The sequence below is a fragment of the Haemorhous mexicanus genome, chromosome W (genome assembly GCF_027477595.1).
Source record: "Haemorhous mexicanus isolate bHaeMex1 chromosome W, bHaeMex1.pri, whole genome shotgun sequence".
Classification (NCBI taxonomy): domain Eukaryota; kingdom Metazoa; phylum Chordata; class Aves; order Passeriformes; family Fringillidae; genus Haemorhous; species Haemorhous mexicanus.
The window spans coordinates 3,171,660-3,243,748 of NC_082380.1; the positions used below are offsets into that span (position 1 = coordinate 3,171,660).

The 72,089-nt window shown below is 45.6% G+C and overlaps 1 protein-coding gene across 1 annotated transcript; it reads right to left on the reverse strand.

Annotated features, from left to right (window-relative positions):
- Positions 1-1,034: 1,034 nt before the first annotated feature.
- LOC132341408 (atos homolog protein B-like) lies at positions 1,035-23,252 on the reverse strand (the record flags this gene model as incomplete). Its single annotated transcript, XM_059872956.1, has 3 exons — positions 1,035-1,062; positions 1,487-1,605; positions 22,185-23,252. Coding segments are annotated over 3 exons (1,215 nt in total), but the record flags the coding sequence as incomplete, so codon positions are not given.
- Between the last annotated feature and the right edge of the window lie 48,837 nt (positions 23,253-72,089).

A 72,089-nucleotide genomic window follows, 5' to 3' on the forward strand; every position in this document is an offset into this window, starting at 1 on the left:
TTTTGTCCTGTCTCACTGAATACAGTTTAGACCAATTCAATGTCTTGGGCATTCCGGTTCTGATCCCTTCCAGCAACAATTCCTGGTATTCTTTAATTGCGCTCATACCCCCGCTTGTATTCGGATCCCATCCCGGATCTTCACTCGGGACCAAATCATTAACAGTTCCTTCTGCTAACTGTAACCTTATAGCCTCTCTAGCTCTCTCCTTTGCTGCTTTTAAAACCATCTCCTTTTCTGTGGAATCCATCAGTGTGTCCAACAACACCTGCAAATCATTCCAGTCCGGGTTCTGCGTTCTAATTATCATTTTTACCACCCGCGCCATCCTTTCTGGATCCTCCCGATAGCTTCCTGCAGACTGCTTCCAAATAACCAGATCTCCGGGGGAAAAGGGCACCTTTATCAGTACCCTATCCCCTTGGGGTCCCACTGCTTCCCTCAAGGGAGCTATTAACTTAGGTTCCCCAAGATTTCTTCGCCCTTGCCTTGTCCTATTCGCAAGAGGAGTTCTTTGCAAATTTCCAGAAGGGCCGGGAGAGGGAGTATGAGGCTGTATTTGTATAGTTCTGCGTTCCTTCTTACTTTCCCCCGGTTTTTCCTCCTCACTATCATCGCTACTACTATCTCTAGGTAGCGGCGGGTATGAAGAAAGGGAAACCGGAGCAGGGGCTGAGGGAACACTCGGAGCCACGAACGGGGATAAATCCTCCTCTAGTCGGGAGGTTAAAGCCAAACACTGAGTACATTTAGATTTTTCTTTGCACCCTCCGCATTCCGCATTCTTTAACTCCAAAACCATTATTCCACATTCCTTCTGCCACTCCTTTTTCTCCCTTAGGAGATAGAATAAATCCAAGTACGGTACCTCATCCCATTTCTCATTTTGCTTTAAAAACTGCATTAAAGGAGTGATCACCTAATAATCCACAGACCCATTCACCGGCCACTCCGGTCCTACCCTTTCATATTCCGGCCACCAATGATTACAATAATCAATCATCTTTTCCTTCTCCAAATCCTGCTAAAATCCTTCACTCCTCCACCGCTTCAATAAGCAACCTAGCGGAGTATTTCCCGGTATGTTATTGTTAGACTGGCCCATAGTTTTAAACGCTTTAAATGGCATCTTACTTCAATAACCTTACGGCAATCAGCCGCAACCACCAATACACACCAGCACTAAGCACAACCAGCAAAACTATAAATATCAATAGCTCGACTATTCCAACCATAAACAGCAAAAGCAAACAGCAAAAACAACAGCGTGATTATTATTAGATACCAAACCAGCCAAAACCAATCTTGCCGTTTCTCGTCGCCACGAGTGGCAAGTGCCGGACCTGTGCAGCTTTCGCCGCGTCTGACAGCCGGCGCCTAGGCTTCCCAACCAGACGTCTTAGCCCAATCCTGCGAGGATTACCACCTCGTCTTATGGACAGGCACCCCAATACCAATATCAGAAATAAAGCACCTTCGGGCTTACCTCCTCACAGTCGTCCGACAGGCGCAGGGGTCGGGCACGAACCGATGACTCCCCGAGAATCCCTCGGTGCCGGCGTGGAGTGGATCAGGACGTGAGCCGCCCCAGCCACCTTCGGAGTCCTGCCGCGGTCGCCAGAAAACTGTTGCCCGATCCGAGTAGAAAGACACAAAACAACAAAGTTGTTTTATGCGGTGCTTTATTGAGGGCCCTGGGGACCTGAGGACTATTGTCCAAAGTCAGAGCCCCAATTTGCCACAGAATTTACAGGGTTTATATATCTTTCTTAACATGATTGCTTCATTTACTCCATGTGCATTGCTAAGCATTTTTAATCAACGTCATGATACACCCAACATCTCCCTGCACGCTTTTAGAGATAGCATACAGAGATTTATTAGGTACACCATGACATCCGTTACTCAGCCAAAAGGTGCATTCCATAGATAAGGTTTAGTACATTCTCTAGATAATACATCCTCCGATCTACCTGGCACTAAAGCACTAAAGTTCACTTGAAGTTTACCGGGCCTATGGGGCCTTAGCATAACTACTACTACTTATGCTAACTTTATATTGTTTCACTAATCTAGGCATCTATTAACTAGAATATAATTTTCAATCATTTCTGCAACATAGAGACCACTTTGATCTCTGAATTCCATATTGGCTCGCTGGTTTAGGGGTTTATTAATTGCGTTTGGAATAGGGGCTTGCCCCATTGCATTTTGGCTCTAAATTTATCTGCATATCAACTCCTGGTTCCCTCCCCTCTACCATCTGGGGGGATGCCATCCTCCCACCTGGCCACAAGCAGGGTGATGCTGATACAATAGAGTGAATTCTCAACCATAGATGGCTAACGACCCGATACTTAACAGGTGATTACAACAAGCAGCTAACAAAAGCACTCCTCTGCCAGAACTGGTTAAACTTGTAATTCTACAATTTTTGGAAAAAAAATGGGTAACCCTTTTTTTGTTCATAACACTGTGTTCCTGGTGATTCAGTAAGAAGTCCTAAAGAGAGATTTGAAAGGACAGCCAGCACGGATCTCCCCTCCCGCGGCTTTTCCTACCCCTCCTCCTATACCCTCTGCCCCTGAACTGAGAAAGTCAAGTGAGGCTCCCCGGCAATTTCAGGGTACCTGGCACTGCCACTGCTTCTCTGGCCTTCCACCTCTTTCTCAGTACCCTGGCCGTGGCAGTTGTGCACAGGCTGACAGAGCACCTTCCCTGCACCCCTCTAACCTAGTTCCTGTTACCCCGAATTCGCATTCTGACCCCCCTGATTCCCAAAATGGCTGCGACCACATGGTTGGCATTCAGGATACTGCTGGCCACATGGCCGGAGCCCAAAATGGTGGCATCCACGTGTTTCAGCCCTCCACTTACCCCTCTTATCCCCACAATCCCTTTCGCCCACCTGTCCCCTCCCCCAACCCTGTTCCGGTCTCACAACCCCTTCCTTCCCTCGGATGCTCCTCCCCCTCCCTTCGTCTCCCTGCCCCCCATTACATCATCCTGTTCACCTGCCCCTGGTTCCCACGGTTGCCCCACCCCCCTGCGTTTTCCCCACGCCCCCGTGCCTGGGTCCCAAGAGGGTGGGGCCGAGGGCTGGGGGTGTGGGGCCCTGCCTGGTTCCCACTGGGGTGGGGCAGGGGGAGGGGATGTCCCTCCTCCCAGTTACCAAGGTGCCGGGGTGGGGGGGGGCAGAGGCAAGGGGTGTACCCTCTCCCACTCCCCATGGGGGTGGGGTGAAGGGTGTTTCCCTGCCTGCTTTCCAAGGCAGTGGGGCTGGGGGACGGGGTGGTCCCCCTGCCGGGTCCCACGGGGGTGAGGCTGAAAGGGGAAACCGTGGGGTCCAAAACCGGGAGGAACCAGTAATCCCCTTGGTAGCCCCAGTTCAAGACTCGGGGAGTAGGGCTGGTCCTAGAACCCACCAGCCCTTCTCATATCACACAAAGCGTGAGTTATGTAAAAGTCAATTAGAATTTGGGAGAAATAGTGAAATTTTTAGAAGCATGATGAGAGCTACATTAACATCCCTTGAATTAATTCCTGCTGACATCATAGATCTTTTCTGGTGCCTGCTTACCCAATCAGAGTTTGATCTATGGGAAAGCTCCTGGAAGAGATCTCTCAGGGATCTCGTGGAGGAACTTGAGCAAACCCCTCAGGATGCCAAAGATTTAGAAAACAATAACATTACTTATGAACATTTATGCGGCGAGGGCGAGTGGAATAAGCCTGAGGACCAAGCTTGGGTGTTGTCCAAATTCATTCTAGATAAGATTTCAAAGGTTGCAGATAATGCTTTTAACCAGCTACCAAATGTTGAACCTAGTGATAGTTTCCTTGACATTAAACAGTCTCCTTCAGAGAGTTTCTTGCAGTTTGTCGACCGGCTCCGTGCACAGGTTGAGAGACAAGTACGGGACCCCAAGACACAAATGGAGATAGTGAAAGAGATGGCACAGAGCAATGCCAATGAAGTCTGCAGCAGGGTGCTCCTGGGACTGCCCCTCAACCCCCTACCTACAATGGCAGAGATGATCAAAGCTTGTGCTAGGAAGGCGGAACTGTTTGCTGCATGGGAGGCGTGGTCAAGGCCAACAAACCCAGAGATGGTGGCAGCTGTATCTCCAGGAGTCAGGAGGCAACAAATGTCACCAGAACAACTTCAACATGTCATTTGCTTCATATGCAAAAAACCAGGACACTTTGCCCAGGACTGCCCCCAAAGCCAGCAACAAAAGACACCCTTCACACCAAAAAACTCCGAAGCCAGCGCCAACCCGCCCGGCGCCACGACATAAATGCAGCGGGCTTCCCTAAGGGGAAAACCTCCCTCAAAAGAGAAAAGGGGGAGGAAGGGAAGCGGGGTGTGGGAAAACAAAATAGCCATTTACAGGATAAAATCTGGTGGTCTCACAAGCGTTTCAAGCTCGTGACCACCAAAGGTTTTGCTTTCAGGTCTACCCAGTGGATGGTCATTGGAGTGGGCCTACCAGAGGACTCGCAGAACTTGACAAAAGATTGCACAAAATTGGACAGTGAGTACTTTTTTATTGGGGACACTACACACACACCCATGGAGACTGAGGTGGCTCTCATGACCATCAAAGGGGACATACCTAATCTCATTCTCCTGGCGCGCTGTCCACAGCTACCCTTCTATTTGGCCAAGGGACAAATCATTGCCCAGGCCATTGCTGTTCCAGCAGAAATTTCAGTAGATGACAAGGCACCAGGTGTATACTGGGTAGAAGTGGTTGGCGAGGACAAACCCATCATGGGATGCAACCTCTAATGCATGGAACAGAACATCTCCACGTGGAAGGGTTGCTTGACACAGGGGCAGATGTGACAATCATACCTGAAAGGTTGTGGCCATCACATTGGGATTTGCAGCCCGTAGCTGGCCAACTCCAAGGTGTATGAGGAGTCACATTGGCAAAGATATCAAAAAGCATTGTGCAAATTAAGGGACCAGAAAGAAAATTGGCCAGTGTCTGTCCATTTGTTACTAATTACAAAGCTCCCTTGTGGGGTAAAGACACCATGGCCCAGTGGGGAGTCAAATTGGTCATCGCTAAGACACCCCAGGATTTTTAGAAGCGGCCACTGTGGAGTGCCCCACCCACAATTTAACATGGCTGAAAAATGATCCAGTCTGGGTAAAATAGCGGCCACTCAGTAATGAAAAGATAGAGGTGCTCGAGGAGCTAGTGGAAGAACAGTTGGCTAAAGGACACATTGAAGAGACATCTAGCTGCTGGAATTCCCCGGTCTTTGTAATAAAAAAGCCAGGGAAGGATAAGTGGCGGCTCCTCCAAGATTTAAGAGAAATAAACAAGAGAATTGTGGACATGGGGTCTCTCCAACCAGGCATGCCCTCCCCAACGATGCTCCCCCAAAACTGGCAATTGGCTGTCCTAAACATCAAGGACTGTTTCTTTCATATTCCTCTACACCCGAAAGACGCACCACGGTTTGCCTTTTTTTGTTCCTACCACCAATTGCAAAGCCCCAATGAAGCGCTACCACTGTAAAGTATTGCCACAGGGAATGAAATGCAGTCTATCCATCTGCCAGTGGTACGTGGCTTCATTGCTGTCTCCAGTGCGCGCCCAGAAAAAAGAGGCAATCATCCTACACTACATGGATGATGTGCTTGTGTGTGCCCCCGATGACATAATACTCCAAGACACACTTGACCTAGTGGCTAAAGTTTTAACCTCTGCTGGATTTCAATTGCAGGAAAACAAGGTTCAGAGGATGCCACCTTGGAATTACCTGGGCTTGCCAATCACTGCGCGGACCATTGTTCCACAGTAATTGGAAATTAAGAGTGATCCCAAAACCCTAGCAGATCTCCATTCCTTGTGTGGGTCTTTGAACTGGGTCAGGCCTTGGCTGGGTCTCACCAACAGGAACCTAGCTCCCCTTCTCAATTTACTGAAGGGAGAGAATGAGCTAGCCTCTCCCGGGGAACTGACCCCAGAGGCAAAAACCGCCCTCCAAAAAGTTCAGAAGGCTTTGGCCGAGAGGCAGGCTCATCGTCATAAGCCCGAGCTGCCTTTCGAATTCATTGTTTTGGGGAAGTTACCACACATACATGGGTTGATATTCCAGTGGTTTGAAGTACAAAAGGATCCACTTCTAATCATAGAGTGGGGTTTCCTCTCCCATCAGTGATCCAAAACCATCACACAACCACAGGAGCCGATAGCTCAGCTGATCTGGAAGGCCAGGTTAATATTGCGTGAGCTGGCCGGTTGTGACTTTGAGTGTATTCACCTTCCAGTCCACCTTGCTAAGAAGGGAAAGAGCTCTCCCGAGGAGTTGACCAAAAAAAGGTTTAACGACTTACTCCAGAACAATGCCAGTCTCCAGCTGTCTCTGGACAGCTACAGTGGACAGGTATCAGTCCAGGCCCCATCACACAAGCCGTTCAACGAGGAATTCCACCTCATTGCTCCTGAGAAAAGGAGTCGTAGGCCACTCAAGGTGCTTACAGTGTTCGCTGATTCATCCGGAGCATCCCACAAGTCGGTGATGACTTGGAGAAATCCCCAGACCCAGCATGGAGAAGCTGATGTTGAGTTTGTGGAGGTGTTGCCCCAGATTGCTGAACTGGCCGCAGTCGTGAGAGCCTTTGAGAAGTTTTCAGAGCCAATTAATTTGGTTACCAATTCAGCCTATGTAGCGGGAGTAGTTTCCAGGGCGGAGCAGGCAGTTCTCAAGAACATTGAGGGTGAGCATCTCCACAGGTTGCTCTCAAAACTAATTTATTTGGTTTTGCAGCGGGAGCACCCTTTCTATGTGATGCACGTGAGGTCACACACCGATTTGCCAGGTGAGATCGCAGAAGCAGATTCCTTTGCAGCTCCAGCACAAATGGCACGCCTTCCAGACATCTTTCAACAGGCAAAGCTAAGTCACCAACAATACCATCAAAATATTCCAGGTCTAATCCGTCAGTTCCAGCTAACACGAAGTCAGGCTCGAGCCATTGTGGCCACCTGTCCCAATTGCCAGCTTCAGGCAGTGCCATCCCTGGGTGTTGGGGTTAACCCCTGAGGCCTTGGGAGCTGCGAGGTGTGGCAGACAGACATCACACACATTCCCAGTTTTGATTGCATGAAATACGTACACGTCAGCATAGATACATACTCAGGTGCGGTTTATGCCTCTGCCCACACAGGGGAAAGGGCTGCGCATGCTAAACAACACTTGCTGCAAGCCTTTTCAGTATTGGGCGTCCCTCAGGAGATTAAGACTGAAAGTGGCCCAGCGTATGCCTCCAAGGAGTTCCTGGAGTTTGTCCAGCAGTGGGGAGTGGAGCATAAGACAGGCATTCCCCACTCCCGCACAGGTCAAGCTGTGGTTGAGCGTGCCCACCATACACTCAAAGAAGTCCTGGCTAGGCAGGGCAATTCTGCAGCGTGGATGACACCACAACAAAAGCTCTGCAAAGCCTTGTTTACCATCAATTTTCTGAATTGTAATTTGAAAACATGAATCCTCCAGTAATTCGTCATTTCAATAATAACAACCGGTTTAAGTTGTCACAGCGTCCACCAGTTCTCATTAAGGACCCAGAAACTTGGACAACCAAGGGTCCTTATGAGCTTGTCACCTGGGGGCATGGTTACACATGTGTATCCACCCCCTCAGGCCCTCGATGGATACCCCAAAAGTGGGTAAAACCTTTCGTCCCCAAAAATCCAGCTCCAGCAGACAGGGATGAGAAGCAAGCAGCTGTCACCTCCAAGAGAAGACGCCACCGGAAATAGAAGGAAGAATCATCCTAACAGAGTTAGCTGCATTCCAGCAGACCCATGAACTTGTATGTGTTTTTTTTTTAAAAAAAAAAAAAAAAGTTTGCTTTCCTTTGTAGAACAGAAAATCTACCTCCTACCCAACCTCACCATGAGCCCTGTCCGAGTTGTTATCCTGTTCACGCTGAGCAGCCTGATCGTTCCTCAGCCACGCCAAAACATCTGGGTGACCCTGGCACAGACGCTCCAACAGATCTGTGCTGCATGAACCTAGCATCAAAAGCACCCAATGTCCACGCAGCTCTCTGAGAAGTGAATAGCCTGATCAGACAAGTCAAGCAGGAATCCAAGGACTGATTCAGCGGACTCTTCAAGGACTGGGGACTCTTGGGGTGGTGAACAAATTCATAATCAGCAGCAGAAATAGTCAGATGCATTTCCTTTCAATTTTAGTTAACAGAAAAGGCGGAGGTGTTGTATTCCACTAGTTTATTTAGTTGTTGTTTGCACTAGGTCATGGGAATCCTTTACTGAGTATGTTAGGTCATGTGGATGGGTTTTTCCCCCTCCCTCATCACATGGTCTCCCCCTCACACCCCCCCCCCCGTTATACACACCTAGTGGTCTGTCCCATGGGTACCTCTCCCCTTGCCCCTCCCCAATGGCATCCCATTGGCCACGATCCTCTCCCCCGCCCCCATCCCCTAGGGTATAAAACTTCCTTGTGACAGTTCCACGTGCTCTTTTTCTACCTGGGTTGTTGTCGTCACCAGAATATCTTGCCACAAAGCCAATAAACAAGGTACATGTACCCACGTGGAGAAGAGCACTTCTCATCTTTTACTTTTGTCTATGCAAGTCCGTGTGGGCTAGAGTCTGAGCTAGCTGAATTTGGACTCATATAAGGCCCAGGAAAACCATGGATTACTGCAGCCTGGTGTTTCAAAAACCTTTGTGGTGAAAGCCAGTGCCCACCCTTTACTTCCAGTACTGCAGACACTGTATGAGACACCAGCACAGTCGTTTTCTGTCCCAGGGTAAACTTGCATGCTTCTTGGATATTTAGCACAACTGCTGCTACAGCTCTGAGGCAACCTGGCCATCCTTTGGCCGTTGCATCTAGTTGCTTGGAAAAGTAGGCAACCGCCCTTCGATATGGACCCAAGTCCTGGGCCAGTATCCCCAAGGCAATCCCCTATTTCTCATGGGAAAATAGAAAGAATGGTTTATTCACGTCTGGAAGTCCCAAAGCCGGAGCTGACATGAGGGTACTCTTTAGCTGATGAAAGGCCCGTGTGGCTTCCTTTGTCCCCTGGAGACCTCTATTTCCATTGGCAATAAGAGCATATAAGGGTTTTACGAGCAGCCCATAGTTATAGACCCGCAGACAGCACCACCCTGCCATCCCTAGAAAGACTTGGAGTTCCTTTATTGTCTGAGGTTTTGGGGTTTGGTATATTGCTTCCTTGCAAGCTTGCCCTAAAGTCCATTATCCAGCACTAACCTCATACCCCAGGTAGATTACCTTCTGTTTAACTACCTGTGCCTTTTTCTTTGATAATCTGTATCCTTGGAGTCCTAGGAAATTTAAAAGGCTTACCGTCTAGGCCACACATGCCTCCCTCGTTTGAGTGGCTATTAAAAGATCATCCATGCAATACAACAGCCTTCCTTCTTCCGATGGAGCTTCCCAGGACTCAAGGTCTTTTGCAAGTTGTTCTCCAAACAGAGTGGGAGAATTTTTAAAACCTTGAGGCAATACAGTCCATGTGAGCTGAGTTTTGAGCCCACTTTTAGGACTTTCCCATTCGAATGCAAAGATTTTCTGGCTGGCTTTGTGGATGGGGAGGCAAAAGAAGGCATCTTTCAGGTCTAAAACAGTAAACCTGGTTAGCTCAGGTGTTAAGTGGGTTAGCAAAGTATATGGATTTGCCACCATAGGATATAAATCCTCTGTTATCTTGTTGACAGCCCTTAAATCCTGTGCTATTCTATATGACCCATCAGGCATTTGAACAGGTAAAATGGGAGTATTAAAATCAGATTGGCATTCCTTTAACAATCCTAATTGCAACAAGTTCTCAATTATTGGGCTGATCCCTTCCCTGTCTTCCTTTCTCAGGGGGTACTGTTTGATCCTAACTGATGGTTTCCCTTCTCTAATTTTGATCACTATGGGAGAGGCATTTTTCACCCTCCCTGGTACATTGCAGGCCCATACTCCAGGAGACACTTGGCTCAATATCTTTTGACTAATTTCCTCCTAAGGTTTAATAGTTGTCAGTATTAAACTTAACACCTCTATGTACTTTTGATCATTTACCTCCAGAGTAACCTCCCCATTCTTGAATGTGATGGTTGCTATTAATTGTTCCAGTAAGTCTCTCCCTAAAAGCACCTTTGGCGAATTGGGCAGTGTCCTAGGGTGACTGTTATCCCCATTCATGTGTGTAATTTATGCTGGATATTATGTTCTGTGCCTTTAAGACTGGCAGAGTGAAAGTTTTGTTTTGGGCCTCTTATCAGCCACTCGGCGGGACATACAGATAGCACCAGTACATAGTGCTGCTTTTTTTTGCTTTTTGCCCTGCTTTTTGCTTTTGCTCTTGCTTCTGCTTTGCTTTTGCTTGCTCTTGCTCTTTTCCCTCTTCTCATTAGTTAATTTAGCTAAACAGTCCAAATTCCTTCCTGGACTGTTTCACCTCTCCTGTTTGGACTGCTCCGGACTGGGATCGGGAAACACCGAGAGAGATTTTGCATCTTGTGGCTGCAGTAGCTGCCCCAGTGCCGGAGGGACTGATAACAGCCACCACCCCCAGGAGAGACTTTCTGAATTTGTCATCTTTTTCAGAGCGGTGAAAGAGTGGTGTCATCCGGTATTGTTCATTTTGTGTGTTGGGGGGTGCTGTGCTTGTCAAATAAACAGGTTCTTTCCACTTCTCTCTGAGGAATTCTTCCCGAACCGGTTGGGGGGAGGGGCCGTGTGGGTTTGCTTTCTGGAGAAGCCCTTTTTGGGGATTCTCTCCCAAATTTGCCCTAAACCAGGACAGGCAGGTATAAAAACTTGTGCATGTCCCACTGTTTCCTCAGTTTATATTTTAGAGGTTTGCAAAAATATCCCCTTTCAGATTGGCCAGTTACCCCCTACAGCACAGCATAATCATTCCCTACAGGCACTAAAGCTTTATTTAAAACTGAATATGTTGCTCCCGTGTCAACCAAAAATTTCACCTTCTTCCCCTCTTTCCCCAGCCTCATTGTTATAACCAGTGGATCCTCTGGGATGGAGTCCCCCGGTCCTCCTCAGTCATCCTGCACGTGAGTGAGCACCACCCCCTTTTCCTAATGGTCACCTCGTCTCCGCTCTGGGCATTGGTTTTTCCAGTGACCAGTCTTCCTGTAAATTGCACACTGGTCTCTGCCCAACTGGGGTGGGCCTTGTTTGGGTGGTCCCAGTCTGCATTTCTCTTGTTTTTCCTCCTGTACCACTGCCACTAGCTTTTTCATTCCTCGTTTATAGCCTTCTTCCCGATTACTGAATACTCTCCATGCCTCTTCTAGCAAGACCTCAAGGTTCCTCCCTTCCAGCCCCTGGATTTTTTGAAGTTTATGCCTGATATCTCCAGTAGACTGTCCCAAAAATGAATTAACTAGCTGATTCATTCCTATCTCAGACCCCAGTTCTAATGATGTATGATGACGCATAGCACCCCTTAGATGCTCTAGAAACTTGGATGGAGTCTGGGAAGGCCCCTGCTTAACAGAATATAGGGCAGACCAATTTATGGTCTTTGGAATAGTTTTCTCCACTCCTGTTGCTATTCAATCTTCATAATCTGCTAATTTCTTTAATTCTGCTGATATATTTGGATCCCATTTTGGGTCTTGGAGAGGGAAGAATTCTCTTACATCCAGTCACCGGCTTTTACAGTGATCCTCTGCCAAAGTCCCTGCCATTTTTAAGATCAACTGCTTTTCTGTTTCAGTAAAAGCATCCAGTAATAACTGGATGTCTCCCCAATCTAGGTTGTGTTACTTGATAACATATTGTAAACATTTGGCAGTAAGTATTGGATCAATACAATAATTTTTAGCAATCCTTCCCCATGCCTCTAGATCAAGGGTGGAGAATGGTACTTTAATCAATAATGTCCTTCCTTCCGGTCCCACTTCCTCTCGCAGAGGGGCCTGCAACACTGCTTGCCTCCTGGTTCTGGACAAAATTGGACTGCCAGGAGGGGAATGGGTTCGAATGAATGTGCCTTCTGAGCCTGCATCCTCCCCTTTTTAGGAAATTCCACCTCATCCTCATCCTCATCCTCCTGTCTCCTAGGAGGAGCTTTCAAAAGTCTATTGTGTCTTGTTCTTGAGGCACAGCATGATAGACCTTATCTGATTTTGTGCATTATTGTCCTATACTGCATGCTGAGCAACATTGCCTAATTTGCCTTTGCTTTGCTTTGTTTTCCTTTTCAAGGGCTAACACCGGTGGGTCAGAGGGAGCTCTGATTCCACAATCCCTCAGCCATCTGGGGTGGTTCCGTAGGGAGAAAAACATATCGGCATAAGAGACCTCATCCCACTTGCCTTCCCATTAAAAAAAAAACAGCATCAACTGTAATAAGGTGTTATAATCTAAAGTCTCAGCAGGTGGCCGCTTTGCTCCATCCTCCAACTTAAATAGAGGTCACCACATTTGGCAATTTTTCAATAAACTTTTCTTATTTTCTGCCCCTCCCCCCCCCCCCCCCCACCCCGCCAGCAATTTCTTTCCAATGTGCTAAGATACACTCCAAAGGGCTGGCTCTGGGGACCTCTTCCTTGCTCCGGTTAATTCCCATTATCTCCTTCTCCCTTTTCTATCTCATTTCCACCCAAACCTTTTTTCACAAAGCCTCACAGTCCTTTCCCAATCCTCCTCCCACACACAACCCCAGGTTACACAGGTACCACACACAAGCTTTAAGATCTTAGGTTCAAAATCGGCTTGATTAGGAAACCTCAATCCACATTCAGGGCATATGCCCTGCCGCCTACTGGAACAGCAATACCAACGCCTCTCACAAACTCTGCACTGCAATAGTACCCACACGGTGCCAGCCTCTTGATGTGTCAAAGACTTTCAAGAATTGCCTGCAAAAGCAGGCTATTCCGTTTATCCCTTTGTGAATTTCTAAATCCTCTATGGCGGGTTGTTCCCAGTCCAGAGATATTATATTACCGGCTGAAGTCCGTTAAAGCCCCTCTAAATAAACCTGTTCATCTCCTATATCTATCCAGTGATTTACTGGATTCACAAACTCCCAGGGAGCAAGCCTGAACCACTGAGGCAGAGGAATACCCTCAGTTCATCTAGCTACAGTTAAAACATGCACAACCTACACAAATCACCACATTTAAACACAATATGTGTCCTCACCCACACTTCTCCACTTGCTCTGCTTGTCCCCAGCCGTTAGCTACCCCCACAGCTACCCAGCTGGAGCACCTCAGCCACTACCACAGGCCCCACTCAGCCGCCTCAGTTGCAGGTGGAGCTTCCCCCCCCGCATCGTGGGTATGCTCACTCTCTCCCTCTTTCACATAACCGAGCCCACAAAGCCACTCACTGACACAATTACAAAACCCCACTAACATTAACCACAATGTCCGGACACCACAAACACAGAATAGCAGTAGGTAAAATAGCAGCAATAAGGTCCAGATTCACTCAGCTCACCGCCAGAGCCATTAGTGGTCGCACAATCTAGCAGTGAATCTCTTCACCGGCCGCTCTATCAGCCAGCGGACCCTTCCCCCTCCCACCAGCCAGACTTGGCCAGCGGCTGCTTGCAAGTAAACTTTTACTCACACAGGGACAAGGCTGTGCACTCAGACATCTCTGAGCAGCTTAGTAGGAGGCCTTTCTCGGCCTAGGCCCCTTTAAGGATACATACCATTTATCCGCACACCAGCAGGCCATTGTCTGTCTCTGCAGGGGGTGAGCTCCTCCAGGGAAAGTCCCCTGGGGCACGCCTTTGGAGGTTCACCTCCCCGCTCTGCCTCAGTGGGGGACAGTCTCCTGGCTGGCTCGCCAGAAAAATTATTTGCGGAAAAATCTCCACAACACATAAAAGTCATAAAGTAGGTATGCATTTAATTTGGCGCGGGGCGCATGCGGGATAGCTTCTCAAAGAACATGTGCACCCCTTGAGAGTCCAGACCCCCCTTTGTCCCCCTACCTGTTGCATATGCATTAAGTTTCATAATAGGTCCATGCATATTCATTTACTCACCCCGCTTCAAGTTTCAAGGTCCAAGGGGCCCCTCTTATCTCCCTCCAGCTTGGAAGCTCACATGTCTTCCACATTGTTTGGGAAAACTGTTCTTATCAGAGCCTTCCATTCTTTTGTCCATCTGAGTCAAGGGGTCAGCTGGAAATATATTTAGGATAACTGAAAAATGTAGATGAGTCGAGGGCCCAGCTGGGAATATAATTGGGATAGTAAAAGTTTGCGTATTTTATTAAAGATTTTAAAATTAGTTAAGAAGTTAAGTTAGTAATATAGGTGGCAAGAAACAAGTACCTTACTTAAAGAGTAACAAATACATTAGGAAAGAGATGCTAAGAGTGACAGGGTGTCCTAGGGTGACGTGATGATGCTTATATCCCGAGCCGTCTGTTCTGTTTATGCTGGATATTATGTTCTGTGCCTTCAAGACTGGCTCTGAAAAGCGAAGTTTTCTTTTGTTATTAGCCTGCTCACTCCCCCACAGTCAGTGGGACACAGACGGCACGGTACATAGTGCTGCTTTTGCTTTTTGCTCTTGCTTTCGCTTTTGCTCTTGCTTGTTAGTTAGTTTAGCTAGGCAGTCTGAATTTTGCCTGGACTGTTTTTCTTTCCCTTTTCTTGGAACCATTCGAACCTGCTCTGGACTGGGACCTGGGAAACATCGAGAGTTTGCACTTTGTGGCCTGCAGCAGCCATTCCCAACGCCAGAGGGACTGATAACAGAGCGACCACTCCCAGGAGAGACTTTCTGAATTTGTAATCTCTTCAGGTCGGTAAATGAGTTTTGTCATCCGGTATTGTTCATTTTGTGTGCTGAGGAGTGCTTTGCCTGTTAAATAAACAGGTTTGTTCCACTTGTCTCTGAGGAATCCTTCCTGAACCAGTGGTGGGAGGGGCCGTGTCGGTTTGCTTTCCGGAGAGACTCTCTTTTGGAGGTTTTCTCCCAAATTTGCCCTAAACCAGGACAAATTGTCCAAATTTTTATTACTCTAACTTTATTACTATTTTTATAACCATTTTATTATTATTAAATTTTAAAATTTTAAAAACAAGTGATTGGTGTTTTTCACAGTAAGCTATAGTAGTAAGGAAGAGAATAAAGAGAAAAAAGGGAGACAGAAGATGTGAGACAAAGAAGCAATAAAGGCCTTTTAAATAACTTAGCAAAGGTTAAAAGAAGAACAATTGCTGCAAGCCGTAAGCTTGCCTTAACAGTAATAACTAACTTCATGAAGTAGAGACAGCCTGAAATTACAGACAGGACTTTCCTATAGCTAGAGATATTTGCTTAAAATCAGTTCTTAGTTTACTGTCACCAAGTTTTGATGTGTTGAAAAGTTTAGAAATTTAATAAGAAACAATCTTGAGATTCCAGAGTCTGATAAAAAACAGTAGGAAAAAAATCTACAGGGAACATTACTGAATATTGTGACAATGAAATGCTTAGTTAAAAAATCTATATCATCAATGTGTGCTGTGAAAAACGCCAATCACTTGTGTTAAAATTTTACAAGTTTAATAGTAATAAAATAGTAATAAAAATTAGGACAATAAGAATTTGGACAATCAAAGTTAGGACAATAAAAGACAATAAAAAGCAAAGAATTACAGACGTCCAGATGCTCTTGCACTAGGCCATAAAAGCATGCCTCGCTAACACAGGATTAACCCTTAAAAGCAATAGCCTGTTGCATATTCATACATCTCATTCATGATTCAAAAATTCTTTTCAAACAAAGGGTGTTTTCTGGTTATTGTCAACTTCCCTCCTCATCTTGTAAATGAATTCTTTGGCTCCTCGAAGTCTGGAAGAAGGTGGAAGAAGTCAGCTTTCCCGATATGGAGGCAACAATTCTTCTCTTAGGATTTTGGTGTCTTGTTGCTGTTATCTCTATGCGAAGAATCTCTTAATTATCTTATCCATTCCTTGAGCTAGTTAGAAAAAGTATCTTACATCACAGTTTCTATTTTAATATTATGTTATAGCCTAAAACTACATTTACCACACTACTTAAAAGGATTGATACAGTACTACAAAAAGATTAATACAATATAACTTTCCAACATAACACATAATAGTATTCATTTTAATTTTTGCGAAGAGCCAATCAGATAATATGCATTTTTCACATGTACAATGTATTTGATATTTGTATAATATTTAAGCTATAATGTACATTTAGGCATTATTGAATCTGATTATGTGGGACAAATTTATGCCATGGTATCTGTTAGTGAACTCCCCGTTACTATTCAAAAAGGAATTTGTATTGTTCAACTTGTTCTTTTTGTGAGTTATGTTCCAATTGCAGTGAATCGGAGTGCTGGTACAGGAGGTCTTGCATCTACAGGACCACCTCAAGTATTTTGGACTCAAAAAGTGACAGATCAACACCCAGAAAAGGAATGCATTATTACAGCCAAGGGACATAATCCAGAGACCATAATAAAACCAGGTTTGATTAACGTGGGAGCAGATGTAACTATAAATTTACAACTTTTTTGGCCTCAATCATGGCCTCTCACTCAAGCAGGTTTTGGAATCGTGGGGCTGAGTGGCTCTACCACAGATGGTATGTCTGCTATTGTGATTAATGTAAAAAATGCTGATGGCCAACAAGCTAACATCAGGCCTTATGTTGCCAATGCCCCCATGTAATTTATGGGACGAGATTGTTTATCCTGATGGGATGTTAAAATTGCTACGGAATTTTAGTAGGGACCACTGTGATGCAAGGCCTTAAATGTCCAGTTGTAATCTTGACACTGTTGACAGATAAACCTGTTTGGATTGACCAGTGCCTCCTTCCTATTGAACAGCTCACTGCCCTGCAAGCATTAGTAGCAGAACGGCTGTGAGCTGGACATACTGAAGAGTCATTTAGCTCATGGAATACCCCTGGTTTTGTGATAAAAAAGAAATCAGGAAAATGGAGACTTTTGCATGATCTCTGGCAGATAAATGCTGTAATGGCTACAATGGGACCTTTACAACCAGGTCTTCCAAAACCTACAATGATTCCACAGAGATGGGAGATAATTATTATTGATTTAAAAGATTGCTTTTTTGCCATTCCATTGGCTGAACAAGATAAGGAAAAATTTGCTTTTACTGTGCCATCTTTAAACCATGCTGCACCCAATAAAAGATATCAGTGGAGAGTTCTTCTTCAAGAAATGAAAAATTTGCCCACTATTTGTCAATGGTTTGTGGCACAGGCCTTATCAAAGGTGCGAGAGCAATTTAGTAATTGCTATTGCTATCATTACCTGGATGATATCTTGTTGGCTTCTGATAATAAACAACAGTTGTCAGATCTTGAACTATGTGCTGTAAAAAATTTGAAAACTTTTGGGTTTAGTTATTGTCCCAGAGAAAGCACAAAAATAGATGCCTTGGAAATATTTGGGGTTGATAATAACCAATACTTGGATTACGTTTCAACCTGTAAAATTAGATATTGAAGTTAAAACTGTTACTCATGTATAAAAATTGCTTGATACAATAGTTTGGATTAGGTCATATTTAGGGATAACTAATCATCAAATGCAACCTTTATTTGAATTATTGTCAGGGAATACTTCTTCTACTGATGAGAGATATTTGATTGATGTAGTAAAAAAAAAGGTAATGGAAGAAGTTGAATTAGCTTTGACATGCAAACTTGTTAACAGGATAAACACTTTTGTTGGTGTGTAATTATTTATTTTGAAAGAACAAAAATACCATGTGGAATATTGTGTCAATGGAATGATGATTGGGAAGATAAATTGTATATTTTGGAATGGATATATTTATCTTTCAGATCCCGAAAAACAGCTTCAGGACTTTATGAGTTTTTTGCAGATATCATTATCAAGGGTCACAGATGTTGTCATAAAATCTTAGGCCATGATCTTGTAACTACTGTGATATTTGTATAATAATAGTATTTTTAATGGTGTTTTCAAAATAAAAATGAATTGCAATCTGCTTTATCTTATTTTACAGGTTAAGTAACATATCATTTACCTTCTCATCCTATTTTGACTTTGACTAGGGACATTCTTTTTTAGGGGAAACAAATTTGTTCTGTTCCAGTGGAAGGTACAACAGTTTTTACAGATGGATCAGGGAAAACTGGAAAAGCAGCTGTAGCCTGGAAAAAGGATGATCATTGGGAATATGAATTTATGATTCAACAAGGGTGTCTTTAATTGGTCGATGTGGATTCCCTTGTGGCTGCTTTGGCAGTAAAAACGGTACCTAATGTGTTATCTCATCAATTTTTCCACCAAGGTGCTTAAGCACTATGGCAATAATTTAAGTTGTCACAACGTGAAGCAAAATCAATTATTTCTTCTTGTCCTGATTGGCATATGACTCATATTTCATAATATTATGGTACCAATCCTAGAGACCTACTCCCTTTGTAAGAATGGCAGACAGATGTTATAAAAATGCCTGAGTTTGGCCATTTAAAGTCTGTTTATGCTACAATTGACATCTTTTCTCATGCCATGGTGGCATTAACATTGGCAGGTCAAGCAGCTTGGGATGTTATTCGTCATTTTTGCCACGCCTTTTCTATTTTAGGTGTTTCATCGTATGTAAAGACGGATAATGGCTCGGCGTATATCTTAAAAAAAAAAAAACAACAAAAAACTGTAGGTGTTTTTTCGTCCTTGGGGTGTTGATCATTCCCGATATTTCAATAGGCCAAGTAATTTTTGAATGCGCTCATGGTGTTTTGAAGTGACAGGTTTAAAAATAAAAAGGGGGAATGTGTAGGGAGTTACCTTAAGTGAGATAAGATAAAGCTGTTTATGTGTTAAACTTTTTACGTACTTTACCTGATTTACGATTGTCTCCCATATTCTATAATTTTTCTTCTTTGAACTCTAAATAGTCAAATGTCCGTAAAAATATTAAGGTATGGGTTTAAGATTTGATTACTGGAAGGTGGACTGGCTTGGTGGAATTAATAATGTGAAGGAAGGGACATGTTTGTTCTGACAGAATGGCCCTCGTTGGGTTTTTGCTGGTTGTGCTAAGTCTTATCTGGAGTATACAAGAAGGAACAGGATGGGTGGTTCCACAGCTGAAGTAGAATGAATGGGTGACACTGGCCACTAGGTGGATTGAAGCATGGACCCTCAAAGAACATGCTGTGAAGATGATAATTCAAGGCCGAGTAAATGGGGATATTGACTCACACTGAAAACTCGAATTTAAATTGGTGGATGTTACCTTTACTTTTGTTCTTTGTATTTTTCTACTGAGTGGTTGGTAGTGCTGAGTAATGTGTCTTGTACCATTTCCCATTGCATGGCACGGACGTTCTCAAAATAGGGGAATTAAATGTACCTAGGGGAGAAGTGTTGCCTTTGCATAGGGGTGTTGAATTAGTAAAGGTTCCACACTTTGAACAACTAGGTTAGTTGCCCATTATGATAGCAGCAAGTGGTTGTAAAGTTAAGTGGATGCTACTTAGTTCTAAGTGGTGACTGGACAGATGACTTGGTCTCTAATTCTGTGTGGAGAAAACTCTATTCAACTAAAAGTGAAAGTGTCATCCTGCCATAAATGTGTCATTAAGGGACTGCGGGGTCTGTAACAGCATTTGAAAATTAATTTTCTATGTGCCTTCTTGGTACATCTTTATTGTTGGTGCATGGTTATGAACATCAGGATTTTGAGGGTATGTGTTTTATGGGCTTGTTAGATCATAGTGGATCAAGTTTACGGGAGTTTTGGATTTGAAGGAAGAAGTTAGTCATTTGCAGGTGAATGTAGGATGGAAATGGTTGAGTGGTTTCCTTGCAAGTTGGGGTATTGTTGAATGGTTTGGGATACTGTTGGAAGTTAGGTTGTTAATTTTGCTGGTGGTTGTCATCACTGTTTTGTGTCTCCCTTGTCTGCTTGGATTTTTGCAAGGGCCCTGCAAAAGTCATTAGCGGTTGTGTTTGGGGTTCAAATACAAAAAAGGGGGGAATTGTGGAAGAGGTTTTACAGCAACTTCTGTGAGCCAGAGAGAAGTTTGATAAGAGGATCCATGTTTACCCCTGAATTTTCTACCAAGGTTATTGACATAGAAACCAAGAAATAAAGAAGGATAAATAAAAGAAACCTGCAACTGCCTATTCAAATAAGCACTTTGTCTCTTCTGACCAATGAGTAAAGTGTAAACTTATGAGTTTTGTAAGAATGTATAAAAAGCATGCATGCTATAATAAAAACAGTTTGAAGCCTTCTGAAAATTGAGTGAGTTGTTTTGAAATGTCTCCGTCTCAACTATGACAATTTAACAGTACCAGAACAATCCCAAAACCCAGTAATCTTAAATCATTTCCTATCACTGCAGTCATCGGGTGATGCCCAGTCACCCAAACCTAAAGTAATGGTAAAAGACATTATCACAAACAAGTGGGAAGGTCCATGGGATCTCATTACGTGGGAACATGGGTATGCCTGTGTTTCCACGGACACTGGAACATGATGGACACCCGCCAGATGTGTTCGCCCTGCTCTACATCCTGCTCGGGACCAGAGACAACATCCTTCTGATGAAGCTCCAGCAGACGACGATGAGCAATGAGTTAATTGACTTGTGCAATTGTTACATGGTGATCTGAGACCTTTTGAGATTACAGGTTTATTTAAGGATTTTTATCTATTTAAGGATATAAATCTCAGAGCTGGACTAAGACTGCTTGTTTTTCTTGTTGGTTGGTTTTCCCATGGTTCTAAGGTTAAAATGTTTCTTGTTCATAGAATTAAGTTGAAAGTTTGTAACTTCTAAGTAATAATCCTGCAGCATGCTAATTTGAGAACTTGTATTGTTGGTGACTTGTATTGTTTGACAGCTCCTGAGAATGAATGTAACATCTTCAATTATATGTGGGATGCATCACTGACTGAGAGAAGCTAGGCTTGTCGAGTTAGGTAGAATCATGTGTCATCATGCTGTCCTGTCATTCTATCTGCAAAGAGCTCTTGCAGGTAGGATAACAGAGAACACTTTGCATTTTTAAATAAAACCGAAAGGGGGAACTGTGACAGCTATGGCTGGTCTATAAGCTGCACAAATAATTTGGCTTAACAAATACCAGCTCGACCAGCCTAGCTCGGTAAGAGAAACAAGTCCCCGAATGCAATAACAATAGGTCAGATTCAAATCCAAAGAGAAGACCTCAGCTGACTAGCATGACCAGGTAGGAAAACCAAGGGAAGCTGCTGGAGGGCTTCACTTGGCAAGGGCATTGCTGGGGGCAGCCAGGCTGGGGGACAACCACCAAAAAGGGCGTGTGGGCCAGGATGGAGCTGTGCTCCATGGACAGTGTGTCTTGGCTTCAAGCAGCAAGAAGCCAGGGTAGCTGTGTTGTTGACCCTTTTGGATCCCTGCACCATAGCATGCCCCAGAGAAGGAGAAGAGCATGCCAGCTCTGGTGTGAGCCTGCTGCAGCCTCAACTAGCAAGAGACGGGGAAGGCAGGGAGCTGGTCAGGAGGGGCTGGTAAGCAAGGAGGAATTTCAGGCAGCTCCTGAGCTGACAGGGTAGTTACAAACCTCCAGAGTCTGTCCCATATCTGAGAGTTTGTGGCACCCTGGGGACATGCCATGGGCACCCCAGAACTGCAGAAAAGCCAGTGGCATATCTGCATACAGCACTGGGGCTTCAACTCCCTAGCCAGAGCATGTCCACTCCTGTTCCTGGCCACCAAAACCCTTGTTGAGCAGGCAGAGTTCCTTGATGGACATCCCACTCTTCTGCCGCCTTCTCCCCCAGGCAAGCAGAGGCCAACCGCTTTTCCCAAGTCTGTCAGTAAGACAGTGACTGTGCCTCCATGCTGCATGTCCAACTCTTGCTATCACAGAAGGGTTGCATCCCATTCAAACAAGGCTCTTCAAGCCAGAGAGCTGCTTGCAAACAGCAGATAGTGACTTACATGGTTTTAAGAGCTGGTGACAACCTGCAGTGCGTCCCAGGGCTGGCTGTCAGCCACTGCCTTGCTCACACCACTGCTGTGGCACTGGGGCAAAACAGGGTGCTGTGCCATGACAGACCACATGCCCACAAGGACCATGTTTTGTCCATGACGGCATGCCTGAGCTCTGGGTATCGCTGGGCCATTCCCTGTCTCCCCTTACAAGTGACACTCACCTTGGCCATGGGAAGCAGGTGATTCCAGTAAGGTGCCCTCTTGGCATTGGCGCTGTGGCAGGCCATGGACACTGGGTGGCATGACAGGGCTCTCTTCTTCCTCACTGGTGGGAACAGGCTCTTGTCCTCAAAGTAGGAGTCAGCCACAACCTCGCTATCAGGCATCAGCTTCCTTTTGCCTGGGCAACTGCTGCCACTGAGCCAGCTGCTCCCACAGGGTGTCTTTTCCAGGGAGCTCAGGTTGCCGGGCTCAGGGCTGAGCACTGCCTGTGGAGCTGGTGGCTCCTTGCATCCATTGGCCACCACTAGCCATTCCTCTTCTCTGTTAACCCTGCTGCTGTAAGCCAGACTGCTCCCTGGCTTCTCTATCTTCCCACCAGAGTCCAACTGGGGAGTTTGTGCAATATTGTGCAAATCAAGGTAAAGTAGGTTGTGGCCACTCACCCAGTCCCTGTTATCCCCAGAGTCTGTGGGCTGATCCCCTGGCAGCACACGGAAACCATCTTTTGTGTGCAAAGTACTGCAAGCAATGTGACAGAAGGAGGAGGAGACATCCTGCAACTTGTCCTCTCTGCTGGCCTTGGAGCTATGGCTAGGGCTGCCCTCACAGTGGTGCTCTACTACCTGCAGTCCACTGTGGGAGAAGTGCTGGGCAGAGCTGCAGAGGGACAGCTCTTCCACCAGCAGACCATCCTCAAAGGTATTGTCATTATCCAGACAAGGCTGCCCAGGGCCCTTTTCATGCTTGCTCTCCACCCCACCACCCCCCCAGGGAGTTTGTTTGAGATCTTGCCCCCCCTTCAGAGTTTGTTGCTCAGGGTAACCCCTTTTGATGGCTGGCTGGCTGGCAGCTTGCTGCTCCATGCTCTCAGAAGAGCTGGAGTGATGGGAGAAGATGGAGACCTGGTAAACCTTCTGGCACCTAATTTCTGACTTTCTGTAGCCCACGAGGATTCTGTGGTGGGTGCAACACTGCAAAGAAGGCTTCAAGGGTGCGTTTCCACTGGGCCAGGACAAACTGGGGTCCATGCTGCACTCCGGGGACAGGGATGTCTCCATGCAGATGTGTCACAAGGAGCCTTACTTGCCTGGACTTCAAGTGGAGACGGAGTCAGAAGAGCCCATGTAGCAGCAGAAGAGGGACTATAAAGTGCCACAGAGCAGGGTGTGTGGGCAAGGGGTGGGAGCTGGACCCCCCCTTGCTCAGGATGTCCAGGTGAGCCCTCTGCTATGGGGTGTGCTGTAGTGCAGCATATGGAAAGAGGGAGCAGGAGGATGGAGATTGACCTGGGATCCCCATCCTTGTCAGTAAGAGCCTGAACGAGAGATGTGGGACTTCAGCCAGCTCTTCAAAATGCTGTTTATTGTATGTAAGATGTTACAGCAGCCCAGGGTCATGAGTGACAGAGCCTGTGCCTACAGCTGTCAGCTCCAGTTTCAGGCAGGCCTGGAAACCCTTTGGTTTTGGTTACAATGCATTATATACTTTTCTTTGCTGAGCATCTTAATACAGTAGAACCAATCTATACCTTTACTTTTACCTATAGCCTATCATAACTACTATAATTACTACATTCATGTTACTATTCTTCAATCACAAAAAGTTAGTATGTTACAGTTTAAGCTAGAAGTTGTTTTTCAGTTTTCTTGGAGGGGAAAATTCTGAGACCTTTTTTCTACTTGCAACATCGGCAGTCTTGTTTGTCTGTGGAATCTTTTTGCTTGGTAAAAACATCTTCTGTTTGAGATAGACTTATCCTTTGCTCTAAGCCATAAAAACCCCTTCTTAACTAACATATCCTTTGCTTTCTTGGTTATCCAGTAAGACTGGCTCAGCAATTCTTTTCTTCTATATCAAAACTTGCTTCCATCTCTATTTCGTTCTCAGGTTCTACATTCAGAGATCTTTCTGCCAAGCATACATATCTGTTAAACTTTCTTGTCAAACTTTCATCCTTCCCAACACTTGTCCAGTCTTTGGGCAGCAAAGGACCTGCTAGGATGTGGACACCTACAGCCCCACTCAGACCTTCTTCTCCAGGGATGGGAAGAGGAACAAGGCTGGTGTGGGGCTCCAGGGAACCCTGTGGCATCACCCACCTGAAGGATAAGCACTTACTTCCTGGCCTGGGCATGGAGAGGAGTCTCTAGCTGGGCTTGAGGCTACAGGGGACAGGTCCAGACAAGTGGGAAGAAAGGGTTCTGCCCTCTGCCAGGGACTTAAGATGCTTGTGTTGTTCTGGAGCATAGGAGTCAGGCAGGTCAGGGGCTCAGGCCTGTAATCACCCCTTTAGGCAACAGCAACAAGATCTCCCAGTGCTCACCAAGAATACCTGCCCCGGCTACGTATGTTGAATGATGCAGGGCTGTCACTCTATGCTGCTAATCTCATGGTGGGAAGAGGAACCTGATCTAACATCACAGTTAGCACCACTGGCTTGGACCAGAGACTTCTACCACCTCAGTTAGCAGCTGGGTGGTACCAGGGGCTGCAGTGTCCACCATGGGCTCCTGCACCATTCACCCATTCCTGTACCATCCATATATCACCCACTTCTGCCTGCCCCAAGGGCCTGACCTCCTTGCTGCTTTTGATTTTCAGCCCAGTTTCAAAGCTGTGAGAATCCTGGCCATGAAGTTTTCTGGCATAAATACTAAAATGGCTGCAAGCTCCAAGGAAATACAGAAAAAGCCACTGACAGGCTGAGGAGCTTCGGAGGCTGACAAACAGTCTTTTCCTGCAGCTCTGCCTGTCCCAGCAGAAAAAAAGGTTTAGGAGCAGCTGAGCAATAGGGGAAGTTCTGGGGTCGGCTGTCTGTCTCTGCCCCCAGACACACTCAGGATGGTTCTTGCACGCTGGGCTTCAAAGGATGAGACTGGACGCTAGGTTTTTTCGGTCTTCAGATTTGTTTATTATCTCTTATCTAAAAAGTCCTTTTCCCTGCCTGAAGGATCTGACCAGCACGGCAGCCAAAGGCACTCTGCCCACCCCTAAGGTGGCCGCATCTTTTATAACAAAAACTACGTATATCATATTTACATTTTTGTCCCCAATACCTATCATCTTCGTCACTAAGTACACCCTCATCCCAGACCAATCCACAAGTGCCAACACCACCCCAGAAGATGGAAGACAGGAAGAAGAAGGAAAAGCTTGGTGGCACACCCTGATTCCTCCATCTTGTCTCTACAACCCCCCTGTACCAAAACCCCAAAATTTGTAATTCACCCTATAATAATATCTTCCCTTCACTATTTACACCTGAGTGGTTCTCGCATGTTCCATTTCCTCATACATCGGTGGCACATCTCTAGATGGATCAAAATCAAGCCACCAAGTGCTTTTGGCAACATTCCAGGACTCCCGAGCCCCCCAAGGGTTCTCTCGGTAGCTCTGGACATCAGGAGTGATGTGCTGAGCTCCCACATCTCCCCCTTCTGTTTGCACAAAAAGCACTTCCTTTGTAATCGAACGTACAATGCGCCGTACACTCAAAAGGATGCATGGTATGAAGACTATGAGAACTGCAAGAATTAACAAAATATAAAATCCTACCTTCAAGAGCTCTCTCCATATGGGAGAAAGATCAAAAAACTTTACTACATCATCAATCCATGATCCAGTGATCTCACCAAGTTTTTCTATGCTGTCTTTTATCTTTTTGATGTTTTCTGTAATTGATTGTGAATGGTCTGAGAGATTCATGCAACACATCCCTGCAAATTCTTCACATCCATGTCCATGGGCAAGCAACAGATAATCGACCGCTGCCCTGTTTTGTAGAGTTGCCTGTCTTACACTGCTCACGTCTTTCAACATGTCACTCAGTGCAAGAGAGACTGATTGAGCATGTTTGCTCAACCAACAACCCATGTGGTCCAATTGAGTCAAGGCCACCCCCGACGCTGTCTGAGGTGAGAAAATTGCTGTCGCAATTCTCCTTGCCTTGTCCCAAGTGTACACTGTATCATCGCAATTTGTGCTATAATGTTGTAATGTTCTTTTTTCTTTGCGTTTTGACTTTTTTAGCATTTTTGAATCTGGTGACAACATTGAAATCTTTCCAATGCTGCATGGACCTCCCATTGCATTCGCAGGAACACTATACCAAATTCTGTCCCCGCAAATCAAAAACAATCCCTTTGGCAATTGCACTGGAACTTGGAGTGACCCTGTAGTTGTTATTGTGTTTTTGCACCAAGCTGATGCGTTTTTATAATATTCATGATTCGGTGTGACATCAATGGTCTTATTTTTTGCCACATTTAAGACTCCGAATTGCATGCACAATTCCATTGTCATGGACCCAAAAATCTCCAATTCCTGAGGCTCAGTAGAATCCACAGGAAGAAGATGCGTCCAAGCACGCCACTCCGTCACAGGATCTTTAACAACCTGTGAGATTTTGACTGGAGCGTGCCCTGGAATTGGCCATTCGTCCACCGGCATCCCAATCATGCATGCCGAAAATGGACTCCCTGGTCTGGAGTGAGTTAGACAAAAACTATCTAAATTCGCTGCCTGAGCTAAAGCTTCCCAGACATTCTTTTTTGGTTGTTTAACTGGCAAATTTGCTTCGTCATTTGAAGCAATTGATGACAAAATGGAACACATGAGAATCACAAACCTTACGATCCCATTCCTGTAACATAACATTGCCATTTTTTCCTCCCAAACCTTTTTTTCTCCCCAAAGAAAGAAAAATCCCCAAAGTCTTTTTATTCTTTTGTCTTCTCCGAACTGCTGTTTGTAACTTCAACTTCCTCTTCTGTCTGGGTACTCGTCTCTCTGCTTCCGGAATCGGTGCTTTCCTGCTCTTGCGTCCGGAACGGTTTCACGTGCCGCGCTGACACCCACTTCGGACCTCGCCCTGTGGAAACACAAGCAAAACCCTTGCCCCAAGTGATTAGTCTGAAAGGACCCTCTATTTGTCCTGACTCGGGGTTTCTGACCAAGACTAAAGGATTCTCCCTTAATCTTGCCTGAGAACTGTTTGAAAAATGTCTCAAGATGGGTGGATTGGGCTCTGAGGATGAACTATTGAGAAAGTTCAACACATACAATGCTTTGTTCAATTTCATGTGAGGCGTGGCCTCTGGCTCACCCCTTTTCTGCCTGTCCAGAAGGGATTTCAGGGTATGATGTGTTCTTTCAATGATTGCCTGACCTGTAGGTGAATGTGGAATACCAAACGTGTGTTTGACACCCCACCTTTTCAAGAACTTGTCAAGCACCCTGCCTGTATATGTTGGACCATTATCTGTTTTTATCTCCTGAGGCACGCCTAACGATGCAAATGCTTGCAGGAAATGCCGACAAGCATGATCTGCTGTTTCCCCTGCATGTGCTGAAGCGAAAACTGCTCCCGAGAATGTATCTACCGAAACGTGAACATTTTTGAGCCTCCCAAATGATGGATACTTTGTGACATCTGCCTGCCATAGTTGAAGACTTTGCAGCCCTCGTGGATTGACTGCCCCTGTTGAAGCTGGCGGCTGCACAAGTTGACAGTCTGGACAAGCACTGATGATCTCCCTCGCCTGAGTTTTTGTGAGACGGAAGGATTCCATCAGCGCTTGTGCATTTTGATGAAAAAATGCATGACTTAATTTTGCCTGCTCAAAAATGTCTGGGAGTGTCTGTGAAATGGGCATCGTCAACCTGTCTGCTCGAGCGTTCCCTTCCGCTAGAAATCCCGGAAGTGTTGTGTGAGCCCTGATGTGAGTGATGAAGTATTTATGTTCCCTGCTCTCTAGCAATGTTTTCATGCTTGCTAAGTATGAATATAAAACTTCATTGTTGGCTTCTTTCAAAAGCGAACCCTCCAATCGCCTGACCACACCCGCAACATATGCGGAATCTGTGACCAAGTTGAGGGGTTGCTTGAACAACTGAAACGCTCGAACGACTGCTGCCAATTCCACAATTTGTGGAGAGCCCTGAACCATCTTCACATTTGAGTCCCAGTCCCCTGTCTCTGAGTTCATCCAGGTGATTACTGACTTGTGTGTCTTTCCTGAGCCGTCTGTGAACACCGTGATCCCGTCCAGAGGTTCTTCGCTTATTCTTGGCTTCGCTCTGTAACATATTTGTGACTGCAACACCCTGTGTTGTGGGAAATGAATTGTGCAAATCCCTGGAAAGGCTAACAATGCAATTAACAAGTCTTTTGATCTCTGCATCGCCCACTCGAAGTAGTCTTTCTTCAGAGGATGATGAATGATTGAAAATTCTCTTCCTGTCATTATCAGCAACCTTGTTCTTCCCTTCATGATGATCTGTGCTGCCATTTCCAAGTCTGTAAGGATTGTTTTTGAAGGCCTGTGAGGTAGAAAAATCCATTCTATGATTATCAAAGAGTCTTTCTGCGATGGATCCCATTGGAAGATTAAACCATGGAACTGTGTCTCCTTTCCCAGCACTGCTAACTCAAAAGGCAACGATTCAACGAATCGATGCGCTTGTCTCTTCTGAATGGCATCTGTGATTTTCTCCAACTCCCTTTTTGCTTCTCGTGTGAGTGTCCTGGGAGATCGAATGTCTGTGTCTCCTCTCAGGAGACCGAGCAAAGCTGGGATGTCGCTGTTCGTGATTCCTAGAATCGGTCTCATCCAGTTGATTTCTCCTAGAAGTTGTTGCAAATCGTGTAGATTGTTGACTCTCGTGCTGACCTCCATTTTCTGGGGTCTTATTGTTCTCTCTGAGATCTTCCACCCTAGATACTTCCAAGGTGCGACCTCTTGGATCTTCGAAACACTAATTTCCAGACCTGCCTTCTGCACTTCTGCAATCACGCACTCACGAGCCTTTTGCAGCTCCTGTTGAGTTGACGCTGCAATGAGCAAATCATCCATGTAATGAATGATCTTCACCTTTGGGAATTTCTTCCGCGCCGGTGACAAAGCTCGTGCCACGTACCATTGACAGATTGTCGGCGAGTTCTTCAGGCCCTGTGGAAGTACCACCCAATGGTATCGTTGCAGAGGTGCTTCCTTGTTGACACTTGGAACAAAAAAGGCAAGTCTCTTTGCGTCATCTGGATGGAGCGGAATGCTGAAGAAGCAATCTTTGAGGTCAATGACCACGAGTGGCCAGTCTCTGGGAATCATCGAAACTGATGGAAGTCCCAATTGGAGAGGTCCCATGTCCTCGATGACCTCATTAATCTTCCTGAGATCATGCAACAGCCTCCATTTTCCTGATAATTTCTTCTTGATGACGAACACTGGAGAATTCCAAGGGCTGTTTGTTGGCTTGATGTGTCCCTTCTGCAATTGTTCTTGGACCAGGTTTCTCAGCGCACTCAATTTTTCTCGCCCAAGGGGCCACTGATCAACCCAAACTGGATCATCTGTTCTCCACGTCAGTTTCAGTGTGGTGAGTGCCGCAGTGACCCCGACTAAAAATCCACTTCGATCTTCGTGCCCCATTGTGCCAAAAGATCTCTTCCCCAAACGGTGATTGGCTTTTGCACAACAAAAGGACGAATGATCGCCGTCTTGTCTCCTGGTCCGGTGACAACGATGGAATTTTCACTTTGCAGACAAAGAGAAGCTCCCCCTATGCCTGAGAGAGTTCCCAAGGGTGCAATCAAGCTCCAATCACGGGGCCAAAAGATGTAGGATATTACTGTGACGTCTGCCCCGGTGTCCAACATTCCTCTGACCTCTATCGTTCTGTCTCCACAAGTCAGCTGACAAGTGAGCGTGGGTCGATCTCGGCCTATGTGCTTTATCCATGTAGCATGTATCTCAACATGTTCCTTCAGTGGAAACCCTTCCTCGTCGAAAATCGACATGACCTGTTTGACGGCGTGTGGTGGCAAGGCGAAAGCCCTTGCGACTTGGGTGTTTTCCGCCACGGTCAATGGTGGACGGAGAGCTTTTGCCAAAACTGTCAGTTCCGTGTTTCTGTCTGCTGAGACAACAGACGGATAAACAATGAGTCCAAGGGTACTACTTCTGTCCAACCCCACTATCAAAAAATCCTGCTTCTTGTGTGAATCCCTGCAGATACCTGTGGGTATCTCTGCGTGACTCTCGTCCAAGAAACACACTAATTTGGAAGCTGCCAATGTGCACTGTGCCCCTGGTGGGAGGAGGTCTGGGTCGCTGGGGAATCGGCTGAGGACTTTGCTGAGTGCATTTGCCTGGCGTTCTCCGATGATTGCCCTGTCTGCTCTTGGGCCATCGCCATCACTTGTGTCGTAGCGCGCTGGCGATTCCCCGCGCTCAATCTGGCGTTTCCCGGACACGGTAGAGGATTCCCGTCCACGTCCATCTGGGAGTAACATTCATTCACAGCATGTCTTCCTTTTCTGCACCGTGCGCAGATTGGTTTTTGCAGCTTTGGTGCCTGCACTTGTATGTTCGCTTGTGGACAATTCTTCCTCATGTGCCCAAATGCTCCACACCTGTAACACTGTCCTCCCAATGGGTTGTTTTTCTTGATGACTGCATGAATTTCGTTCATTATTTCGCTCTTCTGTTGTTGGAGCATCTTTTCCAGCGTCTTCTCCTCTGACTGTTTTGCTAGATGTCCTTCCAGCTGTCTCTTTATCTGTTCTTCCCACTCTCCTTTCAACTCGTCCCTCACGATCGACGCAACATGCTGAGGCGTTCCCACTTTGCTGCAAGCCTCCACCATCTCTGCCAAGGATGGCCGTCCTGGCATTGCTGAGATGACCCGTTGGCAATCTGGGTTGGCACCGCCGTAGGCTAAACTTTCCATGAGTGGCTGCTTTACCTGTTCATCTACCACCTATCGATCCACAGCTTGTGAGAGTCGATCTATATATGATGAAAATGATTCTGTGGGACCTTGCTTGATGGATGCGAATGGGGTATCTGGAACTCCTGCTGGTGGAATCTGCAGGATTGCTCTTCGCGCCGCTTCTTTGATGTCATTCAGCACTTGCCTCGGAAGTCGCACTGCTTGTTCCGCTGGATTGTCGTTTGGAGGATCCCCTGCCAACTGTGCTACAGTGAGGTTCGCATTTGGTCCACCTTGATAACTGTTCCTCAATCCTTCGAGATATCGTCGCCATCTTCTGTCCCAGATGAGATTCTCTGTGTCCGTGAGGATAATTGACACAAGGCTTCGGATGTCATAAGGTGTAAATTCATAATTGTCGAATGTCCCCTTCAGCAGTTGTTTGAAGTACCGCGAATTCAACCCGTTGCTTTGAATGGCCTTTGCTAAATCTTTGACCACGTCGTGACCCAGCCTTTCCCACCTTGGGTTCTGTCCCTGTGCATCATACGTCACTGGCATTGTCAGATCTCCTGATCCTCTTAACAAACCCTTCTCCTTGGACAACTCCTTTCTGATGTTTTTCCAATCTATTGGCCTCTTCGGTTGCCTTTCTTCTTCCTCTGGAAATTCCTCTTCTGGTAGTTCTGATGGCAACAGGTTGCACAGTGGAACCCTGGAAGTCATTGGTGATTCCTCGGTCCACATCCTTCGACTTGAGGTTTTTGGCCTCGCTCCCAAATCCGGAAAAGGAATTTCAAATTCTCGTGACTTCTTCTTCTTTTTCTTCACTGTATCAAATGATTGCAGAAAGCCTTTTGCTGCTTCTGCCATTGTAAACATCCATCCTGGAGTTCCCTCTGAAGCTGTAATTTGTATCATGTCTTCTCCTTCTTCTTCTTCTTCTTCCGCTTCTGATGATGTGTCTTCAAATCCTTGAAGCTCTAAAGTTGACTGAAAGTCTGTTTGCTGCGTTGCTTTTTCCTTCTTTGTCGCTGTTTTCTTTTTGTATGTTGTTGGGAAAAACTGCTGCATTGTTATCGTTTTGCCACGAGATGGCGCTGTGACGCGACCGACCGGGTCTGGCATGTCCTGCACTGTGGTGTTCCCGCCACTAGGTGGCGCTGTGGTCCGCCTGGACGACCGTAATGGCGTCCCGGACTCGATCGGCTCCTCAGCCGCTTCGGCTGAATGCAGCGTTTCTGATTTTTGGAACCAAGCTCGCACGGGTTTTGAATGAGCCAACAATGAAGCCTGAACACATGAACGTCCCTCAGGAATGGGAGAGGTTTGAATCGCAGGGATTGGGATTGGGGAAGCCGAAACCGAAGAGAGGGTGGAGCCCCGGGATGTGGAACCCCGAGCACGGCCCCTCCTCGCCCGCAACGTCACAGGGGATCGGGCTAGCCCCCGACCGCGCTCCTTCCGCACTCTCTGCGCATGCGCGGGTTCGGGAATGCCCCCTGTCTCCCCTGAACTGACGTCACTGTCTCCGTCCCGCTCCGCCTCTGATGACTCCTCCCCTATGTCTGTCCCTGACTCCCTCTCCTCCTCCTCTGATGCTGTATTCACGCCCCCTGCTCGCGCGTACAACCCCTGCCCCGCCCGTGCCTGCGTGCGCAGCGCAATCCGAGCAGACCGTCGTGGCTCGACTTCCGGGTCCTGCATCATCACGCGTCTCCTACGTCTACCTACGGGTGCCGCTTGGAGCTCTGCAGTTGCTCCTAGCCCATTGCCCGCGTCTGACGTGGACGCTGTATTTTGAGAGCCCTTCCCGGACGTCCCGCGGGTCTCGCCCTGCGCGCGCGTCTTTGGCACAATGCCAGCTGAGGCTGCCGCTGTCGGTGTCGCGCTCACAGCCCCCGCGCCGAAACTCGCGTCCCCCACTGCCTCCGCGCTCCCCCCGCCGCTCGCCGCCGCCGCGCAGCCACGCTCGCCGCGAGAGAGCAATCCCTCCTCCCCCTCCGGTCCCCGTTCGCCCCCCCTTTCCGACTTGGACGCTTTTCCCGTCCCTTTCCCCTGCTGTTTTCGCGAACTGGGAGGGTTTGCCCCTACAGGGCGTTCTTGCCCCTCTGATTCGCTGGATGAAATCCTAATTCATCTGGGGTAAGGACCATATTTGCGTCCGAATCGGAACCCGAACTCCCCGCTGTTTCTGGGGTTTCAGGGCGTTTTGGAGGCCTCCTGGACTTTCGGGGTAGTGGAACTGGAGGCGGTAAAGCTACTTCCCGCTCCCTCTCATCGGGAGCTACTTCCCGCTCCCTCTCATCGGGAGCTAATACCGCTCCCTCTCATCGGGAGCTACTTCTCCAGGGCTGGTTGGGACCAGAGACAATCTCTGCTTTGAGCTTTGCTCTCCTCCCCCCGCCCCTGTGGGATTCACAATTAATGACCTTTTAGCTCTACTCCGGGATCTTGCCGTAATTGCCTCTAACATGATCCTTGCTGGAGACAGTAACTTCAAGGCCTTTCCATCACCCTTTGTAGCCAAAAGATAAACATGTCTATTAACTTCTTGCCAGAAACCCGTTTCGAATAACACACGGGTTTCCAGATGTGGATAATTAAGTCTCACCCACATCAATAAATCTTTGAGTGCTTTCTTAGAAATTCCCTTTGTGTTTGCCTCTGCCACACTTTGTAGTGCGGACAAAACCTCTATTTGTTCCTGGGAGTATGTTTTCCCCATGTTCTTAATTTTTGACCTTCTTACCGAATTCACGTCGTCAGAGCAGTCCAAAGGCTCCCGGTCTCTGTCCAGCAGGTCACAGGAGATGGGGTCGGAGGCGCCTTTCCAATCCCGGTCCGGGCTGTTCTGGTACGATTTTTCTTCGGCAGAGGTAGAGTGCGATGTCCTTTTTGGCCGCTGCTTCTTCGGATCCCTCTGGCTGTTTTCCCAAAGAGTTATCAGTGGTCTCCTGGGAACCCGTCCAACTCAGGGAGCTGCCCGCCGGCGAGACTGCTTGCTTAACCGCAGTCCTCGATGGCCTTGCAGCACTGCCCTTGCAGCCCAGCTCCGTGGCCCACCTTTGTGGCCCACCTCTGTGGCCCACCTCGTGGCCCACCTCGTGGCCCGCCCAGGGACTGCCAGGTCTGGGGTCGGCTGTCTGTCTCTGCCCCCAGACACACTCAGGATGGTTCTTGCACGCTGGGCTTGAAAGGATGAGACTGGACGCTAGGTTTTTTCAGTCTTCAGATTTGTTTATTATCTCTTATCTAAAAAGTCCTTTTCCCTGCCTGAAGGATCTGACCAGCACGGCAGCCAAAGGCACTCTGCCCACCCCTAAGGCGGCCGCATCTTTTATAACAAAAACTACGTATATCATATTTACATTTTTGTCCCCAATACCTATCATCTTCGTCACTAAGTACACCCTCATCCCAGACCAATCCACAAGTGCCAACACCACCCCAGAAGATGGAAGACAGGAAGAAGAAGGAAAAGCTTGGTGGCACACCCTGATTCCTCCATCTTGTCTCTACAACCCCCCTGTACCAAAACCCCAAAATTTGTAATTCACCCTATAATAATATCTTCCCTTCACTATTTACACCTGAGTGGTTCTCGCATGTTCCATTTCCTCATACATCGGTGGCACATCTCTAGATGGATCAAAATCAAGCCACCAAGTGCTTTTGGCAACATTCCAGGACTCCCGAGCCCCCCAAGGGTTCTCTCGGTAGCTCTGGACATCAGGAGTGATGTGCTGAGCTCCCACAGGAAGTGGTTCTCCAAGTGGATCAAGGCTATCTGGAGAGCAAGGCTGCATATGGTATTTTGACCCCCACTGTGACAGGGATGGAAAGGTGGCAGGTCAGCGTGGTTGAGCCCAGTAATTTTGTTTAAAAGGAGTGATAAAAAGTATAACCATGTACCAGCACATTCTGGGGGCTGATTGGCAGCTTGACAGAAAAGGACCTGGAGGTCCTTGTGAACACAAAGTTAACCATGAGCCAGCAATGTGTCCTTACCACAAAGAAGGCTAACAATATCCCAGGCTGTATTAAACAAAATATTGCTAGCAAGGTGTCACGGTCCGCTAGTACAAGCTGGGGTCATGATGGTTCGTTAACTGATCTCAGAGTGCAAAAAACAACACAGAGGGGATTTCAGTATTAATCAAAACAAATGCACCTTTTATTGAGTGCCCACAGCAAATGCAATAGAAGGATTAGAAAGGAGATAAAGGATAGAGAGAGAGAGAAGGGGGGGGGAATATAGCTACCAACATAGAGATTAAATCCTCATGGTCCAGCCAATAGATCCGTCTTGTCATGTTGGGGAGAATCTCAAAGTTTTGGTTAACTCAGGGGTCTATTATAGTCCTCCGCCAAGGGGGGAACAGGTAAAAGACAAAGGAGAATAAGTCTATTGAAAACGGGTACAGACAGTCCACCTTCTGAAAGAGGATAAGTCAATCTCAGCAGTGAGCAGAACCCATTGTTTCAGGACTGGTTTCTATGGGAAAACTGTCTTGGTCCAGCAAACACACCTGCAGGCAACACTTGGCAAACATCCCGCTTCAGTCCGGCCAGTGCCTCTGTGTCAGAATTATAGGGGTCTCAGTCTCAGTCCTTGGGAGGGGGTTTCAATCTCCATCTGTCACGGTGGTCGTGAGGCAGATGAGGGATTTTCTGTGGGGGATCACCAAAGTTACCCCTGAAAGTTCATTTGGCCAAGAGGTGGGAAAAATGATGGGGTATTGTGAGGAACAGGTATCGTGAAGCAGGTGTAAGCATATAAAGCAAGCCGCTCCCAACCAGGCCCTGCTCGAAGCAGTGTTACCATGGCAGTACAGCAAACAATCACTTGGCAAGTATCCACCACAACCAGGCCCAGAACTCCAGTCAGGGTCTTCAGGGTCTTAGTCTCTGTCTTTGCAATGATCATGAGGCAAATGAGGGAAACTTCGGACCGTCTCTTACACAAGGTCAAGGGAGGGAATTCTTCCCCTCTACTCAGCACTGGTGGGGCCACACCTGAGAGTGTGCAGCAAAGGACCACTAAGATAATCCTATGAGAAAAGGCTGGGAGGGCTGAGACTGTTAATCTTGGAGATCTGAAGGCTCAGGGGGGAAACTTATCAATGTATATGTACCCTGAAGGGAGGGTGCAAAGAACATGAAGTCAAGCTCTTTCCAGTGGTGTCCAGTGACAGGACCAGAGGCAATGGGCATAAAATGGAACACAGGAGGTTCTGCTTGAACATCAGGAAACATTTTTTTTACTGTGAATATGACCAAGCACTGGAATGTGTTGTCCAGAGGTTGTTGAGTTTCCATCCTTTGAGATATTCAAAAGTTATCTGGACACAGTCCTGGGCAATGGCTCTTAGGTGGCCCTGCTTCAGCAGAGGGGTTGAACAAGATGACTTCAGAGGTTCTTGCCAACCTTAACCCCTCTGTGATTCTGTTTAATCCAACATGTTGCAGCCTGTCCTGGCTGCCCCTCACCCCACTCACCCTTCTGCTGCAGAACCCCACTCTGCTCTGGATTAACTTCTGTGTCCCACAGCAGATGTTCATTGGCACAACTAGCTGAAGACACCTGCCAACCAGGCACCCTCAGAAACCACGTGGCTGCTGTGGAATGGCTTCCACCATCATAGTGTGCCTCCAAACCTCTGCACTGTTCTCTTTAGCTTTTCAGTCTGCACAGTGGTTTTGAGGGGAAAGAAAGGGGGAGACACAGCATGAGAGAGAGATGCTTCCTGTGAGAAAGGCAGCAGGGTACTACCTGCCTGCAGGGTCACACAGGCAGAGAAGGCAGTATTGTGGCTCAGCCTTTCCCAACCTCCCAAACCCAAAGGCCACATACATTTCAGCCACCTCAGGCAGTGTTATCATTTTGATTTGCATTTAAACCACACATACTTCAAGCTAAGTTGTGAACTTTAATACCTTGATCATATTTTACTCCCTTTTTTAGTGCCTTCCTGTATGAAACCCTGTACATATGAACAGATGCTTTTTGGTGACCATTTAATGCCTTGCTTTCCAAGACACCACAGATCCCCAGCAACCTCTGGCCCTCCAGCTAGCCACTGGTCTCATGTCCACCTCCTACCTCTTCCATCCACAGTACAGGATGCTTTCTGCTTCTGAAAACAAGGAAAAGAGCTTGCAATTGTTTTCCTCCAATAAGAGATGCCTGGCAGGGAAGGCAAACAGAGTCTGACAGCAACAGCTCTGAGCCATGATAGCCCCCACCAACTTTACCCAGCAAAGACAGCAATCCTTTCATATACACAGCACTCGCCTGCTCAGAGGTACCCTTGATGCATGAAGGAAATTTGCAGTTGCAACACAGCTCCCCTGAAATCCAAGGGCACTTCAGCTTTGATGTCTGGAAGGGGACAAGGAGAGTCAACCCAGGCAGCAGCTCATGGTGCAACACCTCCATTGTGGGCAGAAGCCCTTGGGCATCTTTACTCTCAGCCCATTTGTCACAGAGGCAACCTGTGAGCTTTGCTGGCCCAGTAACCTCCAGCTGAAGGAGGAAATGCTGCCCATCCCTGGGGACCAAGCCCTCCCAATGCAGGCCTAGGCTAGGGGCTCATTGCAGTAGCTATCCAGAAGAAAGCTGCCATCTGCCCTGCTGGGCATCTCAATCATAAGTACTACTCTGAAACTGGAAACAGCAGGGCCAAGCAGATGAACAAAATCACCAAAGGGATGTACAGAGGCACCAAACACTCAAGTACACCCCCTTTCTCACACTCTGCAAGTTCTGCATCATGTCATCTTGCATGCAGGAAACCAGCTTCAGGAGATCACTGTGCTCACTGCCTGACCTCACTTGCCCCAGCAAATGAGCTGGTTTTTTATCGGTGCTTGTCCTCACACGGAGCACCAATCAATGGTAGATGGAAACTGACTATTACTGCCAGTTTATTATGCTACTGCAAAACTTTCATATCTTCTCTTTGCGAGGTGAGTTCCCACAGGCAGCTCCTCGCAACACTGACTCCTTCTCTCTTCCTTCTGCATGACAGCCTAACCCTTCCTGTCCCTCACACAAACACCTGACCCTTCCTCCTCACAGGACAGCCAGCAAACTCCAACTCCATTCTCAACCAACTAACCCACTCTTTTACAACACCCATTTTTATTGGACATAGCTGAGACCTATTAAGGGCAAGGCTGTTCCCACTCTTTGGTAATTAGTACAGCTGCAACCCCTCAGGGGCAAAATTGCCTTCAGCACTATTTCTATTCTCTTATAATCCATCCTTACGCATTTTTCATTCCATTTCCAGTAAGATTTGTAACTACTAGGCACTTGTGGCCAGTCCCTGAGGGTCATCCAGCCCAAAAGCCACTGCCATCAGTGCCAGGGAAGGACACCACCAGCAACCAGCCAGAACAGAAATGCGACATGCCAGCTCCCAAGGAGCACTTGCAATAGGGCAAATCAATGCCATACCATAACAAACCTCTGGTCCAAAGCCTCAACAAAAGCTCTTTGTAAACATCAGCTGCTCCTGGCACCCTGTATGGGGTCTACACAAAGGCAGGTAGAAAAGCAGGTGAATGCCTGCATCTATGAGCAGATGCCAAAGTGATAACATGCTGATCTCTGCCTGCCTGGAAGGAGGGGAGGCTGCTGCTTGCCTCCTCCATCCCTGGGGATGATTTGTACCACAACTTGCTGTAGGTGACCAGTAACCAAAGAAATGATTATTGACTCAAAATAACTAAAATGGGGGGGGTCAGGCAAGTTCTGTGTAGGTGGGACAGTGGGACAGTGCACTGCTCTACACTCCATGCACTGAAGCCTCTGGTCCAGCCCCAAAGTGGCTACTAAGCCCCTGGAACACTGAAAGCCCCACCTGTGGGGAGGGCCCCGTGAGACCAGAACAGATAAAAATGCTGTGACACAGATATGACACCAATGCACCCCACTGCCTTGGACCTTACAGCAGCTGAGACCACACTGGAGCCAGGAGCATGACTATTGATCTTTCTCTTTCTCTCTTTCTTCTCCTAACTTCCTCTTCTTGAAATCTGGATAAATTGAATTTGGATGGGTTAGAGTTCGCTAAGTCACTGCTTTGTGAAGTGCTTTAATTGGATATTTGCTTTAAAGATCACCAAGTACTTTATTCTCTTAAGTTTGCCAGTAAAAGTTTGCTATTTAACCTCCTGAGAAGTTTGTTGTTTTCTCCCATGTGCTGCAAGAGGGAATCAAAGTACCTAAGCCCCTTTAAAAACTCACTGAGGGAGCTTGGCATGTAACATTTGCATGGCACAGTCAACTGCTGGAAAGCAAAATCAGCAACCAGAAGCAAGAATGTGGCGGGAAAAAGCCATATCCTTTCTGCAAGTGCCCACACTGGGACAAATATGCAGTTTCCTTTATTTGTCCTTCCCACATCCCTCTGCAGTCACAGCCATTTCCAAATCCTCATGTAGGCAGGCTGAGCCCTTTGCTCCCCAGTGGCAGTTGCCTTTCAGAATGGGTTCATGAAGAGAGGTTTACATGCTGACACCACAAATCCATCCCAGCTGAGACCTCAATGCCAGTCACCAGGTGATGCCAGCACTACCCAGTAGTGCACATGCCTAGCATGAAGTGCTTCACCTCATTTTGCCAACTCAGATACTGTCACCCAAAGCATTGTGCTGGGAAATGCCAGGATTCCCCAGCCCATGCCAAAAGTGTCTCCAAGTATGCCTTGGGACCTTCTTGTATATTCTCACGGATGTCTGTCTGTCCCTGCCTGGGACAGGGGGCAGCTGGAGCACAGCACTGCTCCTCACACTCTTGCAAGGCACCATGGTCAAGGAAGGTTCCCTTTCCCCTTCTCCTAGTCTTTGGGGTTTCTCTTGGTTGTGTTTAGATCTGCCTCCCAGGGCAGCTCCTCCCTGCTGAGAGCCCAGCCAGCTTGCATCAGAGCACAGCCTCTTACAGCACCCAGTGGGAGCCCACTCTCCCCCATATAGAGCCAGAGAGCAACATGGGGACTGAGGACTCCTGTATCCACAGCCTGGACAAGGAGACAGCACCTGCTCATCTCTACTGTCCCTGAGCTGGGCATCTCTGGACCCCTGCTTCTGGATATCTGAATGAGACAGAGCCAGGTTCAGGTCCTCACCAGCTCAGCTGAACAGCACAGGTACAATCCCCTGGACACAGCACATGAGGCTCCATGTGCCCAAGCCAAGGATTTGCCCCCTCCTAAGTCCAAGTGATTGTGATTTTATGATTTTATCAGTGTTTCAGTCTGTGCTGGTGCTCTAAGATAGGACTTAAATGGCTTTGCTGGGGGGAGGGAAAGCCCAGCAAGAGCTCCTCCTGCTCTGCCCTGTTCCTGCCAAGATCCCAGGCCCCCTTGATGAAGAAGGCAAGAGAGGACCTGTGGTTTAGCCAGGGCCTCCCAGCATCCGGGTTAAAAGCTATGCCAGACAGTTTTCTTCTCTTCCTCCAGCCCAGCAAGGTCTGGGGAAGGGCACTACACTTCAATGGCCATGATACACCTGGTGCCAAAGGACCTGCAAGGAGGGAGCATGTTCCAGGTGCTGAGGCAGAGAGACAATGCACTCCTCAGGGACACCAAGGCACCAGACCCTGATTTGAGATGACACAGCCAGGCCTGGGGGTATGTGTGGAGGTGTGTGTGTGAGAGAGAGACTAGGCTTACCTGCTGGTTTCATTCCTATTAGCACATCCAGGGGAAACCCAGGATTAACAGACCATAGTCTCACTCTGGTGGCAACAGAGCAGGATGGCGGGTGAAGAAGGATTCCTGTCTGGGCAATGCAGCAACTGTATCACATGCCAGGCTGCAGCCTGCAAAAGGATCTGTTGCTATTTTAGCTGTACTGTACCAGCCAGAAAGGAAGCAGGATGGGTGTGGGAGCAGCTTTGCCAGCCAGGGGAGCATCTGCCAAGAGGCAGGACAGGCAGAGCCCTTGGAAAGGGGAGACTTTGAGGGCTGGAAGCACAGCATTGCTGCAAGGAGAAGAGCAGGAGCTATATCCGAAGGGGCCATGCTTTCCTAGTGGGTGTCGCTGCAACGGGCCCCCGGCTGGGAAATAATTACTATTGACTCTATGATTCATAGAAGGTTGATTAATTTCTCTTTATTATATATATCATTATTAAGAAACCTATTGCTTTTATAGACAGTTACGATACAGATGGACCTAACTGGTCCTTCAATCATAACACTACTATCACCATTGGCTAATTAAGAAACTACCCTTTGGTAAAAAAATCTCCATAACATATTCCACGTGTTCACAACAACAGGTGCAGCAGGTTAAGATAAGAATTATTTATCATTCTTTTTTCTGATCTTCTCACAGCCTTTTCCCAGAAAGACCTGGGAAAGTTATGTGTTGCTCTCTGTAGCCAGAGCTGCTGCCACAAGTGGGGATCCATGCAGCTTCCCAGAGCAGCACTGCCAGCCAGTTAGGGGGACACAAATGGGTCTGGGCATTGCTGCTTGGGGAAGCCTGGTGGCTGGCAGGGCCAAGAGGGCTCCTTGAACCATTTAGACCACAAAAAAAAAAAAAAAAAAAAACCCAAACCAACCCCCAACTGACTTTTGCTGCCTTTTTCTCTCCTGCTCCCTCTCCTGGGAAGTGCTGAGGAGACTTTTGCAGTCTCACCGGGGGTGAAACAGGAATGACATAGCTAGGAAAGACAGAGGCAGTTGTTCATATAATCAAATAATCATCCTCTATGAGCAGAGCACAAGGCAAGAAAAGAGTGTGGCAGGATATCTACCCCTCCTCCTCTCTACCACAGATGGTTGGTGCAGATATGGAAGTGATAACCCAGGGTGAAAAGCCCAGCAAGGAGTCATCTCTGGCACCAAAAGGGCTAAGGCCTCAGCTAAGAATCAACATCTTAGTCTGGAGAGCAGATGTGGAAAGAGAGAAAATAAATATTCCTGAGAGACACTGTTTTACAAACTATAAAAGGCATACGGATTGTCACAGAGGCAGAAGTGTCTTATACACATCCTGACAAGCATTTGAGACTTCTCCCCAGAGTTTGGACACAGAGTCCATGGTTATTTTCCTGGGAATTGAGGGAAAGGATCTTGATATGTGCCTCACCAACAAATGGATTGTAAGAAACATTGAATCCTAAGTTATATTATTTCTTCGCTAGCTGTAACATTAATAGGTACTTTTAACCCTGCACTCTATATACCTACTAGTAGTTTCTTTTTTGTCATTATTCCTGTGTAGTATATAGCTTAGTTTAAGTCTTATGTCTGTTAGTTTTATGCCTATTAAAATAATAATTAATTGTATAATAGACCTAAACAGCCATTATTAAAGAACTTGCGAACAAGAGTGGGTTTTGGGGTGCTGGCCACCTCAGTAAAGCTACTGCCTGCTGCCAGAGGCCTGGGCAAAAGGCAAGGACTTATCTAAACCCCCACATCCATTTGTAACAAAGATGCAACAGAAACTGCTGGAAACAGCCTGGAGTATGTCACAGCTCCATCAGTCCTATCTCAACCCAAGGAGAAGGAAGGAAATCTAACCAGTGGAAGTGCAAACCCACAAGCTCCCTAGCACAGGCTAAGACCAGAGCTTGAGAAGTGCCTGCAGGCAGAAATTTTCCATCACACCCCTGAAGGACAGTGGCCTCAGCAGCAATGCTGCCACCAGAGAAAGGTTTCTGCACAGCCTGATAGATCTGTTATACCACCATCAGAAGAGAGATAGATGCATGAGGCTGGGGACCATTTCTGCACTGTCCCTGTGAGAGTTAGCAATCCTGGAGAGAAGCCGGTAAAAGAGATGCCACTGGAGCAAACTGTGCCTGAAGGGAAAGGCAACCAGTGTGAATGTGTCTTGCACTCCCCTGGGACTTAGACCAGGGAGGAAGGGGCTCACACTTGGTGGAAACAAGGGGAGAGGGAAGGAGGAAGGATGCAGAGGAAGGGAGCATCTTTGCCCCACTGCAAGGGCAAGTACTGCTCTCAGAGGTCCTCAGGAGGCCTCCTGCCATGCCAGATTTATGCAGCCACAGACCCTTGCTCAGTGCTGGCGCCTGTGCTGATAACAGGGAGGAAGCCTGAGCCCAGAGGGAAAGGATGGGGCAAGAGGCAGCGTCCATGTTAGGAGTGCGAGCTCCTAGAAAACACCAGACAGTTTCTACAGAGGCAACCCAAACACCTCCCTCTGCCCTGCAGCATCCATATCTGGGACGCACTGCTGCTGCCTTTCCTCCCATCCCACAGGAGGGGACACTCACTGGATACAGAAGATTCCAGGAATAGAGTGGCCTTCCCTTCAGGGTGCCTTGCTGAGACTCCAGGCTACAGCAGGCTGAGTGCCCAACTGCCCCATGGCTCCCCAGGGGCTGAGGTCTGCCTAGTGGTGTGTGGTGCCTCCCTAGGCCCACAGGCAGGTGCTGTAGGAGGCAATGTTGGAACTGAGTCCTTCCACTCAGTCAATCCAGGATAACAGAATGAAATCTCTCCCAGGAGCTTGGGGCTGCTCCCAACTCTGGGGGCTTACCCCTGCTCCGTCTGATGTCCTGTCTTGGCATGGATCACACATCTTGTCCGGTAGTCTCGTGTGCAGGCAGTGACACTGACCTGTGGCTGGGAAGGGGGTTCACAGGGTCTGTAGACAGATCCTATTAAACAACAACCACCTGTGTAAAGTTTTCCTACACATCCAACCCCTCTCCACCAGCCTCCCCTCCATGCATAGCTGCCCCTCTCCCCAGGAAAATGCAGTCAAAAAATAAAAAGCAGCTTAAAATCCAGATCTCCAAAGCTGGCAGCACCCCATGCCCACCCAGCCCAGCGGGCTCAAACCTCAGCAATACGGCTCATAGCTTCCCAGTTCTACCATTTGACTGGGAGCCCAGGAAACCTACAGGGAAATCCCATGCAGCAGCTGCTTACAGGGAGGACAGCCCAAGTTGATGACAGATTTTGTTTCTGTCTTGCTCTCTGCCAGAGGACGAAGGGAGGGGTAGGGGACAGTGAGCAACTATAACACCCCTAGGAGGGATGTCACAGCCATGTTCATTTCTTTGAATTCCAGACAGCATGGACCTGGGGATTGCAAATGGAGATTCTCAAAGCTCTAAAATAATTGGATTGTTTCGCAAGAGCCGAGTCCAGAATCCAGCACAGGAATTCAGTCCCTGCTGGAAGTTGAGAGATCAAATACAAAGAGAGGCAGGTGCAGCACAAGCAATCCTCAGCCAACACTGTATCCAGCTCCATAACCTTTGGCACTGCTTTAATCTCAGGTGCCCTCCCAGCAGGAACAAGGGTGAGGGAGGACCACAGTGGAGAGCCCAAGCCCCTAGTGGAGCCCAGCTGGGGACTGGCTCTCCCTTCCCATCCAACCTACTCTTTTCGTGACAAGGTGCAGAAGCACTGCCAATGCAAAAGAGGATTTTGTGAAAGAGACAAGTGGCCTCAAAGCCTTGCTCAACCAGAGGAACAGTCTATAGAAAGGAGACCCCTGAAGCTGCCATTTGGCCTCCACTGCTCTTCAGGGGAGATGCCTGGCCTGTCAGGCTTCCCAGCCTGCATCACATTCCTGGTGAGATGCACACATGGTACATGTTTGTGTTACCAAACAAGTTATATTTCTTTAAAAAGGAGCCTAGGCAGCAGTGGGGGAAAATGTGAGGACTTAATCAACAAGAAAAGAGATTTAATCCATGAAATAGATAGCAGCTAACAAGCAAGCTCTGGGTGATGTCCATGTGTTAGAAAAACAAATTAAAAGCTTAGGGCCTGACATGCTTCAATGCTCTCAGAACTGGGGAACAAAGTTAACAAAGTCTGGGAGAGAAATGTATTGTTGAGACCGGGACACCAAGAATGCAGAATTCATAAACCACAAAGACATGTTACAGAAGCCAGAGATGAAGAAGAAACAAAGACAATTACTGAGGCTCTTCCTGTATGGGAAAAAGGTAATAAAAGACTGAAAATGTGGACTAATTAGCATAAGTGAGAAATCAATAACCAATAGAAATTATGCCGTTTAGGTTTTGCCTTTTTTTTCTATGCTCTCTGTATTCTTCACACATGTATTTGTAACTCTGTCACCCATTGTATTAGTAGCTATTTTTCCCAGTGCTTTTCCATGGCCTTTCCCTAGGCAGAAAGACAAAACAAATTCCAGAGTTCCAAGACCCAGGGAGCACAAGGCTCCGTGCCATCTTGGTTCTTCCTGGGAACCAAGGCTGAGAACAACTCTTCAAGATACATTCTCACGGACAAAGTACAACTTGTGCTGAAGGGAGGGGCTCCAGAGAAGGGGCTTTACCTGGGGGAGAAATTTCATCACCACTTGTCCTCCTAATTCATGCTTTTCATCAATTATGCTAATTTCCTAAAACCTCTAAAAATGTACTCACCCCTGGGGGGGTAGTGGGCTTTTGTGGACATCTTCCCATAACTGCCTCTGAAGGCCTTCAAATAAAGATCCCCTTTTATATTACCTCCTTACTAAAATTATCTCGAGTTTCATTTCCAGGTTGGGAAAAAGGCAAAATAGAATACTAATTAATGAAGAGAGCTACAAAATTTCTAAGGCAATGAGCACTAATTCTTTTGTTTGCTAAAATGTATCAATATTTAAAAGTTTTGATAACTGATGTATATGTTTTGTGGAGTGATTCTCATGTACCTTCAGCGCTGAATAAAGTAATGTCGGCTTTATAACCTAACAAACTGGTTGAAGAGTTTATTTCCTGGTTTTCGGTGACATAAGCTTCTGCTCAGTGCCTCAATGGCAATGAAAAGGCACAGAGGCTTCTTCCAGAAAACAAAGGGGCATTGACAGAGCTGGGGATGGGGAAAATTCTTCAATGCCCAAGAGGATCCCTGCTGAAGCAGCAGGATGCTGCTGGGCTCCACCATGATTACTCACCCCTGCAAGCCCAAGGTGGCACCCACTTGCTCAGCACAGGGAGTCTGGAGGGTGGGCCAGCCCCTACTCCCCTCCCCAAGGCAGCATGGGGTGGGAAGTGCTGGAGGATGCAAGCCAAGCCCAGGACAACAGCTGGCCACAAGTAGCAAATTCCTCTGGGCTGACTTTGCTTCATAAAATGCTATGTGTTTTCACCTCAGGGTAGCTGCTGTGCACCACTGCTGCAGGGGACAAGGCACAGCCAACACTGTGACTGAAAGCTTTACTCCAGAGGAATTTGTGGAGCCCAAGGGCTATGACAGAGCAGCTGTGGCAGTCACCCCAGGGCAACAAAGAAAGCACCCACAGCTTTGCTGCAGCAAAAGCAAGCCTCTGGCAGCCCAGGGGCTGGGATATGTTGGCCGGCTCCATTCCAGTCCTCCCATCCCTCTCCAAGACACAGTGGCTTGAGGGATAGGGACCTCAGCCACTGGATGACCACAGAGACTGGCTACTCCATTCCAGACCTTGCTGACAACTGCAACTGATGGAACGTTTTCTGTGGAAGGATGGATTGTAAGAGAACAGAGGTAGTGCTGAAGGCAATCTTGCCCCTGAGGAGTTGCAGCTGTACTAATTACCAGAGTGGGAACAGCCTTGCCCTTAATAGATCACAGCTATGTCCAATAAGAATGGGTGTTGTAAAAGAGTGAGTTAGCTACTTGAGAAGGGAGTTTGAGTTTGTTGGTTGTGCTGTAAGGAGGAAGGGTTAGGCAATCATGCAAGGGACAGGAAGGAGTTAGCCAGTCATGGAGAAGGAAGAGAGAAGGCATCTGTTGCAAGGAGCTGCCTGTGGGAACTCACATAGAAAAGGTATGAAAGTTTTACAGTAGGACGTAGGAAAGACATTCTGTGCTGTTCTTGTGAGCTAGCAAAGACCTCCTGAAGATAAGGGGAAGCCCCATATCTCTCCTGAGGAAGACACTAAGGTTGTCACCATGGAGACGTGATGAAGGAGAGAAAGGTAAGAGATACGGACTCTGGCTGGCTCATGGAGTGATGTGGCTCCCTGATCACCTACTGGGAACTTTGTTTCTCTCTTATGACCAATGGGCAGTGAATGTGTATGTTGAGTGAATGTAAATATCTTGAAAAAGTATAAAAGCAACATGTTGCTATAATAAATCTCTCTTGCACCCTTCTGATGAAGTCATGGTACTTTGTGCTGTGTTGTGCTCCATAACAACAGTAGGATAATAAACTGGCGATGACAGTCAGTTTCCATCCACTGTTGATTGGTGCCAAGCACCAACGCCGACAATTGGTGCCCTGTGTAAGGATGAGTGCTGATAGTTTTCCACTGCTGGGGATAGCAAAATCATGTGAGAAGCCAAATGGGTCCTGGTGGAGGGGCAGGGTCTATGTCTGCTCTGCGTTTGGATGACATCTGGGGTCTCCAGCCATAACTGGATCTTAAGATCCAGTTATTGAGGATGCCTTTGCCTGAATTAAGGTGTAAATGAGACCATATGCTGAAGTTAATAGTATGGATTTTATTAAACAGTAAAATGTGAGGTAGAGAGATAGAAAGAAATAGAAATGAGAGGACAGAGAGAGAGACAGATGAAGCAGAAGATAGTAACCACCTCTGGATCCAGTGGCATCACATTTGTCCTTCGTTACCCTGGGCTTCCCATTGATGGGAGTCCCAAAGTCATTAAAAACTTTTTACTATTTATTTATTTTTGCAAACAAAGAAATGAATGCTTACTGACTGTGCACTTCTCTTATTATATTGGTTAAACAATTCCCTTGCTTTTAATGCTAATTAGTGCTTTTGAGTTTGTGGGCTGCAATCTCCCCCTGCCAGAATTACTTTGTACCCAATCAGAGCTGATTTCAGCACAGTTTCAGAGTTGTTTTTCCTCGTGGATTCTTCATGTCCATTATCAGTGATACATTCTTCTCCCTCAGCTTTGTTTACCTCCCTCTAGGCCTGAGATAATGCTTGGACAATAGTACCATTTTTATCTTATCACTGTGGCTTAATTTATAGTCCAAGGTCTAGGTAGCCTCAGAGGCATATTTGGGAGGGGGGTGGAGTGGGGGATGCTTCCATTGTAGCAGATGAGCAGTTGTTTCTTTACACAGTTTGCCACAGTGGGAGTCCTTCTGTGGTAACAGTGTTTGAGACAGGCAACTGTGGTCTTTAAGGCCTTACACTGGGGCACCAATGCACTACCATGTTTCCAGGTTTCATGTTCAGTAAGGACATTTGTCCAAGGGAGAGATCCCACAGGTCCAAGCAGGACTAGGCCCTTACCATACTAAGTGATACATAGATGTTATCTTTAACTGTCCTCTTTATCTGATATTCCAAGAGGAGTGACGCCCTGGGGTTGGTATCTGCATCAGAAGCCCTGGGGAACCCTGTCTCAGTCTGTTTAACTCAGCCCCTGTCCCAGGCCATGTGCTACAGGAAGCAAGATCTAATCATACAGTGTGAACAGCCCAGTCCACTCTCCATCACTACAAGCAGAGTACAGAAAAGCAGCTCTGGGGTGTGGAGACCCTGAGAGGCATTTCCTGGGTTAGAGAGACACAAGAAGCTTCCTTCAAAAGCTGTTCCACCCCATTGGCTCCTTCTCTTGTTCCTATGTCCCTCAGCCACTCCCTCCCTATTCCCCCATTGGCCCTCATCTTTATACTGCCCCAATGCCACTGTTTAGTCCTTACCTCTCGATACACAGAAACCTGAACTCTCCCCGTGAGTCTGGCCCTTGGACCCTGAGCATCTTACTGCATGGCTGAATTAAACATCTATGTATACTATGCAAAGGCCCTTTTTGCTTCCTTACCCTGGACTTTATTAGCAGCAATTTTGACTGCAACACTGGAGGATTGTGGTATATGATATAGATAATTCATGCTTTGGAAATTGTATAAAAATCATAAAGATCCAACCATGCATCTGACCCCCATTGCCAGAAGCAGGGCTTTTCATTTTCAAAAGATTTCCCGGACTCTCCCAGATAAAATCATGACCATTAACGAGTGAATGAGTCTTTCCTGGGCAATCAGCGACCATTTCTGAAGAATGTCCAGAACATTCACCGAACAACACCTGGGCGATGTCCTGGCTACAGCTGAAAGGAAGACAATTTTGAGGAGCCCAGCCAGCCATCCAAACCTATGGACTGACTTTTGTCCGGGACTGCATCTGTATAGTTCCCATTATACATATGTAGGGACTTACAGAAATCTTAGGTCATTTCTGCTCCAGGCAGAATAAACTGTATATAAGCTGGCTACTTGGAGCAGTTGATGTGACACTCTGGGGAGATGCTGACACTATGTCGGTCTGTCCCAAGTTCACCCAGTGTCAAAGTCCGGGGTTGACGCTGTCTTGGCTGTGGCGGTTTTATAATATTCTATTTTTTTGGTTGTCGATCTAATAAATTTATAAAATATTTTTTATAAATTTGGCTGCAGAATTGATCATTTCTAACAGGGATGTTGATACTTTGTGAGTTGGGAGAAGACAGCATGGCAATCAGCAGGTGATAACACCCTTTTTGTTCCCACCTCTGCTGTTTCATCTTTTCTCCCTCTGGTCACCACTGCATATAGCCACAGCAAACCACAGCCCCATTTTCCCTCCTTATGGAGCCAGCTCCTTCTGTACTCCAGTGCCCTGTGGGATCTCATCCTGCTGGGATTCCTTACCTCAGATGCTTTTACAGAGTGTTTTGGCCATAAACCATGGCAGGCAGGGCACTGAGGGGAGGGGATACCTGACCAAGCCACGGTGGGAAGAGTAGAGTCATGGGAATTAGTAGTATGCTAATAGAACCATCCCATATTTGGTCAAGTTTCCAGTTCTTGTTTCCAGTTGGCTCCATGCCTAGTTCAAATAAGGTTGTATCCTGAGTGCATGTTGTGATTGGACCTGTGTTCCTATACCTGGCTGCATTTGCCCCCCCTTCCCCGCTCCGCATTGTATTGCACTAAATAGTTATTTAGTTGTTTTGCACTGGGTTCTGTATTATTGCACAAAATAGTATGTTTGTATTCTCATCGGATTCCCCTTTTATATCACATGGTCTTTCCCTCCCCCAAAAACCCCCGGTGGTGATTATTTGTCCCAGGTTTACTCCTCCCCTCTGGGAAAGGTTCGGCTAACAGGTTAGCAGAAAACAAGTTACATAACCTAAAGAACAAGGTAAATAACCAGAAAATAAGTTATATAACCAGTGTGTGGTCACCTCATGTTTGGGTACACATGAACACTGCATTTAAAAAAGGTGTTTGGGTAAAAGAAGGCATGAACATCAACACCAACAGTGGCAGGTTGCCAATGCATGTTTGCTTTGTTTCACAAGAATGTAAACAGATAAGAGTTTAGTGCCTAAATACAGCATTAAAAGGCCTGTTTTTTTGCAATAAACAATTTTCCTTTGCAACTGCTAACTGGGAGTCTGTGTGTCTCCATTTATCATTGCTACAGTTTCTCACTCATTAAGACAAAAGTATCTTTTATAACAAGACACAAGCAAAATTTAAATCTCTTAGTTCAAAGATCCTCTGGATTCCACAAGTATATGAGAGTATTTTTACCATGGGTAGGAGCACCTGAATTGGAAAAGGCTATAAAGAACATATCCAGAGTTATTGAACAAATAGAAAATTGGAAAAACAGTGCAATTAGTGCTTTGCCACAAAAAATGACCAGCCTTTTAAAGGTAGTTAAACAAAATCAAATGGCTTTCCTTTCAAAGGTAGTTAAACAGAATCAAATGGCTTTGGTTTAGCTTTGGGCTTCCAAAGGTTGTGTGTGCACAGTTATCGACAACAGTTGCTGTGTATATGTAGATCAGACTCTGAGAATAGAGAGTGATTTGGAATAAATTAGAAAGAACACTAGAATCTTTCATGAAATAAAAAAAAATCAAGGGGAATATATATTTGATTGGATAACATAATGGATTCCATATTTAAATGTGATAATAAGAAAATGAATTGTTGTAATTATCATAGTTCCAATATTAATGGTTGGTGTGAGAGACTGTAAGGATTGCTGGCTTGAAATATTTCAGGTATGTGGGAGGAAGGGGCAGGTTGGGCCTTGCCTTTGGTGAGGCAGTGCACTGCCCTTTACAACCCACCCCCCTGGGTCTTTTTACCAGCCCTGCAGTGGCTGCCAATCACTGACACACTGGACACAGTGCTCCACACCCTGACTCTGGATCCCCTAACCCAGCTCCTGAGTGGCCAGAAATCTCACCTGGGGGAAGGGCCCCAGGAAGGTCAAGAGGTATTTGAAGTGTAACACAAGACAAGCACATGTCTTGACCCTACCTCCTCTTGGAATTTCTATCAGCTGAACACCACTGGAGCCAGGAGTGGTAGCTATATTTGTTCTTTTCTATATATTTCTCTGTCTTTTTTCTGTCTCTCTTCTTAGAAGTTTCGAGTAATTTAAAATCAAGCGGGCTTAGAGTTTGCTAAGTTGGATGCTCTAAGTTAATGCTTTGAGAAGTGTTTTATGTTGATTGAGTGCTGCTCTAAATCTCTTGCCAAAGTTCTCTGATTTTCTGAAGTTTTCAGTAGAGTTTTCCTTGTTTTGAGCTCTTGAGAATATCTTGTCAGTATTTCTCCCATGCATCTAACACAGAGTACACGAACAACCATAAGCCCTTTTAAAAGTCTTGATGAGTGAGATTTTTTGGGCCTTATATTTTAATTGACATAGTTGAGCAGGGTACTCTTGAGGTGACACAGGTATATTATGTCCAGATAACTGCTCATTGCAGAATAAAGGAGAAATTAATTTTTGGTTGAAGAGGATGTGATAAACACATTATAGTTTTGGCTTTTGCAAATATTAAAGTGGATGCTATGTGTTGTGCATTATAATATAATGTTAACTTTTGCAAAAGTAGCTGTAGTTGTGAAATAATTACTAATGCTTTTATTTTTGTAACTAACTGCCAATAAAGAAAATAACTCAGATATATTTGTGAAGTAGCTGATGTTGATTTAGAGTACTTGTGGTTAACTTAACTGAAATAGCTAAAACCATCTGCATGGTCAGATAACATTTGAGGAATGGGCATGATGAGGACCCCTGCTACTGACACTTTGACTATCAATAACTTTCACCTGCTGAAACCATGGAACAGGGGGCCATTGTGAGGAGGTGACACACAACCCTCAAAACCACATCCACTATTACTGCACATGCTCTAAAAAGGTGGGACAGGGGCCGAACCGTGTTAAAGAGTTCCTGGAACATGTAAATGAGTTCAAATAAATGTTTGAATATGTATAATCTTTATGAATATGTATTTGACCAATGCAGTGGAAAGGGTATATAAGAAGAGTTTCTATGGTTAGCCGGTGTGCCTCTGGCTACGGCTATGCACCCAGAGCTGTTATTTTTGCTTTAAAGCCGGGAATAGAAGGATTGATAAAGGATGAGACATTAGAACCTTGTATTTTTCCTCATAATACCCCTATTTTCCCAATTAAGAAATCTGATGGGACTTATAGATTAGTACAAGATTTATGTGAAGTCAGCAAAAGAACCCAGACATGCTAGCCAGTGGTACCTAATCCTTATACCCTGTTAAGCAAAGTCCTGCCTCAACATCAGTGGTTTAGTGTCGTGGATCTTAAAGATGCATTTTGGGCTTGTCCGTTAGCAAAAGATAGTGGAAATATTTTCACTTTTGAATGGGAGGATCCAAGTACTGGATGAAAACAGCAATTAAGATGGACAAAACTGCCACAGGGGTTTACACAGTCTCCAAACTTATTTGGGCAAGCTTTAAAAGAAATATTACAGAACTTCCCTACTCCTCTTGGAATACAGATTACCCAATATGTAGATGACCTTTAATTATAAGGAGAAGCCGAAGTTGAAGTTAGGGAAGCTACTATAAAACTTTTGAATTTTCTTGGGGAAAAAGAATTAAGAGGATCAAAAGGGAAATTACAATTTGTGGAGTCAGAGGTAAAGTATCTTGGTCGCTTAATAAGTAAAGGTAGCCAAAAATTGAATCCTGAGAGATTGCAGGGAATTTTATCCTTCTCCCCCCCTCCCCCCCCGCTTCTTCAAAGAAAGAAGTTTGAAAACTGCTTGGCTTATTGGGGTGCTGTCGGCTGTGGATTCAAGGATATACTCAAGCAGTGAAGTTTTCATATAAAAAGTTGACAGAATAAGACAAGATAAAGTGGACCAGAAAAGATGGCAATAAATTAGAAGAACTAAAGTTTAAACTAGCCTCAGCACCAGCTTTGAGTTTACCCTCATTAGAAAAGCCCTTTTATCTGTATGTGAATGTGGAAGATGGAGTAGCTCATGGAGTTTTAGTCCAAGAATTGGGAGGAGTAAAGATGCCAGTAGCCTATTTTTCTAAATTGCTAGATCCAGTGAGCTGTGGCTGGCCAATATGTATTCAAGCCATAGCAGCTACTGCCATCCTAGTAGAGGAGAGCTGTAAACTTACTTTCGGAAGTAAACTAATTGTGTACACACCTCATGCAGTCTGAAATGTGTTAAATCAAAAAGCTGAAAAATGGTTAACAGATTCCAGGATGTTAAAATATGAAACAATTTTGATAGACAGTGGTGACTTGACACTGTAAGTAAACAGAAGTTTGAATCCAGCTCAATTTTTATATGGAGAACCAAAAATTAACACATAATTCTTTAGAAATTATCCAATACCAAACTAAAGTTTGGGAAGATCTAGCAGAACAGGCCCTCCTGAAAGGGGAAAGAATATATGTTGATGGTTCATCTAGATGCTTACAAGGGAAAAGGATGTCAGGACATGCTTTAGTCAGTGGGAAAAATATGCAGACCATTGAAAAAGGAAAATTACCTTCAAATTGGTCTGCTCAATCTTGTGAATTATGTGCTCTAAAGAGAGCACTGGAATATTTAGCACATAAGAAAGGAACCATATATACTGATTCGAAATATGCCTTTGGGGCAGTACATACCTTTGGAAAAATTTGGGAAGAAAGGGGGCTACTAAATTCAAAAGGAAGAGGGCTGATTCATGAGGGACTCATTCTAGAGGTTTTAGAAGCATTAAAACTGCCTGAAGAAATAGCTGTAGTACATGTTTAAGGACACCAAAAGGGAATTACTCCAGAAATAAGAAGGAATAATTTGGCAGATCAAGAGGCTAGAAATGCAACAGAAAATGGGAGTGAAAAAGTTATGTAATTTTGACTCCAAACAAGGAAGAATTGGAAATTCCAAAATTTAGTGAAGCAGAAGAGAAGGAGCTAAGTAAGATGAGGGAGAGTGAGATCAGTTTGGGAAATGGAAACTCCCTAACAGGAGGCAGTTACTTAATAAGCCCCTTAGTAATAAATATTAGAAGACATACATCAAAAAACTAACTCGGGCGCTCAGGCTTTGTGTGATCACTTCTTAAGGAGTTATGGGTGCATTGGGATCTTTGGATTAGCAAAGCAATTAACTGAGAAATGTATAACTTGCCAAAGAGTAAATAAAAAGGTTATGAGAAAAACAACACCCGGAGGTCGTGAGTTAGCCCTGTGACCATTCTAAAGCATCCAAGTAGATTTTACTGAACTTCCCCAAGTGCAGAGATGGAAGTTTTTTTAGTAATAGTAGACCATTTAACTCACTGGGTAGAAGCTGTCCCAACTGTTAGAGCTACAGCTAATGTGGTATGTAAAACCCTTTTGGAACAAATTATTCCCAGGTATGGAATGGTTAACAAGATAGACTTGGATAGAGGAACACATTTTACGTCAAGAGTCTTACAGTAAATAATTCAAGCCCTGGGAATAGAATGGGAATTACATACCCCATGGCACTGTTCTGGATTGCAAGGCAGGATGTATTCTATTACCATCTGTATGGCAGTTGTCTAGGTGTTAAGTGGGCAATTTCCCCTTATCTCTCTCCCTGAGAGATCACAATCACTCCTCCCTCAGCAGGGGGCATCCCGTGATAAGAGGCTATTGAATGTCACTGCATGGCTGATAAGAACTGTAACATCCCATTGTGAGATGCTCCGCCCAGAGGGAGGAGCCAAGCATTGCTATCCAGATATAATCAGGAGATTCTGACACACCAGCACAGCTTCTCCACTAGATTCACCAGAGGAACAGCAGCTGCTTCTACTTCCACGGATCTGCGGAGGAAGAATCACCCTTTTTTCTACAGGACCCCCTGCTCCAACAGAACCACACCTGACACCTCAGGAGGACTGCAGCCACTTTTCCAATTGGACTGCTGCCAGCACCCTGACCAACAGGGTGTCAGGTTGAGTTCTGACTCTGTCATTTTAGTGTACTGCATTGTTTTTATTTTATCATTTTATGTTTGTTTTCCCCCCTTCCCTATTAAAGAACTGTTATTTCCTGCTCCCGTATTTTTTTGCCTGAGAGCCCCTTAATTTAAAATTCATAGCAATTTGGAGGGGTGGGGAGGGTTTGCATTCTCCATTTCATGGGAAGCTCCTGCCTTCTTTAGCAGGCACCTGTCTTATCCAAACCAAGACAGGCACCCAGAGAGTTCAGGCTGGGTAGAGACGATGAACCAGACTTTAAAAAGGACCTTAACTAAACTGATGATTGAAACCCAGATGTCATGGGTCAAGTGTTTACCTTTGGCCCTACTAAGGGTCCGGGCACAACCCAGATCAGACCTGGGAGTGTCACCCTATGAAATTATGTTCAGGTTGCCCTATTTGACCACCCAACATGAAACCGCTACTTAGGAAGAAGGGGAAGCAAGTATTAGAAAATATGTCACCACAATTGCTAGAACTCTTGAAACTCTGTAATTGAAAGGGATAATCCCTCAAACCGCTCTATTAGAATTTAAAAGTCATATTGTCCATCTGGGAGAATGGGTATTGGTTAAAATATGGAAAGAGCAATCTTTAACTCCACAATGGGAAGGTCCTTTTCAGGTACTGCTGACAACTGAAGCAATTATCCGGACCAAGGAAAGAGGGTGGATCCACACCAGCAGAATCAAAGGACCTGTGGAAGAACCTAAGGATTGGACCATAACATTGGCGCTGAGTGATACAAAACTGACTCTTAAGCAGGGATCGGGTAGTAATGAACTGGGGTGACCCAGATAAACTCCGAAGGATAACAGACAACTGGGAAGTAAGAAGAAGCTTATATGAGTGGTTTCAAGTACCCCCCAGAGAAACTCTAAGGAAACTCAGATACCCTCCCTGGGGAGAGATACTTCCTCTTCAAACCAGAGGATCTAGTTTATATAGATCTCAGACTCAGAGAATATTAGCTACAGTTTGTGATTTGTATAAAGAAGAAAATTGCCTATATCCCAACCTAAGGGTTGAATTGCAGCCGCCCTCCATACCAACGCATATACCATGCCTTATACACCTCAATACAAGATATGCTGGCTGGGTTATATGTAAATGTAGAGATTGTGAACAAAAATGGTACTGTAGTTCTTATAAAAGACTCTAGTTGTATGATATGTTGCAAGTGTGGCTCACCAATTTTGAACAGACAGAGGCTATCAAATGCAGAAATAGTTAATTTACTTTGTGGTTGGGAATTATTGATACCAACTGAGTGGGAAATCCCTGAGGAATGGTGAGAGACCACAGTTAAGTTTCAAAAGCAATTTGCCTCAAAGGTAGCAAAAAGGAAGTGACAAGGAAATAGAGGGCAAGATGTGATTGGCCACTGTACTCGCAGCCAAGAAGATCATATACACCTGCTATGGGTGGCAACCCCATAGGCATGGGAGGTGGGGGTATAAGCCATACCGGACCTCTGTTATTCCTTTTCCATTTGTCACTCCTTTTTTGCCTTCTCCCTTTTGAGATTCAAGCAAATTCATGTCACAAATGCTACCAATGACTTTACTTGGGAAAAACATGAGGTTCCTTTTTTACTTCCCACACCCATGTCGACAGTTACTGTTATGACCCATCCAAATTAGATACCTGTACACAAGACCGGCAAACATACTGGATTGCAGAAACTTAGGAACAAGTGGTAATAGATTGGGAAGTGAATGTCCAAAGGGAGAAAGATGGGTTTGCTTTACATTTGCTCTTGGGGATTGGGTCCACAATTTGGTAAAAGAACAGGTAGTAAACAAAATGACAAAGCGAACACTGCAATCTAATCCTGAGTCAACCCTACGTGAATATTTGTATATGAAACTCAAACAACAATTAGAAAAGGAAATAGAAATCCCCAGATTAAGGGAAAACATGTTTGTAGATTTGGGGGGAAAGAATAAGTACAGAATTAAACATAACCACCTGTTGGGTTTTTGGGGGGACCTTGATGACAAAGGAATGGCCATGGAAAGGCAGTAGCCTAGGCCCTGTTGAATGCTTAAATGGAACTGGACAAATATAAGAGGGGAGAACCAACCAGAAAAGTGGGTTTTAAGTTCAACAGTGATAGGAGAAGAATGCCTCTGGTGCACTGGGAAAAATTTTCTCAACAGAGTAGGAAGTACTCTCTGTAACAGATATAAAGTTAGTAATGGGACTTTTACGTGGTGGGTCCCAGAAGAACCAATGCTATATTTGGCCCAGAGTAAAACAAATAAGAAAAAATGTAAATATATTAATGAAACCAAACTTTTTCAATGTAAAAATACAGGTAAGAATCCAAATTTTGGGAAAATATGAATCAACAGGATAATGATAATTGAAAAGCACCAGATGGCATATTTTGGATATGTGGGAAAAGAGCTTACCCAAAACTCCCCCCTCCCGGTGGAGAGTGAGTTGTACTCTGGGAATCATACAGCCAGGATTTTTCCTTTTGCCAGGGCAAGATGTGGATGAACTAGGTATGCCAATTTATGATGACTTAAAAATTAAGAAAAGGGAATTGATCAGAGGATTTCAAAAATGGGAAAAAGAGGAATGGCTGCCTGAACACATACTGGAAGTATATGGGCCAGCCACATGGGCGCAAGATGGGAGTTGGGGATACCATACCCCAGTTTATATGCTAAATCGTATTATAAGACTCCTAGCAGCTGTAGAAATAATAACTAACAAAACTGCCATGGCACTGGAAATAATAGCAAACCAACAAGGACAAACAAGAGCTGCTATTATTATAGGTTGTCTTTAGACTACTTATTGGCCGAAGAAGGGAGTGTGTGTGGAAAATTTAATATATCTGATTGTTGTTTGAAAATAGATGATAATGGTGATGCCGTCCTGGATATAGCCAAGGATATCAGAAAAATAGGCCATGTACCTATCAAAAAATGGGAATCAATGCTAAAAACCAACTGGTGGGGCAATCTGTTGGGAATAGAATGGTGGAAAAAGCTAGACTTCTTCCTTTTATGTGCAACAGCAGGTTTATTATTTCTTCCTTGCCTGATTCCCTGTTTTATTTGGCTAATCACTAGTGTAGTCCAAGGTATGCAAGTAGTAGCAATGCCTATGGACCTAAAATTGGCTACATCTGGAACGGCACAAAAATTAATGGTGTTAAAGAAACTAAACAATATGGAAGACTCCTTTGAAGAAGCAATATTGATTTATGAAAAAAATGAGCGAATAATGAAAACAAAAACCCAAGAATTATTGCTCAAGCCAAATGATTTATGAAAAAGAAGAGTATCAGTCTTGCGCTCTCTGTGACCCCTTCTTTGTCTTGGCCAGATGGAGCTGGCAAAATAAGGGATGGGAATGATGGTCTTGCCCAGAAAACAAAGACTTTAATAAAAAAAAACAAACATGGAAAACTGCAGAGTATGGGGGCAAGATTCCAAAGACCTGGGGGTGTGACAAATGCAACCAGGTATAGGGGTCTTCTGAAGGCAAAGGTCCAATCACAAACGCCAACTCGGAATATCACCTTATAAGTAACAGGTGCTAAACCAACTGATAACAAGAACCAGAAACCTGACTAAATATAGGATAGTTCTATTAGCATACTACTAATTCCCATGACCCCACTCTTCTCACCATGACCTGGCTAGGTGTCGACCCCCCCCCCCCCCCCCCCCGTATCCTGTTTCCCATGGCCTCAGGTTAATGCCTTCTATATATTGCTACTGTGGCAAAACTACTTTTCATCCCGGCTGGATGTGATTCCATAGAAGAAGAAGGATTGTTATAAATGCATATTAGAGTTTTGGCTTTCGCAAATATTAAAGTGGATGTTATGTGTTGTGCATTATAATATAATGTTAACTTTTGCAGAAGTAGCTGTAGTTGTGAAATAATTTCAAATGCTTTTATTTTTGTAACTAACTGCCAATAATGAAAATAACTCAGATATATTTGTGAAGTAGTTGATGTTGACTTAGAGTATTCTGGTTAACTTAACTGAAATAGCTAAAACCATCTGCATGGTCAGATAACATTTGAGGAATGGGCATGATGAGGACCCCTGCTGCTGACACTTCAACTATCAATAACTGTCACCTGCTGAAACCATGGAATGTGGTATTCACATTCTCTGAACAGAGAGAGACATAATTCTCTCTCCTAGGATTTTTCCTGGGAAACAATTCTTATCTCTACTTGCTGCTCCTGTTGTTTGGCACATGTGGAATGTGTTATGGAGATTGTTTACTGAAGAAGATGGTTGTTTGGATAGATTGGCAAATTGGGTCAAAGCTGTGTCGTGACTGTCTCAGACAGTCACGAGTTTTTCTTTAGTATCTTTGTAGTATAGTTTTAATATAGTATCAGTGTAATATAACCTAGCTTAATAAAGCAATTGTTCAGCCTTCTGAATCATGGAGTCAGAGCACATTATTTCCTACACTGGGGTCACCCTGCATCAATATTGGAACAGGGGGCTGTTGTGAGGACGTGATACACGACCCCCAAACCACAGCCACTATTACTGCACATGCTCTAAAAATGTGGAACGGGGCTGAACCGTGCTAAAGAGTTCCTGGAACATGTAAAGGAGTTCAAAAAAATGTTTGAATATGTATAATCTTTATGAATATGTATTTGATCAATGCAATATAATGGGTATATAAGAAGAGTTGCTATGGCTAGCTGGTGTGCCTCTGGCTACGGCTATGCACTCAGCACTGTTATTTTTGCTTTATTAATTTTGTCCCCTACTGTCCTTTATTAAATTTTTAAAAATTCAGTTGAGGTGTGGGAGTCATTTCTCATAAAGATATTTTTTCTGGCAGAATAGTAATGGAATCCCGGGTAGAACCTGGTCTGTCCTGCTGTCCACTGATAGAATTGCTAAAAGCTTATAAAGCTTGTCCAGCCCAAAACAATTAGATGTTTGCTGAGAAAAACTGGCAAAATCTGCAGTTATTTGCAGAGAAAACCTGAACTTTCACAAAAGAAAGGGGAAAAAACCTAGTAAGGAAAAAGGCCTGGTATCCATATGGGTGGAGGCTGGACTCAGAAATATATTGTGGAGTGGCAACAGAAAGACCTGATTAAATTGTAAATTCCCTTGGAGGCTGGAACAATAGCTTGCCTCTGGGCAGAGTGATAATTGAATGCCCAAAAGAATCTACTGCAAACACTGAAAAAATAGTTAAACAAGCTTGTCCAGAGGCAAAGGGCTTTAGAATTGCAAATTAACACTGCTGAGGGAAGGTGTTGAGAACGAACCAGGATTTTCCAGCCTTGGGGAGGAGGTGGGACTCCCTGAGCATGATGCCCCAGCCCCACCGTCTTTGGGAGATGTTTAATGCAGCAAAGTCAACCCCAACCCCTCCCCCTAAACTCCACCCACCTGTAAAAAAATGGAGTCATAGAGGGAGGTGGGAGTCCCTGGGCATGATGTCACCTCCCTCCACTCCTGGAGGAGGGGTTGGACTCAGCAAAGCCAACCCACTCCCCTCCCCCTCCCTGAAAGCTCTGCCTGCTTGTAAAGACAGAATTCTCTTATCAAGAGTTGGAGCCCATGGTAATGATGTCTCACTCTGCAACAGAATTGGTTAAGTTGCAAGGGAAATTTAGCAATTGTCCCAAAGAAAATGAAACAGAATATTTTGAAAATTTCACTAGTGTGGAGGAATGAAATAAAGCTTTCTGAGGAGGAAGCACATGAGGAAGAGTCATGTGCAAAATGTTTGGACCTATTGGAGAGGGGAGAACCCATCCCTCTCCCCACTCAAAAATGTGCTAGAATTACTGGGAGAGTGTGGGAGATGGCAGGCTTCCAAACAATGCACAAGGAACAGATGATGCCCCATCGGCCTTCTCCCATGTTATTGTTATTTATTGCAAAATTTAAAGACCAGGACTGAGGAGGAAGCCACCTATGGAGGGAGGGATTGGATAAGGGACACTACCCTCCTCCAATACCTAACAAGTTGGTGGTCTTTACCTCCCCATTAGCAGAGCTGAATGCAGTTTGTTATTTGAGAAAGCTCTCCAAAAATAAAGAGGGAGTTATGTTGAATGTTTCCTGTGTTCTCATGGAGATATTTCAACTTGGTCCTACACTGATAGTGTAGGTCCTACACTACCTACTTCAGGTGTTAGTGAGTATAGAGCCTTGCCTGCCCCTAGAGGTGAGGAATGGAACTGCTGCTACTGTAGAATCTGTAATTTCTTGGGGAAAAATACTTTTAACATTATGCAAGTTTGTTATTTTAGTCTCACTAATAACCCTGAATGTTCAAGTATATCCTCCCCAGCCAGGAGACTGGGTGTACATCTGGATGTGGAATAAAGAGCCACTTAAGCAGAAGTGGAAAGGACTTTTGACTACCCACATGGCTGTAAGATCTATGCCTGAAGACTCCAAAACTACATTAACAAAATCAGCTCCGGATATAGAGGAACTGTATTGACAGTACAGTAAACAGTAAATCTGCTGCAAATAAAGCTGCAACAAAACCAGGAATTCTAAAAGGAAAAGCATTAAATTATTTATCTTTTTGTATTTTGAGAATGATGTCCCTAGTATGGCAGCATGGTTATTTTTTCCTGGATTAGTCAACCATCCTAGCAGGACCTTGTACCTAACAGTTGTAATAGGAAGTATGGCTTCAAGTGCCAGATGGGTAAGTGAGCAAGAAAGAAAAGAGAGTGGTATCCTTTTCACTAAGGACCACTCTAACATCACACACAGAACAAATACTACCTGACCCTAGGAAAAGAAATTTACATCTAAAACTAATGCAAGCCATGACACTGATAACAAAAAGCAGTGAGTGATGGATTTGTTCTGTTTCCCACTCATTCAGATGGAAATATTCAGATGATGGGACTTCCACACCAAATGTATTCTCCAATGCTTTTCCTCCAAAGAGAGGAATGCTCCTTTTAGAAGGAAAAGCAGCCTAAACCTCCATAGACTGACAAATCCTCTGTCGTGGTGTCACCGACATGTTTTATGAAAAATCCTTTCCTTAGGATTTTTCCCTCCTGAGAAGCTGAGAGGCCTCAGGAACAAACTGTAAACAATTCTTATCTGCTGCTGTGGAATGCACCAGGTGGATCTGTGATTGGTCTCATCTGGTTGTTTCTAATTAACGGCCAGTCACAGTTCACCTGCCCAGACTGTCTCGGTCAGAGACAAGCCTTTGTTATTCATTCCTTTTCTATTCTTAGCTTAGCCTTCTGATGAAATCCTTTCTTCTATTCTTTTAGTATAGTTTTAATATATTATCTATCATAAAATAATAAATCAAGCTTTCTGATACATGGAGTCAACTTTCTCGTCTCTTCCCTCATCCTGGGACCCTTGTGAACAATACTACATCGCGGTTTGAGAGGAAGTCAGTTTTTGGGATGCTGTGGTCAAACCAATAGGTGCTCAGATTTGAATATTGGTGTCTGGTGTGGCCACTGAGGACATGGATACGCCTCTGAGAACACAGGGGGGTTAAAAGCTGAGAAATCCCCGGGGAAGCTCTCTCTTGGTTCCAGTTTGTGAAAGAGAACAGACCTCCCCTGCCCGGCTCCGAGCTGGGTGGGGGAGGGGAAGCCATGCGGCCGAAGGAGGTAGGCCAGGGCCTTGGACAGAGAAGGGAGGTGAAGGCCCCTGCAAGATGGAAGGGTGGAGGAACCCTGAGAGGCTTCGGGTAGCCTACCCCACCCCCCGAAGGAGAGAGAGAGAGCTGTTGTCTGTGCCTGTGCCACCTTGAAATTTGATAGCACGGCTGGCGTGAAGGAGAAGGGGGGTGCTGTGAGAAAGTGCCCGGCAGGGCAGCGTAGGAGTTCTGGACAGGCAGAGCCTGGGACTTTAAACCCTTTTCTTGGATGCTGGAAACCTTACAAATGTGGATTCCTCCTGGAGTTGAATGAGAAGAGAGACAGAGATGAGATAAGAGGAAATGAGCCACGAGAGAAGCTGAAAAGAATCTTAGGTGGGAGGAGGTGATGGAGTGGCCTTTGGCTGGACTTTTCTTGTATGGCCATGGACAGAACCATTTTTTCCTGTGACACAGAGACTGCATTTAGGGGGAGAGGCAATGGCTCAGAGCCAGGAGAGTGCAGTGATGTGATGTGAAGGAGTGGCGTGAACAGAGATGACGGGTGAGGAGGGTGGTGGTGGTGCCCTCCATCTTCAGGGAAGAAGAAGAAGAAGATCTCTGTTCTCAAGACCCCTTGGCCCCAGGGGGTGAAATTTGGGGGGGACAGGTGTTCCAAAAGTGACAGACTGTGCTTTTTTGGAACTGGGCAAAGCACCATTAAAAAGGAAAACCCTAGAAGCAGCTCTGGTCCATGTGCAGTGGTGAGAGCACTGAACATGGAAGGAAGATGTCACGATGGCAAAATGATCTCCGGGCGGTGCCACGTGTGACATGGAAACACAAGAGGTTTCAACTGTGTTTCCAGGGGAAGACTATGGTACAAGAGGGACTCCTCTCTCCTTGATGAACTGAGGATTGATTTTTTGAAGGGTGGTGATGGAATGAGAATTGATGATCTTAGGAGTGGATGTATTGGAAATCTGGTGGGGGGGGAGGAGGAATGTTTTTGGAAGGTTTTCATCCTGAGTTCTGTGTGTTTCTTTTATAGTTGTAGGTTAATAAAGTTTTTTTTCCCTTTTATTCCTAAGCTGGAGCCTGCTTTTCTCTATTTCTGATCACATCTCACAGCAGTCACCAGGGAGGAAGTATTTTCATGGGGAGAACTGGCATTGCGCCAGGGTCAAACCATGACATCCTGTCAGTAGAAGTAGTAGTCGTAGAGGCCCCTTGTATTCAAATATACCTAAAGGATCAGGAGCGGCCCCTTGCCAAAGATTGAGTTACCTAATTGTAACCAAGGAATGATGATAGATTACGTCACATGTCATTCTTATTGGGATGTAACAATGATGAGTATTTTAAATACCCAATGGTGGCCTCTTCCAGATAATATGGGATACTACTGGCTTTGTGGAAACCAGGCTAGAAAAGTTCCACCCCCTAGATGGCAAGGAATATGCACTGTGGTACCAAAAAAAGATGTCATTGATAAATCAGAATTCCCCAGAGGACACCTACAATCTCTTATAACAAGATATAAACAAAATTTAAATCCCTTAGTTGAGAGGTCTTCTTGATTCCACAAATTTGTGAGAGGGGTCCTACCATGGTTAGGGGTATCCAAATTGGAGAAAGCTCTAGTGAACAAAACTGGAGTTATCAAATAGAAAACTAAAATATGCAATTGGCACTTTACAACAAGAAGCTACTAGCCTTTTAAAGGTAGTTAAACAAAATCAAATTACTTTGGATTTGCTTTTGGCTTCCAAAGGTGGTGTGTGTGTAGTCTTCAATATCAGTTGTTGTATATATGTGGACCAGACTTTGAGAATTCAAACTGATTTGTAAGAAATTAGAAACACTGAGATCTTTCATGAAACACAAAAAATCAAGTGGGAGATTTATTCCATTGGATAATATAATGGATTTCAAATTTAAATGCAATTGTAAGAAAATTGATTGGTATAATTATCCTTGTTGTGACACTGATGCTTGGTTTATGGACTTAAGTCCAAATTTTCAAAATAGGATGTAAAAGAATGTGTAGATCTGAGAAAAAAACCATTTTATCTAAAGCTGAAAAGGTCTCAAAAGAATGCCTGGCTACTCTAACTCAAGTTTGTCTATATGGTGCTAAGAATCCTCATCTGTTTTGTTAAGGTACTAGATAATTTAAATAAGTTTTACCAAATAAGTTTTATTAGTGGTAGTTGCATTTTTTATGTCTTCTAAGTTTCTTTTCACAGGCTGTTATCGTTAATTTGATTAAAGGATCACCAAATCTTTCTGTGGCAGAGGACACAAAAGAACACCAAGTGTAGAGTTCCTCCTTTTAAAGTAGGTCCAAGTGGGACTGAGTTTTCTCCTTCTAGAGGTGTTCCATGAGAGGATGAAGTGGCAACAGGACTGAAGAGCTGCTGTTCTTTGCTGCAATGAGTGTTTACGTGTTTTTTTATCTTGATAAGTTTTAAGATTTTTGTGTTAACATATGTTTTATATAAGTTAGTTGCCAGCAATATTTTAAGATGTTTATATTTTCTCTCTGCTTGCCATAGTGGGTGGAATAGATTCCTTCTTCAATTTAGTTTTGGGAGCTCACATAGGATTTCATATGATTATGGAATCAAATCTGTGTATGTATTCCTATCTCCTCAGCACAAAGTATAAAATTACTAAATTGAGGGAATTGCACATAGTAATGGTAAGTGATATGTAAAGAATGATTGTGCAGAAAAAGGGGATGTCCAACTGTCAGTGGCCTCTGGAAGGAGGGAGAAAAGGGGCTGACAGAGGAGCAGAGGTGGCAGCTGGAAAGTTCTCTCCAGCTATAGATAAAGCAAGCATAAGTGGTTAAACTGACAAAAGAGAAGAAGAAATATTTCAGGTTTGAGAATCATTGAAGGGTTTAGTCAAGTTGGAAAAGGTATTTGATCTGAACTCAGGACCCTGACGGAAATTATATTCTGAGGAGAGTGGAATGACTCGAGTTTTGTTTTATCTTTGACCACCATCCCTGAGGCAATTCAGGCTATTATGTTCTAAAAATTCTACTAGAATTTTTACTGAAAGTAATTTTACCATGGCAGCCACTGACCTTTCCCTCTTTCCCTGGAAACAGGTTCCAGGGATCCCCCTTAAACCTGGTTGGTGGGAGGGATAAGGGTGGTAATCTGGGACATGTTTATTTGTTTGTATTATAACTATACCTGGACCTGTAAGATTACAGGCTCCAAAAGGCAAGGCAGCCTAACTATTAAAAACCGGCCTATCATTAAAGTTTGTGGTTTTTGACAAGGAGTGCAATAAGCAATAGAGAATCTTAAATTTAACTCATCATGCTATTCTGGAGCTCAGTTTACAAGTCCAGCATACATCAAAAACAGTTTTATAAAATTCTCTAATATTCAATATGTTATTAATAAATGAGCAAAGAATATGTAAAACACTAGACCTCACTGAAGAATACAGCATCAAGAAACACAAAGGAAATCATCGGCCAATCTGCTGGACTCTTTGGTCATTGTAGCTGAAAGACTGGCTTCATGAACTTGCCTCCCAGAGCCTGGTGTGCATCGCACCTTGCCTGCAATTTTAGAGACTCGCGGGGTGGGGAGTGATGACCCGCATAGAGTGAAATTTTTATAATAGCTAGGCTTATGCTTTTGAATACTGGGATAACAATTGCCCTTTATAGTAGTTTTGGTTCGCCAATTTGAAATTTCCTGTCCAACGCACCAATTAGTGTGGTGGGTTCAGTGCTGGCCAATCACCAGTGCACTCACTAGAATGTACTTAGTCATTTCCTGCTGTGAGATAGAATGAGGAGGAAGGCAAAGCAGGCTCAAAACTTTAAAAGGGTATGAAGAAAAGTTTATGAACAGTAACTAAAATTAAAGAGTAATAAGAATCAGAGCAAAACTTTCAGAATACTTCTCCCTACAACCTTTTCTTTCCCACTGACAATGTAAGGAGACAAAGCCTAAAATTTTCAGTCAGTTTACCACCTCCAGAATAGTCTTTCTTCAGTTCACTTAGGAAGAGAAGTCCCTCTTGTTAATGTCATGGAGACTTCTCTACAAGAAAACAGTTCTCTCATGGCTTTTAATTTCCACGAATAGCAGCCACCCAGGGAAATATGCAGTCATGAAATCCCTCCCATTTTCCACAGCTTTTCCCACAGCTGTGTTTATAGGCCATGTCAACTTATGAGGTACTGTTTTAAAGATGAGCCTCTCAAGAACAAAAGTTCTCTTCATCTATCTCTGGAATCATCTTCATCTCTGAGAACAGAGATCTTCTTCTCTCCCTGGGGGCACAAGGTCTCATCACTCTTCTCTCTTTCTCTGTTTAAACTTCTCATAGAATCACAGCTACTTCAGTATTTGCTTACTTTAGCATGGAGGCCTTCACCTACAATTTGAACAAGTCATCTCCCCATATCTTCATGTGTTACAGGGAAAAAGAGTCTGATGTATCAAGTACATCCTTCTCCATAACTTTACAAGAGGATTTCAGCCCCAAGATCAAGGCATCTCCTCATCCCTCCCATCTGGGACTTGACTCTTTTTTGACTGACCTTGGTGTCTTGATGTTGCTCCTCTATGTGCCTGCACTTTTCCTTTTCTCAAACTTGAGGGAGGATTGAAGCACTAAAAGAGTTAATATTTTGCCCAGGGCCTGCAGATGGTCACGTGACCCCAGCCGGGCTCAGTAGCTTGCAGGTCGGAGCTGCGGCTGGGCTGGGGGGGCGGCTAGGATCTCAGCAGCAAGGCTTGGACTCAGCAGCTGATGGCCTCCCCTCCCCCTGCCCTGCAGCCACTGGGCCATGGTGGGTGGGTGGGGGGGGTGGGCTGGCCTCACCTGTAGCTGCTCCCAGGGCCCGGGGGACCCCAGCTCAGCCCAGGATGGGCATCAGGGCAGAACCTAATGTTAGCAAGATATTATCAACCGTGGCCCGGCCCTACCTTGGCTGAAGGCCCTGCAGCTTCCCCTCCACCACCCAGCCATTGGGCCGGGAGTGGGGGGGGGGGGGGGGGGGGGGGGAAGAGAACCTCTCTTTACAGGTGCTGGAAGGGAAAAGAGAGAGTTCACGGGTTTTTTTCGTCTTTAACATGTGTTTTTTCACAGAGGTGTGTACAGCTTTCCAGTGGTACAAGAGATTGTCAGTTCCCAAAGCCAACCACTGATTGGTTTCCTGTCAGACACGGAGGAAACTGCTAGCAGCTTCTCTTAAAACATCACTTCTGTGATGCAAAACCAACACACCCTTATATGATTTCCTGTATCCTTTCCTCTTCTTTCCTTTCTCCTCTGCTAGATTAGGATCCCACTTCTACCATGAGAGGAAAGGCACCATTACTGTGGTCCCAGTCAATGTTTCGAGCTATGGGGTGGTGTGAGAGACTGTAAGGATTGCTAGCTCAAAACATTTTGGGTGCATGTGTGTGGGGGAAGGGGCAGGTTGGGCCTTGCCTTTGGTAAGGCAGTGCATTGCCCTGTACAACCCACCCCCCTGAGCCTTTATCCCAAGCCCTGCAGTGACTGCCAATCACTAAAACACCAGAGGCAATGCTCCACACCCTGACTCTGGATCCCCTAACCCAGCTCCTGAGTGGCCAGATGACCAGAAGTCCCACTTGGGGGAAGGGCCCCAGGAAGGCCAAGAGGTATTTAAAGTGTAACACAGGACAAGCACATATCTTGACCCTACCTCCTTCTTGGGGGTTGACTGCTGGCCGGATGTTGCAGACAGGTAGAAAAATTATATAAGAAAGGCCTCATAAAATCAAGCCTGCTCTGTTTGTAGTATCGATACCACAAGGGTCCCAGGATGAGGGAAGAGACGAGAAAGTTGACTCCATGTATCAGAAAGCTAGGTTTATTATTTTATGATAGAAAATATATTAAAACTATACTAAAAGAACAGAAGCAAGGATTTCATCAGAAGGCTAAGCTAAGAATAGAAAAGGAATGAATAACAAAGGTTTGTCTCGGACCGAGACAGTCTGGACAGGTGAACTGTGATTGGGCATTAATTCCAAACACCCAGATGAGACCAATCACAGATTCCCCCTGTCGCATTCCACAGCAGCAGATAAGAATTGTTTACAGTTTGTTCCTGAGGCCTCTCAGCTTCTCAGGAGGGAAAAATCCTAAGGAAAGGATTTTTCATAGAACATGTCGGTGACACTCTGTTAAATCAATACCTAGCCTGTCATTTCCTCTAAGTATATTGCAAGTTCCTATGTGAAAACAATCTTGGTATGAATAGTTTGTTAACATAACAACCTATTCTTGGGTGAAAAATAAGTGTACCTGCATAAACATTAGATCTGTTCTATGAGAACCCACAAAAGAAAAAATGTAAGCAACCTGCATCTTAGCACATACACACAAATCACTTTCTGACCAATAAAGAAATAGTAAGAAAACTACCAGCCAATACATGTTGCACACAAAGTCTGTGAAAACTGTATAAAATAAGTTATGTGAATAAAATTCGGCTTTTTCCACATGAAGAAAATGGAGTCTCGGCCGATTTATTCCAATAGCTGGATGCCAGGCACCCACCAAATCTACTTTCTTACTCCCCTCCAAAGCTGGACAGGGGAGAGAAAATTAAACAAAGGGTTCGCGGTTAAGATAAGGACTGGGAGCGATCACTCATCAAATACCATCATGGCCAAAAAAGGGTCTAATTGGAGACTTTAATTTATTGCCAACAAAATAAAAACAGGATAGTGAAAAGTAAAATAAACTCTTTAAAATATCTTCCTCCCACACCTACTTCCTTCCCAGCTCTACCTCCTACCCCAGTGGCACAAGGAGATAGGGAATGAGGGTTACGGTCTGTTCATCACTGCAAGATTTCTCCTGCTGCTCAGGGAGAGGTGTCCTTCCCCTGCTTCAGCATGGGGTCCCTTCCATGGGAGACAGTTGTCCCTGAACTTGTCCAGCATGAGTTCATCCCACGGGTGACAGTCTTCCCCAAACTGCTGCACCATAGGTCGCTCTTCCATGGGGTGCAGTCCTTCAAGGACAAGCTGCTCTAGCGTGGGGTCCTCTCTCCACAGGCCTTCCACAGGGTCACAGTCTCCTCCCAGGCATCCACCTGCTCCAGTGTGGGGCTCCTCCATGGGCTGCGGGTGGATCTCTGCATCCCCCATGCTCCTCCATGGGCTGCAGAGGGACAGCCTGCTTCACCATGGTCTTCACCATGGTCTTCAGAGGAATCTCAGCTCCGGTGACCGGAGCACCTCCTACCCCTTCTTCCTCACTGTCCTTGATGTCTGCATAGTTGTTCTCACATGTTCTCACCCCCCTCTTATCTGGCTGCAATTACAACTGCGCAATAACTTTATTTTTCTTTCTTCCTGAATATGTTATCATGGAGGCATTACCACCATTTCTAATTGACCCAGTGTCTTGGTTTGGATAAGACAGGTGCCTGCTAAAGAAGGCAGGAGCTTCCCTTGAAATGGAGAATGCAAACTCTCCCCACCCCTCTAAATTGCTATGAATTTTAAATTAAGGGGCTCTCACGCAACAAAAAAATACGGGAGCAGGAAATAACAGTTCTTTAATAGGGAAGGGGGGAAAACAAACATAAAATGATAAAATAAAAACAATGCAGTACACTAAAATGACAGTCAGAACTCAACCTGACACCCTGTTGGTCAGGGTGCTGGCAGCAGTCCAATTGGAAAAGTGGCTGCAGTCCTCCTGAGGTGTCAGGTGTGGTTCTGTTGGAGCAGGGGGTCCTGTAGAAAAAAAGGGTGATTCTTCCTCCGCAGATCCGTGGAAGTAGAAGCAGCTGCTGTTCCTCTGGTGAATCCAGTGGAGAAGCTGTGCTGGTGTGTCAGAATCTCCTGATTATATCTGGATAGCAATGCTCGGCTCCTCCCTCTGGGCGGAGCATCTCACAATGGGATGTTACAGTTCTTATCAGCCATGCAGTGACATTCAATAGCCTCTTATCACGGGATGCCCCCTGCTGAGGGAGGAGTGATTGTGATCTCTCAGGGAGAGAGATAAGGGGAAATTGCCCACTTAACACCTAGACAACTGCCATACAGATGGTAATAGAATACATCCTGCCTTGCAATCCAGAACATTATCCACCCCTTATTCTATTTCCATCTGCATCACAATGAATCCTTACACACAGTTCTCACTTAAGACTAGGTTTCCCTGTGGTACACAACGGCTTTCTCTATCTTTCTGCATTACCCACCAAGTGTAACCAGGTCCTTGAGCAAAAACAATTCCACGGATGGGTTTGTCTTTGCCTGAGGTGGGAGTAATCCAAACAGTCTTTCCTAAAATACCTTTCATGTGTACAACAGGGACTTTATCTTTATCTACAGTGTGCAGGGGGTCAGACTGGGCAGGACCAGCTCGATTGATAGACCCTCTGGTGTTGACCATCCAGGTGGCCTTTGCTAAGTTCATCTCCCAATTTCTAAAAGTCCCCCCACCAAGTGCCTTCAGGGTAGTCTTGAGTAGTCTATTGCACCGTTCAACTTTCCCGGCAGCTGGTGCATGGTAGGGGATATGGTATATCCATTCAATACCATGTTCCCTGGCCCAGGTGTTGATAAGGACGTTCTTGAAATGGGTCTCATTGTCCGACTCAATTCTCTCAGGGGTTCCATGTCTCCACAGCACTTGCTTTTCCAAGCCCAGGATGGTGTTCCGGGCAGTGGCGTGAGGCACAGGGTGGGTCTCCAACCATCCCGTGGTGGCTTCTACCATGGTCAGCACGTAGCGCTTGCCTTGGCGTGTCTGGGGCAGTGTGATGTAGTTAATCTGCCAGGCCTCTCCATACTTGTACTTGGACTACCGCCCACTATACCACAGGGGCTTCACTCTCTTGGCGTGCTTGATGGCAGCACACGTTTCACAGTCATGGATAACCTGAGAAATACTGTCTTTGGTTAAATCTACTCTTCGGTCTCGTACCCACCTATAGGTGGCATCTCTACTTTGATGACTTGAGGCATCGTGGGCCTATCGAGCTAGGAACAACTCTCCCTTATGTTGCCAATCTAAGTCTATCTTCGACACCTCTATTTTTGCTGCCTGATCTACCTGTTCGTTGTTTCGATGTTCTTCATTAGCCCGGCTCTTGGGGATGTGGGCATTTACGTGGCGGACTTTTACAGGTAGGTTCTCCAACCGAGCGGCAATTTCTTTCCATTCCTCAGCAGCCCAGATTGGTTTTCTCTTACGCTGCCAGTTGGCCTTTTTCCACCTTTCCAGCCAGCCCCACAGAGCATTGGCTACTATCTACGAATCAGTATAAAGATAGAGCTTTGGCCATTTCTCTCTCTCAGCAATGTCTAGGGCTAGCTGA